This window comes from Carassius auratus, chromosome 45, assembly GCF_003368295.1.
Source record: "Carassius auratus strain Wakin chromosome 45, ASM336829v1, whole genome shotgun sequence".
In the NCBI taxonomy this organism is placed as follows: Eukaryota; Metazoa; Chordata; class Actinopteri; order Cypriniformes; family Cyprinidae; genus Carassius; species Carassius auratus.
Window position 1 is genome coordinate 7,551,906 of NC_039287.1, and position 60,948 is coordinate 7,612,853.

At 36.8% G+C, this 60,948-nt stretch overlaps 3 protein-coding genes across 7 annotated transcripts; 2 read left to right on the forward strand and 1 right to left on the reverse strand.

Moving 5' to 3' along the window:
- Positions 1-2,712: 2,712 nt before the first annotated feature.
- LOC113062686 (armadillo repeat-containing protein 2-like) lies at positions 2,713-17,616 on the forward strand. Its single transcript, XM_026232666.1, is given in 18 exon segments — positions 2,713-2,828; positions 2,831-2,918; positions 3,311-3,383; positions 3,465-3,639; positions 4,506-4,688; positions 6,653-6,757; positions 8,561-8,707; positions 8,801-8,934; positions 8,936-9,055; positions 10,258-10,403; positions 11,206-11,305; positions 13,907-14,162; positions 15,608-15,730; positions 15,800-15,871; positions 15,874-15,906; positions 15,960-16,077; positions 16,174-16,313; positions 16,822-17,616. Coding segments are annotated over 18 exon segments (2,145 nt in total). The 5' UTR covers positions 2,713-2,764; the 3' UTR covers positions 16,890-17,616.
- Positions 17,617-18,185: 569 nt separating this feature from the next.
- On the reverse strand, positions 18,186-56,212 carry LOC113063094 (sestrin-1-like). Of its 3 annotated transcripts, none has more exons than XM_026233262.1 (11): positions 56,108-56,212; positions 55,328-55,645; positions 22,643-22,708; positions 22,258-22,458; positions 21,993-22,175; positions 20,978-21,208; positions 20,649-20,796; positions 20,457-20,566; positions 20,175-20,365; positions 19,842-19,986; positions 18,186-19,748 (listed from the first exon to the last, which is right to left on the reverse strand). In XM_026233262.1, exons 2-11 carry the CDS (start codon positions 55,601-55,603, stop codon positions 19,662-19,664), a joined length of 1,638 nt encoding a protein of 545 aa, XP_026089047.1. In that variant the 5' UTR covers positions 55,604-55,645; positions 56,108-56,212; the 3' UTR covers positions 18,186-19,661. The 3 variants fall into 3 exon arrangements, with proteins under 3 accessions (XP_026089047.1, XP_026089046.1, XP_026089048.1); XM_026233261.1 differs by having other exon boundaries at positions 20,457-20,569; positions 56,108-56,211; XM_026233263.1 differs by lacking the exons at positions 55,328-55,645; positions 56,108-56,212 and adding an exon at positions 23,539-23,787 and having other exon boundaries at positions 20,457-20,569.
- A 552-nt stretch (positions 56,213-56,764) lies between these two features.
- LOC113063096 (centrosomal protein cep57l1-like) lies at positions 56,765-60,376 on the forward strand. Of its 3 annotated transcripts, none has more exons than XM_026233266.1 (11): positions 56,765-56,970; positions 57,501-57,681; positions 57,771-57,944; positions 58,050-58,174; positions 58,283-58,399; positions 58,488-58,565; positions 58,715-58,804; positions 58,940-59,011; positions 59,109-59,338; positions 59,416-59,560; positions 59,683-60,376. In XM_026233266.1, the coding sequence occupies exons 1-11, from the start codon at positions 56,950-56,952 to the stop codon at positions 59,920-59,922; spliced, it is 1,473 nt and encodes a 490-aa protein (XP_026089051.1). In that variant the 5' UTR covers positions 56,765-56,949; the 3' UTR covers positions 59,923-60,376. The 3 variants fall into 3 exon arrangements, with proteins under 3 accessions (XP_026089051.1, XP_026089049.1, XP_026089050.1); XM_026233264.1 differs by having other exon boundaries at positions 56,770-56,970; positions 57,768-57,944; XM_026233265.1 differs by having other exon boundaries at positions 56,776-56,970; positions 57,768-57,944; positions 58,053-58,174.
- Positions 60,377-60,948: the final 572 nt, after the last annotated feature.

A 60,948-nucleotide genomic window follows, 5' to 3' on the forward strand; every position in this document is an offset into this window, starting at 1 on the left:
AAATATATGCCTAATTTAAAATAGCCAGAAAATCCAGAGCATGCTTGGATTGGATGAAATGCTCAGATTGACAGCCATGGCGTTTACCATTTGCCATAAATAGAAGCCCAAAAATGGATACTCAGCGTTTATCCACCAGAAACGTGTTACTTATTCTTTACATAAAAAACATTGGGTGGACCAGGCATCAATCTGAGTGGGCCAGTTCCACCCATGTGCTTATGTAGCCTCACCACTGCTTTGCATTGTGTCCTGCACAATAGTAGCTGAATTCAAACAAGGTAGAACAAGTGATTGAGTAGGTGCTGGGAAGAGACAATGACAGCAGTGTTTTCTGGGATTAGGTTACTTTCCCCACTGAGGCAATCTGAACAATCCCCAGCTTGATCAGTGACATTTCCAGCCATATTTTTTCCTCTCTCCTGCTTTCATGAATCAACCGCAGATAAATATGCAAAGCGGCATGTGAACTACAAAAGCCAGAAAGGATTCAAAGTGGAGGACCACGATAACCAAATTAAAGTCGGCATTATGGTAATTGTCTTGGGGTGGGGATATGTTTTAAAAACATAAATTTTACAAAAGTAATGATGTGCACACACAACAATCAAAACAAATATATATATATATATATATATATATATATATATATATATATATATATATATATATATATAATCATAAATATTAAAATAAAATATTTCATAATAAATAATAATATTTTTTGATTTCATGGTCACTTTAACCTCAATAAACATAGCCCATTTTCTGTTAATCCTTGGGTTAAGACGCACTGCTTAACCTCCTTGTCATATACTGCCTTTTCCTTCACCAGGTGAGGGAACGAATGCGTGTCCAAAGACTGCCCATAAAGAAGTAGTTGTCAAGGAGACAGCAGCCAGAAAATGATTGTCCTTGCAAAGCAAACCAATTTACCTCAGTGACGTAACAGAAGAGCAACCACCGTCAGTGATGTAGAATGTGCGTATGTGTCAAGGTTCACAAGATAATTACATTTACACTGTCCATGCAGCCCTCTAAATACAGATTTGTGCATCTCATGTAAACATTATCTAAAATCTGACAAGCTGAGAAATGCAGTATGCATGACATATTGTTATTAAGATTGCCATCCTTGGTACCACTCTCCCCTAGTGACAATGAAAGAGGGCAACCACATTCATGCAGCTATTGGCCAATGAGCACTCTCGTACTAACTCCTTATTGGCTAGCTCTTCAAATCATACTACACCAATGAGACTTCTTGTATCCATGAGAATGAAGCTTGTAGAGCTATTTAAATCTAACCCCTGAGCCAAAAGATTGCTCATATGTGCATTATACTTTATGAGGAACAAAGAAACAGTAGATTTCAATTTGTACATACTACATATAGTGCTGGACAACTCATATCAATCTTACTTGTGAAGTATTTTTGACTGCTTTTCATTAAAATAATTGCCTATTATTGGCAACTATTATTGGCATTACTATTATCAACAACTCAGTTAAGATCTTTGACGTCACACATTAATTAATTTAGCCAACGACTGTACAGTAAAACATCGTGGACAGATTTAAATGAGAACACGAGCTTTTTTGGGAAATTAAAAGAGACAAAATATACGTGTCAGTTACAGAAGACAATCACTTTTTATCTGATACTTGCCAAATGTGTCCCCTATTAAAGTTACCTACCTCACGAAATTTGAGTTAACATGCTGTTCTTATTTGAAGAACGCCACAAATTTGAAGCTTTAAATTCCTGTTTTATTTTTCTGGGTGGGTAAGTATCAGCTCACCTGTCATCTGTGCGTGATTACGTTTCGCCTCAGGCGTCTCTGTGGGCTTTGAATTTTAGGATTTATTTCACTGAACACCATGCAAATACTATGAGTTTTGGGGAGAAATATAAAATAATGCTTCATTTACTTTCAGACTAAATAAAAATTAGTATGTTTTCTTTATCAAATAGGTCAAACAACAAAACCCTCCGTGTGTCACATGACCACGCGCGTGGCCGACCGTGATTGATTGACACTGGAGTGCGTGCCTCTCTGTCTGCTGTCACACGCTCGTCTTTCTGGATTAAAGATGATCTCTTTAAAATAGTGAAATAGGCTGCAGGCAACACTTGATACTAATAGTGTCGTGGTTTATTATTGTTTTTGTCGGTTAACGTTACGTTACCTGAATATAAAATCGCAGATCGAGTTGTCATTTTAATTTTTTTTCTTCAAATTTTTAGTTTCTTTTTTACTTTATATGCTTTAAATGTGTCGTTTTGCTAACGTTACACCAGAGCTACTGTAGCAGCGTTGTGCGTTTCCACGGTAACGGTGTGTGGACGCGCACGCTCATCTCTCTCGTTTCCTAAAAGCAATCGTTGTTACCTAAAACAATTCAGTGGAACTTAATAGTTGGCTAAGGATGCTTTCGGGAAACGCACCCCTGAATGATATGAAATTGGTTGTGTGTGGGGTACATTTAAAAAATAATCAGATATGAAATACGGAAAAACAAGTCTTTCAGGACACCAAACCACTTGGTGTAAAATATAGACTGGATTAATAAAGACGAGAATGTCAGAAAAAATAAAAAAATAAAAAGTCTTCTACAGATTTCCAAGTTTTTTTTTTTTCTAAAGATACATTTTTCTTTTCCTTTAACAATAGTTATGCTTCTTTATCTACCCTTTTTGTTCTTAGGATAATGGACAAAGTCTCAGGCCCTTGATACTGGTACGCATCCCTATGGATCAAGAATGTCTTTTATGGAGCTTCATGGCAAAATGAAAGTGTCGAGTGCTGAAATAGTGTCAGAAGCTCGTCTTCTCTCAGAATTCTAGCCACAAAGAGGCCTTTCACACCTCAGGAGAAGCATCGGCAGCTCTCTGGAGAATCATCTTCTGCATTCAGGTAAAACAACACTGGAGATGACATATTTATGTATTTATCCCTTTTGAATGTATTTTAAAACTTCTTACAATATTTAGAATGGATTTTGGTTATAGAGTGCAAAAGGCCCTGTCCATTGGTTATTGAAGTATTTTCCCCATTTATTTAATTTTTTTAAGTTTTCATTTAAGAATTATTAGCCATATGCCACTCATAGATTAAAAACCTTGTGGTAGGCTGTCTTTAATGTTTTAAATTATTGTAAAAAAATCAGTTCCCCATGGAGAAAATGAATTAAATGTTTACTTCCAGAACCAGACTGGCACTCTTTAAAGTACTTGAATTGTAACATTATGTTTATTCATATAAAACTAGTATGCTGTTTAATTTGCCTTCACAAATTCCTTTTCTAGTCTACATGCCCAACATTTTGAAGCTCCTGACTACAGGCCAGGCTCTGGAACTCGTCTCAGCCCACTGGAACATGTAAGAAGCCTTTCAAAACTTTATGAATGACTATTGAAATGAAATCAGGAAACAGTTATTCAAGAGTTCTCTCAATCCTAGAAACCCAGCCTGTCTGTGTCCCTGGATGAGGATGGCGGTGTTGAGGATGCAACTCTGCCTAAACCCCCAGATGAACGAGGAGGGAATAAAAGGATAGGATCAGGAGGTTCAAGAGCCAGACTTCTTAGAGCAGCATCCCCAAACAGACTACCACCCATGACACCAAACTCAAAGAGTAAGAAAATAAATAATGTTATCAATCTGTTTGTTTTATATTTCCACTCTTTTCAATGAATATTTCCCCACCAAATAAATCAATCAATCAATAACAAGTTGTCAAATGGTCACTTTACTTTATCTTTCAAATCAAAGTGCAATGCAGTAATAGTGCATACCGTTTTCCAGCAAGATTGATAAGCCTCTCCATTGTTTCCTGTGTCAGTGCCTTTGAAGAGACAGTCAGCTAACAGATGAAGTATTTCACACTGAATAAAAAAAAAAAATCTATATAAATCTGTATGCCCTGAGTTTGTTTGTATTGAGAAAACAAACTGTATGTTTGTTTGCTAGATTGAATTTGATTTATTTTTTTTACTTTAGTAATAAAACCATTTAAAAAGTTAAATGACCCTGAAGGACAATGTTAACTGTAAAAGGTTGATATGAGTGTAACTTTTCTGGCTGAGCTTCTGATTATTCAAATTTCAAACAAATTAGCTATATTTAAATATATACTTTAGTTTGGGGTAAGTAAGTTGTTCCCTTTTTTTAAGAAACGCATAAAATTGTACCAGAAAAGACACTTTTAAGTATTTAAAACAAATATTTTTCTTTTGAACTTTAGATTCATTAAAGAATACTGAAAAATGTACAATGGTTTTCACAAAAATGTGAAATATTAAGCAGCACAACTCTCTTCAACATTGATAATATTTAGAAATGTTACTTGAGCAACATTTCAGCATATTATTATTTCACAATATTACTGTTTTTACTGTATTTTTGATTAAATAAATGCATCCTTGATGAGCATAAGAAATATATCTCAAAAACAAAACAATATGTTGATTATATCTATGTTTTTTGTTTTTGATTGTTTAGCTAAGCTGTGGATCGGAGCAGACCAACCAGGTGACACAGAAAAGCTGCGCTGTGCTGATGTTGTGGAGATAGTAACAAAATCATCCTCCGAAACAGACCTGCACATACTTATCCAAGACAGGTTTTTTTTTTTTTTTTTTGAGAACAAACATCTCTTTTGCTGTCTTCTATGGGCACTTGAATGTTTATTGTTCTTTTAATGTACTTGTACATCTGTAATTTTATTGAACACACGTTTAGAGGATTGAAACCTCTGTAGATGGGTAGCTTTGAATCGGCATGTTTATGACAGGGACTCACATCAGGCGTTTGTCCCTTTGAGTTTCCTAACAAAAACCTCTACTGTCAATGCACCACCAAACTCCCTCAGTAAATTGATTTATGCTCTGTGCCTAAGAACAGCAATAAAACATTGTATGTGTTGTCAACTCTCAGGACACCCGTTAATTGTGAACCATTCTGAGGATCAGTAGATCCCAGTGGTATTAATCCCGTTCTCTTTTCTCTTCTATTTCATGAAATGCACCAGGATTGTGTAAACCATCCGTCAGATCACATTAAAAGATTTGTTTATTAAAATCCAAGTGCTCTCATTAGTACATTGCCCAGAATGCCCACTTACAGTATGAAAATCACTATGTTACATTATGAAAATCATTTCCAATTTGGATGCATTTACGGACAGTCTGGACATTAATATAAAGTTAAAGTCAGGCAGCAAGCCCTCTCTCTCTGTTCTGTATCCTTGTTGTAGTTGCTAATGGAGCGATATTAGATTATTCAGGCCGTTTGTGACTGGCTGGTTCACTGGTGTGTTGACCACCAGTACAGTCTCATTTGAGATTCACGCGATGAGATCACGTCTGGGCCAAGGCATCCCATCAACAATGAGGCATTATCGAGACAGTACAAAGCCCAAATATGATCAACGCCACAAATATGCTCAGCCGTACCATAATTTCTTCAAAATACTTATGTGACATATGAAAACTGATGCATTGTGCTGTACTGTAAAAATTGAGAAGCAGTACAAAATTTGAGACATGCTATGTCAGTTTAATCTGCTGTTAGTGATAGCACAGACTAAAACCATGTAAACGGATATCTTGATATCTGAGATAAAATACACCATGACAGTGCATGACTAGATCTGAGACAAGCACGTGAACCTGTGGTTTCCTGTCTGTTGTAGTATCCCTCACATGCACGCACATTTTAATGAACATTTACACAAGCACATTTTGAAAGTTATCCATTTTTCACCAGTGACTGATTTTGAAATCATTGACCGATAAAGAAAAAGATATAATGAAAATAATTAGCCAAATGAAATGCTACATCAGAATATCACAACAGTGACCTCTTGTGTCTGCCAGGAAAACAGAAGAACTATATGCCATTTATAAATAAACAGATAATGTTTTATATTTCTTTTGAACTTGTATTTATGTTGATAGCATTTTCTATCTGCAGACTTTGTAAAAAATGTCCAGGTTAAATATTAATGTTTTAAAACACCATTTAGGTTTTTGGAATTCATCTAACCACTGTTGCAGTTCATTTATGCCATCTTATTTGTGTTTGTGAGTAACAGAAATCCGTTAACTGATGTATCCAGTGAAAAAGGATCAAAATCAGGTAAATTGCTATATTTAGGATGTATACAGTATATCTGCATTACAGTATATCATATTTGAAACCGCTAACCGACAGTCAAACACATTATAAACAAAGCAACAATCTTGCAAATCTTGCTCCAGACACATTCTTGCTAGTAGCCACAAATATCTGATTAGATTGGGAACCTAAACCATTTTTGCTGCAGCAGTTTCTCAAGATTCTTTGTCCAGATGCCAGTTGATAGCCGTTTGATCTGTTGTTTTCGCAACCCACTGCTTCCTGCAGCTCGTCCACAATGCAAATGCTCAGAGAGGCATTTGAACAGAACAGACTCTTAATGAAGAGGCGTGTGGGTGTAAAGCTCTGACCTTTTCATGCTATGCTGAACATCCTGTATTACATTCATATGCTTTAAGTACTGCTAGGGTGAAATTTCTGAATTTCCCTAAGGAGATCAATCAAGTACATCTGTATGTCTGTTTATATATTTGTCTGTCTGACACCCACTCCATCTCATTCTGCTGTAGTCAAACTTGGGCATGGTGACACAGGAGATGACATCATGGATAAATCTGTGTTCTGGAACACTAAAGTCTTTCCTGTCCTTCAAGAATTTGAGTCTTTTGCACAAGGTGATGATAAAATTACTCTTATGAATGATCAGTAATGATCTGATGACCTTAAAGATGACCATTAAAGGATAACAATGTGTTTTGCTGGACATCACTTGATCAACAATATGTTGGTCAATTCAAAATTCACATAATTAAGAAAGAATGATTTTGCTTTTTGATTTAACCCTAATGCTGTGTTTAGGTTAATAAATCATTCATTATCTTTTGGGAATACCGTAAGGACAATTTTCAGCATAACCCTTTATGAAAAACAATACATTACTTCTCTGTGGGCTAAGATTTTCTGCAGCACACTCTTACCAGTTGTCTTTATTATTTAAGCAATATTAAAGATTAAAGAAAAGTTAATGAAAACAGTAGTTCCAAAATTATATATAGGCCTATATATTTTTTAATGCAAACATACCAGTAGTTAATCCCCCCCCCCCCCAAAGTATGAAAGTTTTAATTTCCATTCATCCTGTTACAGTTTTTTAATAGTCGAAAACATTTTATTTGAGTGGTTTCTAGAAAGATAGCCCCAGTGTGGGGTTATTGGATTGTGCTTATGCAAGTTCATACTAAAGAGCTGCACTTGAATGTGCCCCATAGTGAAATCTAAACTGCAGCGAGAAAGAAAAACACAATACCTGAATGCAAAGGAATAAAAACAAAACTTGTGTTAAGCTTGGCATGGTATAGAGCTTTTAAAGTCAAAGCACATGGGGGGGGGGGGGGCATGGAATGCTAATGACAGTAAATGTTTAAGCACTTTCTATAGGAATTCATTTAAAAGAATGAATATCAAAATATTTATTGTGCCAAGAGACTCAGGGGTTCATTCATAAAATACCATTCATATTCTCTATAGCAGCATCACAGGGTGCCATTAAGGAAAATGCCAACCATCTTGGAAACAGATTTGAGAATCAAAAATAGCTTTGAAAAATGCAGCCTGTGACTTATCCCCTAAAGGCAAGTTTGATCGAGCAACAATTTGCCAGTGCACACAATAGTTAAAAGCATGTATAGATGGATAATTATTTTGCAAGCAACAGCTAGTTTAACATGCAAAAATGAAAAAAATAAAGAGATTATTTATCAATTTTAAGTGAGCCCAGGGGATTTTGGAGATATTGATACTCTATTGAAGTCTAATCTAACTTAAAACTCAGTGAAATATGATGTTGTTGTGCTCAGAGCCAGTACATGTGGAACAACAGTAAAGAGCTATTATATATGCACTAATGATGCATACCATACAGGGGGGGAATTTGCCTTGGAGGTCCGTGTTAACTCTGTCAGTGGGTGTTGACATGTGGGCCAAATGTCAGTGAAATGTCAGTAAGCCTACTCTGTGTACACATCAGATCAGCTGAATGAAAGAGGCTGTGTACTCCACAGACTGCTCTTCTTTCACTGTCCTTCACAGGGACAGTTGAAGGATGACAATGCTGCAAATAATACTGTGTGAAAAATTCGGTTTGAAATCCGACCTTGACAATGTGTTATTTTGTGCACTGGAAGATACAGTATACTGATCGGGTTTTGTCTTTTTCAAAAAACGATCCTTGCACTGTATGTGATGCCGTGTCAGGTGAGATAGTGGGAGAGCTGACATTCTTAGATCACTCTTCAGGCTTATAGATGTGGGATCGGACCGACTAAACCTAACATTAGCCAAACTTATTCTGGCAGTGAGTATATCGACACACACACACACACAGAACTGTATGTCTTTAAGCTTGAATTACGTAAAAAATCTGAGCATGATCTTCATGGTCAGGTTCAAATTACATTTTAACATAACATTTTAAACAGAGAAGTGTGGAGAAATGCCTTATTGCTTTTGTCTATATTACAAGCTCAGTCTGAGTGGAAACAACTTGCTGAACATCTGCAAACTTGTCTTCAAAATCAGCCGGAAAGCTACTAACAACACCCTGTTCCTAAACGGCTGCATCCTTGGTTAGACCCGATTGTTACATAACTTACCCAGTCTTTGTAAACTCAATCAGTCATTATCTCTAACATCAGCCCATTGTTTGTGCACACACACAGACTCCCTACTATCTCTGCTCCATTGTGAGGATGTGTGGAGTAAAGGTGAAGCTGTGCTGTACTGTGTCGGCTCACTGAAGCTCGTCTCAGGGAACACTGCCCTCTCCAGACTGCTGCTGTCTAAAGGCTTTATCAGGCGTACTGCTGCAGCTGTCAAAAAGACTGATGCATGGTCCATCTACTTCAGCAAATGTAACTTCTTACAAGTCAGAGGAAGAAGGTCAGCAAATCATCGCAGGACACATACTGGTACAGGTGGGTGATCCTTGATGGCTGCTCAGATTAAGCAGGATTCAAAGAATGCTTTATTGTCAGCTCTAATCCTGTTTTCAGAATGACAATCATGATCGCGAACACACATATACCTACAATAGATAGATTTGTCTGTTTTAAAGGGATGGTTACATATGGGTACATATGTTACCTGTTTGCTCTAGAACACAAAACAATATATTTTGAAGAGCGATTTTGGTTGCCATTGACATCCATTGTATGGATCAAGAAACATTTTTCACAATATCTTATTTTATATTCCACAGATGAAAGAAAATCATACAGATGAATTAAAGAAATAAAGATGAATAAATAGTGACAGAATGTTCACTTTTGGTTGAACCGACAAGACTTGAGGATGTATTATCACCTTTATTCTTTGTTGTCTCAAAACAAAAGATCCCATCATGCATATCTGCAGTCACCGAGGTTGTGTGCTCCCGCTATGTGCTGGAGTAGTGCTTTGTGCAGTACATACACCGCCATAGATAAAAATAAATAAATAAACGTTGTAAATCTGTATCTTGAAGACTTGAAGAATTAAGCATGCTTGAACCCCACATGGATGTTTCTCAGGACTCTTCTCTGGGAGCGAAATGCGACAAAATATGAGCGCTTTATAATGGTGGGGTTGCATGGGGTCGAATAAAAGGGCAGATTTTAATGGGCTTTTCCTCTGCTTTTGTTTTTGTCTGGGAGGATGCCCTTTTTCCACTTCTCCATGTCCATATTTTGCATCATACTCCTCCAGCACAAAGTATGTCTCACAGGAATGATTTAACTCTGCCCAAACAAACTTCCTGAACTCAGCACGCATGGTTTGATGTTCAGTGCTAACTGCTTTGCCACTCATTAGTCTGTTGGCAGACGGATATTAGGATTTCTATGAAAGTACGGCACGATGAGCCAAGCAGCTCTGGAAAGCTCCCTCCATGTATCCTAATCAGTGTCTCTTGCTCTTGATGGAGAGATTTATGAGGCCACTTTAAAGACCTTATGTTATTTCTTCTTGATTATAAGTGCTTCCTCTTATTTCATTAAACAGTAGTACACACACATGCACACCTGCTTCACAGTCCCTCATTCACACTCAATCGCCAAACATACAGAGTCATACTTTTCTTTTGTGTGTGTGTATGTTTTTTCCTCAAACACACAGCTGCTCACAGTCTTGTCTTGTCTAGGTCACAGCAGCTTTGAGAAATATAGCTGACCAGTCTGAGTCTCTGCCTTCTTTCCTGTCCAACAAGGCATTCTATACTCTTTGCTTGATTCTGGAGAACCACCGCAGTGACACTGACATATGCATTAATGTGCCCAGAACATTCAGGCGAGTCTGTCTTTCAGTTGTCATTGTGATGTGTGTGTGCATTCAAATGAAGTGTTTAGAACAATTTTTTTTTTTTTTTTTTACCCAATAAAATATTGTAGAGAGTGACAACTAGAACAGTATATATTGATTCTAAAAATGCCCACAGTTATAAGATTTATAACTGTTATAAGTATTAATTTACTGTACAGCATTTTTACAGGTCTAGAAATCACACTTCGATAAGAGAACCTCATATACATTTTTGTCTGTGGAAGATCAAATAATAATTTTTTCCCCAATGTTTTCCTTATGGGTGATAAATGAGTTTTTGATCAAATAGAATAATAAATAAATGTAAGATAAATAATAATTTTTAAATTCCACAATACAATTTTTTAATGGCTTTACTTTTGTTTCATTAAAACATTTCATTTATAAAATATCATACATAAATATCATATAGAAGTATTTCATCATTTATAAATAAAACACTATCTGTATGCCTCATATCTTAATGTACAGATCAAAACAGCATTTGAATTCAAATAAAAACATAGCTGTTTTAATGTTTTCTTTTATTTCAAATGATTTGAAGTAATTTTGAGTTTGTTTTTGCCCTTTTCTGAGGCCCTGTAATGGGCCCCCTGAATGAGGACCACTGGTTAAAAGTTTTATAATGCATGCTTTAAAATGCATTTTAAATATCCACCAGCTGAGGTAAGTTCTAATTTTAGTTTGAGCAATTGAGCTTTTTGATTAGTGTTGATAAAGTTGTGCCATGTGTATGAATATGCTTGTACTGTATGTGTTCGGTCTCCAGCAAGCTGTCCACCTACACTGAATGCTGTCATGCACTAGCTGAGACGCCAAGCTGCTGCAGCCTATTTTTGGACCTGCTAGGCAAATACAGCAGGAAACAGGTGAATTTGGCCCAAGTATATGTACAATGTCCACACACACTCAGACATACAGTGAAACAAACACACACATATAAGCATATAAGCTGCATGTTCCACTTTCTGCTTTCAAGTGGAACTTGAGCAATGGTCTATGAAGGTGTGTGTGTTTTTCTTTTCGTTTTATTTTAGTACAGACAGTTCATGTTCTTCTCTCTCTTTCCTTCTGGCACTAAGTGTAATGAGATCATGTGGTCCCAATCTCATCAAGAATAAACACGGTCCATACTGAGTACTAGGTGTCATAAGCACACTCCCCCACACCCTGTGCCTCACATAGGGACATACTGTCCTCGAGACTACTGCCAGAAGCCTCTCTCTGCACGCCGCTTTTCAATGCATTCTAAATGAAAACAAAGAAGTTGTTGAAAAATCTGTTTAAACTGTCTGACAAAACAAAGTTAACAAAAGGCAGCTAGAAAAGGCAGCTGTTTAGTGGACCATCAAATCGCTAAACAACAGGCCTGTCAATTTTTTAATTTTTAAAAATGTAATCCTAATTGATCTCCTAATTTTTTAGTTAGCATATTACATTTCTTTAGTAAATAATAAGTCTGTGTGTAATTATTCATATTTGTTTGATTGCAATGTAAATGTTTGCAACTTAAAAAACAACAATCTATTACACATTTCTCAAACAAGAAATACAATATGATTTCTCAATAATGAAAATCTTCTCCACATTTATTTGTACATATTTTAGATATGTATGCCCCTGATCTGCAGTCCCAGTGTTTGCATTAATGTTGAAATACATTAATGCAAATAAATAAATGCAATGCACAGACTGAAGTAGTTTAAGTCTTTGGTTCTTTTAATTGTAATGATGTGGCTCACATTTGACAAAAACCCACCAATTCTCAATCTCAACAAATTAGAATATGATGACATGCCAATCAGCTAATCAACTCAAAACACCTGCAAAGGTTTCCTGAGCCTTCAAAATGATCTCTGACAATCATTGACACCCTTCACAAGGAGTTTAAATCACAAAAATGCTTTGCCAATAAGCTGGCTGTTTACAGAGTGCTGTATCCAACCATGTTAACAGAAAGTTGATTGGTACGAAAAACTGTGGAAGAAAAACATGCACAACCAACCGAGAGAACCGCAGCCTTATGTGGATTGTCAAGCAAAATCGAGAATCAAAGTCAAAAGAATCAAAGAATCAAAATCAAAGAATTTGAATGAACTTCACAAGGAATGGACTGAGGCTGGGGTCAAGGCATCAAGAGCCACCACACACAGAAGTGTCAAGGAATTTGGCTACAGTTGTCATATTCCTCTTGTTAAGCCACTCCTGTGCCACAGACAATGTCAGAGGCATCTTACCTGGGCTAAGTAGAAGAAGAACTGGACTGTTGCCCAGTGGTCCAAAGTCCTCTTTTCAGATGAGAGCAAGTTTTGTATTTCATTTGGAAACCAAGGTCCTATAGTTTGGAGGAAGGGTGGAGAAGCTCATAGCCCAAGTTGCTTGAAGTCCAGTGTTAGGTTTCCACAGTCGATGATGATTTGGGGTGCAAAGTCATCTGCCGGTGTTGGTCCATTGTGTTTTTTCAGTCACTGCACCCATTTACCAAGTAATTTTGTAGCACTTCATGCCTCCTTCTGCTGACCATCTTTTTAAAGATGCTGATTTCAGTTTCCAACAGGATTTGGCACCTGTCCACCCTGCCAAAAGCATCAAAAGTTGGTTAAATGAGCATGGTTTTGGTGTGCTTGACTGACCAGCAAACTCACCAGACCTGAACCCCAGAGAGAATCTACGGGGTATTGTTAAGAGGAAAATGAGAAACAAGAGACCAAACAATGCAGATGAGCTAAAGGCCACTGTGAAAGAAACCTGGGCTTCTGTACCACCTCAGCAGTGCCACAAACTGATCACCTCCATGCCACGCTGAACTGAGGCAGCAATTAAATCAAAAGGAGCCCCTACCAAGTATTGAGTACATGTACAATAATATACTTTCCAGAAGGCCAACAATTTACTGAATGTTTTTTTTAATTTATTTATTGGTTTTAATGAAGTATTCTAATTTGTTGAGATAGTGAATTGGTAGGTTTTTGTTAAATGTGAGCCACAATCATCTAAATTAAAAGTACCAAAGACTTAAACCACTTCAATCTGTGTGCAATGAATTTATTTAATACGTAAGTTTCACAATTTGAGTTGAATTACTGAAATAAATGAACTTTTCCTAGACATTCTAATTTACTGAGAAGCACCTGTATATAAATCTAAAATATCATTTATGTAATATAAGTATAGAATACTTGTAGTATATATAGTACACATATAAAAATATATGTATAATACATTTCAAGTTCTGATATTCCACCATGCAATGAATCCAAATGACTGATTAGTAGCAGATAGACATAGTACGTTATGTGTCTTAAAGAGTTATGTCATTATTTATGTATCAATGCCAAATATGTCAAATTAGATAAATGCATTAATATACATATTAAATGTAATTAGTTGCATGTGTTGTCACCTTAACTTAAACCTGTTAAACATAAACCTACTATACACACTTATCCTCTGTCTTTTCTTATGTGCAGGATCTGGTAGTGCGTCTCCTCTTCACACTTGGAAATCTGACAGCCAAGAGCACTGAGAGACTCATAGAGAGACTCTATAAAGAGGAAGGTGGGATAGATGTCCTCTTGGATCTTTTCCAGGTCTACCAGGAAACACCATCGCCTCCTGAGAGAGAGGACGTCCTGGTCAAACTGATCAGACTGCTGGCCAACCTAGCCATCCATCCCACCGTGGGCACGGCCCTAGCTGCCAACACGCTGCTACTGGAAGTGCTGGGTACAAAGCATAACCATGAAATATACACACATTCCTCTAAGTGGTTAATTAGTTTATAGTTCATTCAACAAAAATTCCATGTTTACAGAAAACCCACTGGCAATGTACTTTACAAATACTCATGCATTTCAATGTGGTTGTCACTCTCAAAGCATTGTGTACGTGACCAATGCCTGGCAAAAGAGATGTGACTTTAAACACACAGCAACACAGATGTGTCAGGCTAAGTTTACTTCCTTGAACTTGAATGAATGTGCAAAGTTGGTGCAATCACATGCTGCTCTCTCCACGTCGATTACTGGCACAGGCCCTCAAGTTACTGCATCCTCTCCAATGACGAGAACAGCCAGATTGCAAACTTCATGTTTTTATTATGCTTAGCTCTATTTTTGTGCAGCCTGGGGTTTTCAGAGATGTTGCACAGTGGTTTGATGGTGATGGATGGAAGCTCGGTTTTGGTTCTGCATGCAAACGTTTCAGAAGCAGGCATGTTAGGGTGAAGAGGTGGTTATGCATTTCCTTTTTGAAATAGAGAAAGAGATTTGTGTCCTGTGGAAATATGTCAGTTTTAGAAAGTGAGAAATGATATTAAAACTAACTGCTAGATTCCTGCAGTTAGAAATGACAGTTAGAGGATGCTGTTGTTTTTGTGTGTTGAGATGTGGACAGTTAGAGAGGAAATGGGTGGGAGATTTATTGTTTCTCGCTTATCTACCTTATGTCTGGTACATTAGAATGACATCCTGTTATGATGAAAATATAAATCGAGAAGGAAAAAGAAACTGAGAAATCAAGGGTAACAATGACAGAGCATTTGCCACAACAAAAGGTGTTTCGAAATGAACACCCGCTTTGCAGTGTGACGCACAAACACTGACAGAGCAAACCGCACTTTGAACGGGAAATACAGGATCTTACTACAGTCACACGCACTGGCAGATTCTGACTACCTCAATTTCGGATTTATCGTTAAGTACTCACACCGAAATTCACACGAATGGTTTTGAAACTTCTCAAAGAGGAAGTGACACCTGATCAGCGATCTGATCTTCTGTACCAAGAAGCTGGGTAGATTGCTTACACATTGTAGTCCGTTGCTGATTCCAAATTACATGACAGAATTTGTAGTTTGTAACGTAATTCATACATTACACATTTTAGTACTCATTTATCATGTTAATTTAAATAGGATATTCTTCGATATTTAGACATATTTGTTTACCTGCATATCATTTAACCACTAACCAATGTAAGAGAACTGTGAACGCTTTTAATAGAGTCACTTTAAGTGAGTGCTAGATGATGGCAAATGTGGTCTAAATTAAAAATCAAGGAAATAAACATGCGTTATATCAATAAACATAACGGATTACACACATTTATAATGCATCCCTATTCTGTATGTTTTCTCTAAGTTTTCAGTGTCTTCTGCCCTTCTCTCTCAGAGTGCAGGTGTGTACAGGAAAGTGAAGAATTAGTGGTTAATGCTGTGGCCACAATCAACAACCTGTCTTTCTACCAAGGCATGAGCTCAGTGGTCCGTGCCCAGCACACACACATCTCACGGTGTAAAACGTGTGTGTGAACGCAGCCTGTATGTTGCATCTAAAGTATGTTGCTGTATGTTGCATCTTTAGGGCTACTAAAGCTCTTGCTGAGCTCCAGTATGGATGCTGTTTTGGAGGCCACACGTGTGTTTGGAAATCTGTCGCAGATGTGAGGCACTTCATCATGCAGCAAAAAGGTGTGAGACACTCTCTCTTTAATTTTTCGTTGTGTTGGTCTTTTGTGTCTCAGTGGAGCAGTATGTGGTAACCCTCCTGGATGTGTATTTCTATGCATGTGGAGTTCTCATCAACCTATCTGCAGATCCAGACATCAGGGCCATGCTGAGGGCTGAGGGAATTGTTCAGAAGTAACTTGCCTCCCTCTTCAGTATGCTTTCATCTTTTGACAAGACTGTATGTATAATGTATATGTGCTATGCCTTCTCTCTATCTCCATATTGCAGGCTTCTTGACTGTCTGCGTGACTTGGGGCCTCAGGACTGGCGTCTGGCTGCTGTGGTGTGTCAGACTCTGTGGAACTGCTCTTTAGATGGAGAGCTGCAACACGCTGGAGAGCTGTTGGAGATCTTGTGGCTCTACACAGGTACACATAAACACACAAGATACAGCACTGGCAGTTTAATATGCTAATTTGGTACAATTAATAAAAAAATAAAATAAAAGTGATAACAGTTATTGCTTGCAACAGTCAAAGATGATCAAATATTCAAATAAATTTTATTTATTACAATGCATATTATAATACTATTTTTTATTTTAATATTAAATAAAAAATAATACATATCTAATAAATAAATATATATATATTAAAACATTAATAATGTAATTATATATATATATATATATATATATATATATATATATATATATATATATATATATATATATATATATATATGACAATGTAAAACAATATATTAAACAAATTGTATAAATAATATTAATCAAACAATAGTCAGTTTTCAGTTATTTTGGTATGTGCACATATGACAATACATAAAAAAGTTTATTTGAATGATTAATTATTTTAAAGATTAATTTTTAATTTTGTATGAACTTAATGTAGACATGTTGTCTTGCGTTTTGGACAGACAGAGGAGCTTTGCAGTGGCCTTCTGATGATGGTGTATGTATTGGCATGTACTTAATGTACATCTAAAAGCTGAGGAATGAGCCAGTGTGTATATTACACTTTAATACAATATCTCTTTTAATGTTGTGAACGTACATGTTGTGAATGCTAATAGGGAATTTGTCAATTATGACCAACACATTTGTTTTATATATATATATATAAAAAAGTTCAAATATTTATTACACAACCTTATGCTGCTGTATTTAGCTTAAACAGGAGAAAGCATGTGTCAAACACGTAAATCGAGTCTTATGTTCATGAACACCACACTAATGTACATGCAAAAATCACTCATGAGCATCTCTGTGATGTCAAAGACTTTATTAAACAGACACTTCCAGAAAAGTCTGTAAGGAAGACAGAATAGAAACATTGTCATACAATCACATCAAACTGATATAATATGGCACTGGCTTCCCTCCTCTTAACAGGTTAAGACTTCACAGCTACAGTCTATACACATAACTATAAAGTTTACACAGCTGCCCTAGAGTTGACCTACATACATGCTTAAATACCAATGACCGAAATTAGATTTGTGTAAAATGTATTTAATCACTATTAACTGAGATGAAGTGAAGTGACATTCAGCCAAGTATGGTGACCCATACTCAGAATTTGTGCTCTGCATTTAACCCATCCGAAATGCACACACACAGAGCAGTGAACACACACACACACACTGTGAGCACACACCCGGAGCAGTGGGCAGCCATTTATGCTGCGGCGCCCGGGGAGCAGTTGGGGGTTCGATGCCTTGCTTTTTCAGAAAAGAAGAAGATACTTTGTTATTAAGAGGGGAACCCAACTTCTCACATTATTCTTTTAAAATGAGCAACAACTAGCCTATGGTGATTTCCATTTAATGTCCATTTACAGGCACTAAATGACCACCAGCCTCATAACCACAAACAAACAGGGAAATTACAAACAACAAAAGGGTATATTTCCTTATTTATGCAAACAGGATTGTTCCCAGGTTAACAATGTTACTTGCTTTAATCCTCGCTGTGAGAGGACAAATTGCAGCGTTCAACATCGTGTTGAAATCATTAGTGCTTTTCTATGGGCCTGTAGTGTCTGTGCTGCTATATTGCTTTGCTACAAGGGTCTTTACTGTTGGTTGGATGTTCATGGACATAAAAACATTGATTATGCGACCTAAAAGCATGTAAATAAAAAACCTTCGATTCTTGTGATATGATCTTTTTTTTGTTGTTGCAATTAATAATCAATAACAATAATTGTTTGGTGTAATGCATCATCATCTGTGACTTTTCAGTGAAGAAAAAGACTTCAGATTAAATTACAAATGATACAACCAGTGAAATGCCATGTTTTATTTTTATTTTTTACAAATCATTTCTTATAAAATTGTCAGTAACTGACATCAGTCTCTCAAGTCTGACTTAAAACTCCTCCAAATGAAAAAGTACCATCCCTCTAGTCCTGCCATCATCAGAATGCAGTACTTAACTGGTTTAGTAAACAAAAGACAGCAGAGAATCCACCCCGCTTGAAAAGAAAACACACACACACACACTCAAAACAAAATTTGCTTAGTTACACTGGTTAAAGTTCTGATAATAAGAACAAGCATGGTTTAACCCCACAACCGTGCAGTCGTGCGGGTCACTTGCTCTGTACAGATAGTAGCGCACAACAGGCGGCCACGTAAGACAAAGTTCTGCTCACCAGACAGCACTTAGATATTTAAGGATACATAACAGGAGGTATTTAGTTTAATAAACTCCAAGATAGAAACAAGGAGTTAAGATGACCATGCATTAAAAGGAAGACAGATAAGGCGGATGGATCAGAGCAACAGGAAACTCTTCACTTTAAAAGTTGCCAACACAAATAAAATAAAAAGATAGAAAACGGACATGGAGACAAAATGGCTACATAACAGCTGAAGCTTAACATTTTTCAAAAAAAGTGCTTTGATATTTTTAATGCATGAACCTCCCAAAATAGCCTATGTTTGGATCCCCCCCCCCCCCCGACTCCCATAGCATTCACACATTGGAAATGTCTTAATGAGACAAAGTGGTGTCTTACAGTAAACTCTAACAAGGGCTCAGACAGCTATTACTTTTGAATTGCAATCGCACACTAAAACAATCGTTCCTGGATTAGCTTATATAAATGGGTGATGGTTTGGGTCTTGAGGCCTCTCAATTGAGAAAAGCAGCATGAACAGACGGCACATCAGCATCTGTTGCCAGTGCTGCGCATGACTAGGCACGCGTTTATGCAAAAACAGTAATGCTTCTATCTCTAGCCACTGCTGAAATAAAAAACCCTATATAAAATGATAAAACACTAGTAGATAGGCTTGTCAGTGCAGTCTTTCTGCACTGGTGCTGGAGTTGCTATTTGTGTTTTGGTTTTTAATCTCATCTCACATAAAGAAGATATGATTATATGGCATCTTATCGCAGATGCATTTGAAATACTAAAAGGAAGTCTGGCCTCCAGAAGCTCGCAGTCTCAGCTTGTCCTCTTACACACTAGAGGGATTGTTCTCAGAGCCCCCCTAGTGGCCAGTGTTGGCACTGCAGGCTGAGCAGTCACACAAGTGATTCAACAAGTAGGTTCAGTTGATAGTTGTTGTTTTTTTCCTTCTTTTAGCAAAACAACCCTTTTCATCGTCCTCCACACCCACTCGTTGTTGTTCTTCCTCAGTTTTGTTTTTTTTCTTTTCTTTTTTTTTGTAATTTTTACATTGATTGAAGTGTCCAACGTCAACAACAGTAAAAAACTTAAAATAAAAAGGTAGACAAGAACAGCACTTCATGTCATGTAGCGGGTGATAGCTCTCAGAGCGTAGAGCAGTTCTGCCTGCATGCGCGCTTCCATAAGAAGCAAATTAACGTGGACCTAAAAGACAAAAGAAAAGAATCGTTATTAACTCAAACATCTTCACAAATAATCTGTGCCTGTTCATTTTTGTGTTTCTGAAGTGCTTCTAACCTTCTCAGAGTGCTGGAACTGCCTCCAGAAGCTGTCATACATTCTCTTGGTGATCTTCTCTGGAGTGCGCACCATAGTTTTGATGTAGACTTTAAAACTGCGGTCTAACAGTTGATTAATTTCTCCATAATCATAATCATCATACCTGCCATGTAACAGACAGAGAAAGAAAGATACCTAAGCAATATGAAAATTTAAAAATAAAAATGTAAATGTGTGTATATATATATATATGTGTGTGTGTGTGTGTGTAGAATGACAAACAATAAACTCATTTTTACAGCTCAACCAAATATATTTATTTGTGAAACGGAGAACAGCGGACAGACTTACCTAATCCCAAACATGCAGTGGATGTAGTTCCAGATGGCTCTACGAAGCATGGAAGTGTCCACACCCTCGTGTGTCGCCATTGTGTTGTACGTGAGATTGTATGCGATCTGGAACTTTTCATCTAGAAGCTGTCCAAAATCTGGATACAGCCGATTCACCAGGGAAAAGCCATGATCTTCCCAACTATAGTCCTGCCGAGGCGGAGAACATCACAATTCTGTTATTCTAATCCTCCATTTCTTTTGACTGGCAACAAGCAAGACAATGTGACTTTCTTCTCACCAGCACTCTGAGAGTGGGCACATGTTCTCCTCTCCTGGAGAAGTCTTTGTAGTCATAACTAGGATCTTCAAAATGTCGTGAAACATCTTTGGATGTAACACACTCCTCATCTTCTGTTGACCAAACATGTTGCTTTAATACAAGTCATCCTGGCGTTGTAGTATGAAAGAAAACATTTAAAATCCCACTTACCAGAGGTGACTACCAGCATGCTTTCTGTTTTTTCCCTCTCAAAACGAGTGGCCATTTCCTCCTGACTGGCTTCCTCTTCGTCATGACATTCCTGGAGCTGCTTCATCTTCTCCATCAGCACTTCAACCTCACCAGTGAACTCAGACACCTAAACACACGCAACCAGGAATCTAGGTCATCACACAGTTTATGTGCACTGCATGGTTAGGAATTTGAACCTCACACTCCATGCATTCCACAGACCACTTTCAGGACCACTGGATGGGAGACTAGCAAATATGAGAAAGTCTTGCAATCGTTTTCTTTGCATATATTTCCCTTGGTCTCACCTGCTGGTTCCCAAACATTTCCTCCAGGGCACTGTTGCCATTGGCAATGTCACAAATGCAGTAACCGCTGAGCGAGGGCGGCCTGAGCGTATGTCCTCCATCTGTGTGGATGTCAGGGTTGATGCCACAACCAAACGTAAAGGAGGCCAGAGAGTGATAGAGCGTGAGTAGCACCACGACATGGATCAGCTCGGCCAGGGACCAGCTGTGCTCCTCTGCCTTCAGTAGCCGCTGTAAGAAAAAAATTAATAAATATGTGTCCACGACAAAGAAAGGGAAAAATAATTCTTAGAAATGTACTCTTGGTATTCATTGTTGGTTTCAAGTGGTTTTGAAAAAGTGAAAAAGAAAAGTTTCAGTTTAATGACTCATGGCATAACCATCAAGTAAAATGTAATAGCATATATATGTATATATTTTATTCACTGTTTTAAACTTTAAAATTAAAATGTTTAAGGCAAGGAGTTTTCTTTACAAATATTAGGAGTTATTATTTCATTTTTTTTCAAAGCATTTTTTCTTCTTGTAAGGAATAAAATATTCCACCAAACTATTAAATACAGCTTTCTTTTACGATTACAATATTAGGATCATTTTTTTACCAGACGTTTTTTATATTAGGCACTCCAAAAAATATCCAAATATATATTTAAATTAAATTAAGATGCTTTTCATTTATAGAATTTAATTAAAATGCTTTTAATAAATAACATACATTTAATTAAGATATTAACATTCTCATCATAGAATAGGATTACTGAAATCACTGCATGTACTTTTGAATAAATTAACAGATTTGTCACACAGACACAAACAAACACAAAACGGCACAATGTAATTGGCACAAATTATTATAACTCCATTACAGCTAATAAACTTCATATCTCCTGAAACCAGACTAACCTTACACTTCATAGTTGCCTCTAAAAGCATTCTAAAACTTTGTTGTGCTCGTTACAGTTGCGTAACAGCTGTAGGCGAGTGTCCATGTGTGACTGTGAGGTTGAAGTCATACCTCAATATGTTCTTTGGTGAGCATCCAGGGGCGATGGGCCAGGATCTTATTGAGCTCTCCAAGAGCCTGCAGCTTCTGTGGGGCTTCTTCCAGACCTTTCAACCACTTGGGATCACCTCTGACCTGCAGAAAGTCATTCACGTGCAGGTTGACCAGATACGTGCACTGGTGCCTAGCGGCAGCCTGTTGACCACAGAGACACCTTCAGAAGAATCTATCATTGTGATTTTTGAGTTGCATACAAAAATACAGCCTGCAGCCTCACCATTATGCCTATGTAATGTCTGCAGTGCGGAGACAATGGACCGTCCACCTGAAGCAGGTAATGCAGTGTCTTAAGAAAGCTCTCCAAATACTCAGGATGGAACCCCATCACCAAGGAGATGTTGTCAAGGCGACCGAGCACTGCGAAGGCATCCTCAAAAATCGACTGTATTCTTTCATTCAATTTACTGACTTGAAGTATCTAAGACAACGGGGGAATAAAGATGAGGTGAACCTGGGGAACTCAGTACTGGGAAAATATCTTCACTAGACTGGGATGATAAACATTGTTAATGCCAAAAAAGGGAGTGCAATTTGTTGATTATAATGGTTGGAGTGAGATTCAAGCCAACTTTAAATCCAGCAGGGTTGATGTTAACACTAACCTCTTTCTCTGGTATGAATCTACTTGGTCCATTTCCCATCGGTCTGGGGATTTGCACTCCAGCGTCCTAAAAAGATCAAAACCAATAGCATGATTTCCTGATCCACAAGTCAAAACCTGAGAGAAGCACTTGGCACGAAACTACTATTATTATATTGAAGAAATCCTGGCATGAGAGAACTCATAAAAACAAAAAACAACAGCCAATCTCAGCCCAAATATTAATGGCTGGTACCAGAATTTTCTCTGGCATTGGCCAGAAAAGATATTCTTTATAATACATGACATAATACGTAATACAGTCAGATCTGTAAGTAAATGCACCATTCATTCAGATCCTGAACATCATTAATCTGCTTATTGATACAATAGAATCTGTCAAAGGCACAAAGGGAATGATTCAAAACAACCTAGGTTCCATATGAACAAAAAGGCCAGTTAGCAATATACCAGTGACATAATAATGCCAAAATAGCTGACTCAGACAGGAATTCGCAAGCTATGGTGTAGAACTACATTTAATACTAAATGCTATTAAACTCGACAACGCGAGCCTTGCAGAAACATACATCAGTTCCACACGATGGCTATCTTGGATATTAGTGCTTTGCTTGAATAAAAAACAACATTTAGACAATGTGACACTGACTTTAATACGGTCAGCCATTGATAAAAGACGAATTTCTATCGATCCGATGACAGAAGACCGAAAAACAAGCCAGCTGCGTTCATGATGCAAGTACAAAGACCAGGCTGCACTGCAGCAAACGGACTAAATAAACGGACATTATTTTAAACCCACGGCAAAGAAAAAAAAAGAAGACTAACGAAACGGGTTAGTTAAAAATAAATCTGTCATTAATTAAACTTGATGTCAAGCTCTAATTTGTTTCTTACCTTTTTACTTAGCCGCTCGCATTGTGTGCAAATTTTAAACAAGTCTGTCATGGTGAGAGAGGAGTTTTCCATAGTTTCATTAGATGTTGATGCGTGCCTCATGTTGCGCTTTTCTGCTTCTATATAAAAAATTAGAGCGACTATCTTGTGTTTGTTTTAGTTCCCGTTGTTCCTTGAGGCATTTTGTTAGGCTACCGGTTCCTGTCTTCTGACGCTCCAGAGCAGAATACCCACTCTCTCCTAGATCTCTTTTGGTAAAAACAAGCTATAAATATGATTGACGCGCCCAGTAGCCATTCGCGTTACAAAAACAACCTATGTTGTCCAATCAACGCTAAGGGGGCGGGGTTAAAAGACACTTGCGCCAACGGGCGACTTAAAACGGTCGTTTATGCAAAAATTACAATTCTGTCATCATTTATTCACACTCACGTCGTTGCAAACACAATGACTTTCTTTAGTTAAAAAGGACATGTTATAAAGAGCATATCATTTATTAGAATGAAAGATGTATTTAAAGCGAAAAGTAAGTCTCACATTCTGGCTAACTTTTCTTTTGTGTTTCACATTAGAGAGTCATACAGGTTTGAAACAAGATGAATGAAAGTAAAAGACACAATTTCATTTTTTTATGGGGTGACCTAAACATTGAACACTTCCTATTTGTTAATATATTTGGATTTATTTAACTGATTTATATGGAAATTGTCTAAGAATTGTTGAGTTGTTTCTATCTCAGTGCACTTTCAATGGGGAGCTTTTCTTTGGTTTCAGGTATATGAATGGAAATTTTCTAATGTTGATTAATACTTAACAGACATTTTACTTGGCCTTCCAATAAACCTATTTACATAATCATGATTTGTCAATTCTATGACACGGTTACCTCCTGGCAGTCCCGGCTGCCTGGTGAAAGGGACAGATTTAAGTAGCCCAAGCAAGTGGGAGGGGATGTTTTTCCTTGAGCAAAGTGAACTGCAGTAAACAAGCCCCGCGACATGAATGAGGAAGAAAGCATGGACTACAGTGAAAAACAAGACAAGATCAATTCCCGCTGACAGCTTAATATGCCCCACAGGGGACAAGTCAAGGCACCTAATAGATCAAATAACCGTTTTGGCTCACATATTGGTTGTTTTCAAGAAAAAAGAAAAAAAGCCTTGGTTTTCAATTTGTCAAGATGATGTAATGCAATGCACTTTAGAATTTTGTTTATACAGTTGAGCTTTAATCTTTACAACATACTGAATGATTCACAACTAAAGCATAATGCATAAAACACAATGTATTATTTTTCCCTCTGTATGATGAAATGCACTATTGTAGAATATATTGTGGAGTAATAAAGCCCAACAAACATTAATTTAAGTCCTGTGCATGAGCAGAAGGCTGTCAAAGCGTTTGGATTTGGCATCGCTCACGAGATGAAGAGTAGCTATTCAGCATGTTCATTGTGTCTGAAGGGACCAACCTAGATCGGGGGGGCTGAGGGGGTGTAAACAGTCCAGAGCAGGAGTCAGCACTCTCTCTGGTGATAGGGGGGTGGTTAACCAGGCCTACTGAGCCCTATGGCTCAGCAAACCTACAGAAGAGAATGGTCAGCGTTTGCCTTGCGGTCATCTCCCCCAAGGCACTCTTTCCTCTCTTTATTAAAGAGCCATAACTATTATCTTAGAACAAACTTCAGGCTTTACTGTACCCACACCGTATCATAACACTGGGTTCAGCTGCTCAGTTGGTTATATCTATGGAAAAAAAATACAAAAAGTGGAATGACTCCAGTCACATACGAAAACAAACCTAAAACGCAACTAATGATGAAAGTTTACAAAACGCTAAACATAAATCTTGGTTTTGGAGTCATTTTAAGTAATTTTTCCATTGTATTGATGAATTCATTTAAGCACAGCACAAGAGAAACATGTCCGGACATATGCATCTGATATACTTATGAGTCACAAATTCTAAATTTTTTTAGTTATTTTTTTTTTATAACAGTAAAACATGTTAAACATGGAAATTATCATTCGATAGCTGGAAGCCTATTTTATGTCTGCATTTTCTTCACTTTTATAGATTATTTTACTAAAACTTATTCTTCATTAAACAGAACTTTGATTCACCAGCTGTGGAGATCTCTTTAGGCTTTTCTCAAGTGTGAGAAGTCATGTGTTTAAGTGTTTAAGTCATGTTCATTTAGGACTATGTAATATATTATGTGAATATTAGATTAAAAAGCTGATTTCCTTGAGCTGCGAGAAAAACAGCCACCATCTGCCAATAACTCTGGCTCTGGTTGTGAATTTCTGCCTGTGAAAATTTTTTATTTATACGTGAACACTTTCTGAGTAACAGGATGTGTCTGTAGAAGTGACTCTCTGTGTGAATGTGTCTCTGTGCTGTTGTTTTTCTTGTGCTGAACGAGCAGCCACGCTTAAACCACAAGCCTTCGGATGTTCAACAAGTGGCAGAAAAGTTGCCTGACACAGCCCTTGTCTAAACCAGTTCCATCCTGACCTATCAGAGACCGGGGGAAGAAAGAGCGAAAAAAAAAAACACAAAAGACATAAGCCTAGCAACAAGAGTCAGCCAATCAGAGAGCAGAACAACAGTTTCAGGGTCCAATCTGTTTTTTTTCACCCTCACTCCCCCACCATAGTGCCTCTAAAAGAAAAAAAAGTAGACTAACTTTGAAATGAACTTGTTTCAATGTCTGTTCAATGACTAGGAGTGATATGTTTTTATGGCCGAATATATCTGCTGCTCTGTATGCATAAAAAAAGTGTTGCAAGCTGACTAAAGTCTTTGCAGCCTTGAACTTTGGACTATATGGTGTGACAGTAACCACAATGTAAAAAATTATAATAAAAAGAAGGCCTTCAGTATCTCATAATCCACATTTATTGTTTCTGCATTTGTCTGATTCATTCTGATACTGATTGAAGTCTTATTCTGTCTGTGTTAAACAAAGATCTTTTTAAAATCAATATTGCAACAGGAAAGAAGAACAGGCAAATAAACAATAATTCTGCAGCAGGGGTCATTCTTTCACTCAGTTCCCCCAGTGACTAACTTTGCATATTAGTCATTATCACCTCTTATTGATTGTGCTAAAGGTGTAATGATTGTATTTTCATGATAGATGCATGCACAAATTAAGCAGTCGGGACCATTGTTCCATAGATCAATGCAAGTAAGTATACTATGTGTGACCTGCAAGAACTGCAAAAAGAGAGATCTACATGTTTATGAAAAAAATGTCTTTAGGAATAAAATTAAACTTTGTTGTTAACTAGACTAAAATAGCATGGGCTCACTAGATCAGTTATTTGCACACAGGGTCCAAAATATACAATAGTGAGTGAATAAAATGATTAATATATATAATAATGTCTAACTGTTTATGATAATGTTTTATATATATTTATTATTTATATATAACTAGTTTTAATAAATAGTTATATATACTGTGAGTGAATGTTTGTGTGCATATATATATATATATATATATATATATATATATATATATATATATATATATATATATATATATATATATATATATATATATATATATGATTATTAAACTGTTGTTTTACTTATTAGTACAAATGGTGCAGGTTACTGTGTCAACATCAAAAACATCATAAACAAGCTGTCTGTCAGACTGTAAAAAAGCACCTGTCATAAAAACATAAAAAAAGACACATCATGTTCATAATATATTTGCTTTGGTTAATGAAAGAATATTCCACATTATTTTCCACTGACGTAAAGGTCTTTAGAAGATGAAGACCAGAAGTTTTATTAAGGCATTGATTTGAATTACTTGCATTGGTTAAATCAACAAGTGCCAAACTCTCATTTTTATAGTTGACTTAATATATTGCAGCTCCTTGTAAAGTTATTAAAAACCAGCAAGTAGTGCCACTTTATTTACTTAATTTTGAACCTTTTTTTATATATCTTCTGAGCAAGTGTCTTTGTCTAACTGAGGCCAATTAACTTTAATTACAATGAGAGATCAATGACTGTAGACCAGGGGCTTTAAACTCAGTTCCTGGAGGGCCACAGCCCTGCAGAGTTTAGATCCAACCCTAATTAAACACACCCGATTCAGCTAATCATGTCCTTCAGGCTTATTGGAAAACTAGATGGTTTGTGTGTCGGAGCAGGGTTGGAACTAAACTTTGCAGGACTGCGGTCTTCCAGGAACTGAGTTTGACACCCCTGCTGTAGACTGTGCTCAGGCATTAAACATACTGTATAACCATTCAACATTACTTTCCTCCATTATCTGATTCACCTTTCCTCTCGCTCTTTCATCCTTATATCCTTTGTCACTGGGTCATTTGTCCCACTCAACTTCTCATGTTCCTCTCTCAGTCTAGTACTTGGATTCAGCTTGGGAATTCTGAGAACCGGGCTGATTGGAGCAGCTCAGTCTTCCTGAAAGAGGCGCGGTCTGCTAGGAACACAGATACAAATGCACACACACACACACACATACACATCCAACAGTCAGAGGAAATGGCACTCCCAAAGCACAAACTACACAGCATATTAGCATGTGTATACATTCACTCAGGACTCAACAACAAGGACTTTTTCTACTGCCCAACAGTTCCGATTTTTACTTTGATTTTTTACTATAAACATGCACACCCACCCACCATGTCACGACAACAGCAACTTTTAAGGGTGGTGTATGCACAGGACATGCACCTGCATTCCTGTGCTATTTTCTACAGTTGTCTATGTTTGAAATCAATCAGATGGATATCTTTGGCCATTATATTGTGCCTCTCAGCTGAGAAATGTTTCTTGAGCACCAAATCGGCATATTATCTTTCTAAAGGATTATATGACAGTGAAGACTGTAATGGTGTCTGAAAATTCAGATTTGCAAACACAAGAATAAATTATGTTTTAAAATATATTAACAAACTGTAATTGAATGTATATTTCACAATATTACGTTTTTTTAATACTATAATAATACTAATACACCTAAAAAGTGGCCCCAAAAAGTGTCTGGAGTCACATTTAAAAAATTTTTATCTGCAAACAAATGAAACAAGTATTTTTCTCAGACCCAACTTTACTTTCTGGAATACATTTTAAGTGGATGTATAAAGTAAGTTCACCCCAGGTTCACACAGGTGTTTTTGCTGAGTAATCACACACTTTGGAATGTCTTTAAAACAATGATATTCAGATGTTTTAAAGTCTTGCTGAACTGTCCAAATAGGAATTTAACGATTAAAAATCAATTCAAATATGTGACAATTCAAATCGGTTGAGCTGGAGTAGGAGTTTATATGAATGTATCTCTTGAGGGGAACTGACTACCTTCAGAAAAGTTAACGTGGTATTTTCGTTTCACCTTCCACTGAACAAGCATATTAAAGGACACCTATTATGCAAAATCCACTTTTACAAGGTGTTTGGACAGGAATTTGTGTTGGAATTGTGTACACAGCCATCTTAGAATGATAAAATGAGCTTAATATTTTTTTCTTCTGCTGTCCGGATTCATACACGTACGGCTAGATACCGGTCCTTTCACTCTCGCTCATGTTGCTTCTCCTCTCTGTTTATTGCCATACACAAAGCAGATAAGTCTAAGCTCTGCCCCATTCTGGAGTCGGGCGGGAAGTTGCAGCTCATTTTGATGTAAGGGAACACACCCCTGAATCAGCACTTTTTAGACCCACCCAAAAAATTATACTTTTCAACACGTTATAATAAACGATCTGTACAGTAAGGTATTTTGAGCTGAAACTTCACAGGCACTTTCAGAAAAGCCATAAGATTTATATTACATCTTGTAAAAAGGGCATAATAGGTGACCTTTAAAGCAGTGTTCATAAGGGCTGGCAGTGTTGTGCCTGAACACGTTCATTGAACGATAGTTCATGAACTCGTTCATATTTTGGGCGAACGTGAACTGAACATGCTGTATTAATGCCTGATGAACGTTACTGTGAACTCGTTCATTCTGGTGTCTGTGAACGGCACGCTCTCACAGGTTAACTTCGTTCAATAGGGTGCCAGATTTCTATAGAGCCTTCCAGGCGAAAACCCGGCTAAAACACACCGTAAACGGGTCTTAATATGTAGCGGAAAAAACACCCAATCTGGCAAACACCAGCCACCAGTGTCACACCGCCGTGCGCCGCATGCGTGACGCGTCATCAAAATAAAAAAATAAAAAAAGCATGCAGGCGACAGCAGCATGTAGCAAGAAGGTGTATCATCATTTAAAATAATTTTATGATGTTTATGACAAGGTCGGTGAGAATGGGAGACAAAGCATTAAAGCAACAATGGGGAAATGCTGTCCACTCAATGCTAATGTAAACCCTGGTTGGATAAGGATTCAAAATTGGATATGAAGATGAAATCTGACGCATAGCTTCATTTGTTAAAACTGATAAAATAATTGCTGACTGTGATTCTATATGGGCTGTGGCAATAATTTTGAAAAAGAATAGCTTGCAGCAACATATTGAAAAAAAGAACTAAGAACTAGTTCATTTTTGGAACTTAGTGAACTTAGTTCAAAATTTTGTAGTTTGAACTATGAACTGAACTAGTTCATTTTAAAATTTGTGTATTGAACTTTGAACTAGTTCATGTAGAAAGTGAACTTTCCCAACACTGAGGGCTGGCTGTTTTGTTTACAGTGGTAACCCAGGAAACACTGTATCATTGCTGTTCATAATCACCACCTACTGTCAGAGAGAGAACCTCGCGTCTCATTCACCTCGTCTGTTGTTTCATTAAGATATGTTTTATGTGGCATAGTTTCACAAAACTAAACTCAGACCATTCTGTTTTTGCTTCAAATTTCGAAATTATACAGTCTAATTTAGATTACAATCTACTCATGCTGCATCTTTGTTTGGATCATGATTAAATCCAGTGGTCGCCTCTGACAAAGCCTTAGTTTGTTCATATTAAGAGATTTCTCTTCTTTGTGTAACTTACTTGTTTGATTTGGGGTTTGTTCTAAAATTTCAATTTAGTTTTGTTTTATTTCAATTTCACAAAGAAACGTGCAGCAATAGCCTAATAAAACATCACCTATTCATTTACTGTATAATGTCTTCAATCTCATTTAGTAAAAAAAGAAAAAAAGAAATATTGAAAAAATGTAATTGTGGAATCAAAATCGTGAATCGAATCGAATTGTGAGGTGGGTGAATCATTACAACCCTACTGTCCAAATATTTTTTAGGGCCTATGTAGTTAGACTTACAGAATTATCTCTCTTTCCCTCTATTCTATCTATTTCTCGTTCTCCCTCTCTTGTTATATAGCTTGTTTTGCATGTGAGGAAGCCAAAGTTCCCGTGGATGTTATGTGAATGGGGAGTGTTCACAGCTGTTAAAATACAGAATGGTATAGTGCGCGCTCACACACACACACACACACACACACACACAATCCAATACGTATATTTCTAACATAGTGTAAATAAAGGCAAGTACCTCTCCTTCAGCACCAAACTGAAAAACACAAAATGAATGCCTGTTCCTTATCATCTGATGTGAAACATAAGCAGACTTTTCTTTATAACAGGGGCGATCAATACATATGGTTAAGTGGTCTTGACTGATAAAGAGATGTGCTTTACTGAAAGTTACCCTGCATGAGCCCTTGACTGAACTGTAATGTAATTATGATGCTTTATTAAAATAGGTCCACTAAATAGCAAGTCATTAGCGTCCCTTGGACATGCTTGATTATGTCTAGCAGTTGTGCAAAAGGCTAAACTAAAAAAAACACTTCCTCAATTAGACCAGAGAACACTGTTACTCAAAATAAAAATAAATATAGCAGTCTTTTTATCGCCCTTTGTTTTATCCACAGTTCACAGCTGTGGAGAGGTAGCATGATGATCTTTTGAATACCTGCCTGTTATGTCAACCTATGACGTCTTTCATAACCAGTCTTGGAACAAAACAATAATGGCGTCAGCATACTTAGTGTCAATTCAGAACTCCAAACATGTTGTATTCACATTGGTCAATACACTGAGGGCAGGGAAGTAGATATGGGAATGATAGGATAAACTGGTGACATACACTATAAATATCAATTCATGTGCTCTTATATGAATTTAATTAATTAAATATTAATACTTTCAATAAACAGCCTGACCTTCTATTATACAAGAACATTACCTGTATATACAGTGGACATTGAAATTAGAGAACAATTAATAAATAGCCTTTGAATGGCCATTTAATAACGTCAATGTTCTTAGCTTCAATGAACTGCTGATTGGGAGAACTGCATGTTGCTGAAGGAGGTTCTGATAAACCCTGCCATGCTATAGCTGTATAAAAAGAGGCCCAACTCCTGCTGCACAAAACATCCCCCAAACCATGACACTTCCTTCTCCACCTTTCAGTGACTTCTTGGCTTCAATCTTAATTCAGTTTGATGCCAAACAAAATGTTTCCCTTTAGTCCCAAATTGATTCAACTTGCTCTCATCACTGCATTGGTCACAGGGACTTCTACACGACATGCTCCTCAGCAAAGGTGAGTCAAGCCTTTTTATTCTTTCTTCTTATGAGAGGCTTGGTCACTGCAGAGTGCACTTCTAGTTCAACTTCTCTTAAACATGCCAAGACAGATCCTTACCCTGTTCCACACTGAACTGGTGAGCAATTCTAGCTTCAGTGTTAAACCGATTGTCAGGGTTCTTCTCTGACAGTCATGTCTGTCTTGCTACTGTTCAGTAATCTATATTTAGTCCTGTTTCCTGAAATCTCCCTGGTTGCTGAGTAATTAGTGTCATTCAAGAAATCACAGATTTGGAATGACAAACTTCTCTTGCAGTTGGTGCAAAGGGTCATCCCTTTGTCCTTCCTTTGGACAACCTTCTGTCGCAGGATTTCGTGGCCTGCCATCTTGCAATGCTGCCAGTTAAATGATGTTTGTTATAGAATTAAGGAAGTTAGCAGCAGGCGCCAGATAAACACCAATAAAATGAATGTATCTGAAAGTATTCTCTAATTTTGATCAGAGTTCTTTTTCAAATATATCATTTCAGTTTTTTTATACTGTGCTTCAGAATACAATTAATTTCTGAAATATGCTTTAAAAAACTGCCCTTCTATTCTCCTGTTATAGGATAACTTCAAATATGACTAAGCAAAGACCTTGAAATTTAGGAAATTGCAGGTTGTTCTCTAATTTGGATCTCCACTGAAACATTGTGTAAATAAGCTTCATTTTCTTTTATTCCATTCGATACAGAAAAGTATCAATAACACTTGTAAAATGGTTACTTTTATTAATAACAATCATTAAAACTATTTCTTCAAATGATCATCTTCTGTGTTCCACATAGCGTAAGTCATACAGGTTTGCAATGACAAGAGGGTGAATAAAATGATGAGAGATTTTTATTTTGGGGTAAATCATCCGTTTAAGTAATGGTCCATGTAATTGGTTCCAAATAAGTAAGGTTCCATTTCAGTTAGCATGCTGCCTCAGAATAGAAGGCAGCTGCTCATGTATGTTGGTTTTGGAACAGTGCCCTTTGATTTAGACTGATATAGATCTGAAATTCTTAAGAATTGATTGCTTGCAATGGTGAAGAGGAAATGCATTATCAGCCCAAAAATATTGCAGCATCATAAGCTTCTATTTAAAGCTGCCGTGAACTAATTTCACTCTTGTAGTGTACTCTTTCTTCATCAATATCATATGAGGCCTGAGCCAAACAAAACCACCTAGACCTGGGCCTCAGGCCATGCCACAGTTAGTATGAAACCACTTAATATTTTATTGTTTATGAACGGCCAGCGAGAGTGTATACTTCTTGATTTCTCCTCCACAGCTGTTGAAATTTTCATCCTTGAAAAAAGGAAATCATTTATAAGCACTAAAAACCTCTGCACATGGCCCTTTATCTCTCTCTTAAGAAGTAACTGGGATCTGTTTAATGCACTCAGGTGGAAAGCTTTTCTGAACACAAATAAACACCATCTCTCTCTCTCTTTCTTACAAGATTAAGTATATCATGTCATGATTTTAGTGCAAATGACACAGAGTCGGAGATCTTCAGGACACAGTGCAGTCTGAGCACATTTCCATTGTGCACGTGCATAAACAGTCATACTAGCCAGAAGTTATAAGTCAGTGACTAAAATATATCAACATGTCAGGGTAAGCAGGTTCACAGTCTTTGATAATTATTTGTGCTTTTTTGAATGATCCTATTTGTTCTATAAGTTCTAGAGACCTGTGCAACATTGTTTGCTGAGCAGTTAATTCATTATGGACCCATGCAAAACATCTTCAATAAAATTGCTAGATAGATAGGACTACTTTATGCCCAGATACACTCACATATTCTACAGTAAATGCTTTTGAAACCACTTCTTCTCTTTTTAAATACAGCAAAATCACGGTTGTTCCACGGCTATTAGCTTGCAAAAGAGAGAAGGAGGTAAGGAAATTTGTTATTTATGAAAACAAAATGAGGAAGTGTGCCAAAAATTCCCCCTAAACACCCACACCACCCCCTCCCGACTCATTCTTTCTTATCCTTCCATACAAGAGATGGAGAAACTGGTTCTGCAGACTAGCAGATCGCTGACTGAATAACATGTTACAAAACTGAGACAAACAGAGAACGAGGAAAGCAGATGATTAATCATTGACAGACTCATAAACTGAACAACACGCCAGGAAATAACTATAAATTATAAAAATGAAGTGTAACTGCATTGAATCAGTTACAGTTTCAGTTACGGTTACGGTACAGTTACGGTATTTTGGTCATACTAAACAGGAACTATGGGATAGACATGAGCCAATAACTCTGAATGCCAGAGAAGTGTTAAACTTGGTTCTGGAAATGATTTTGCAATGAATATAATGAGAACAAATAATGTCCAGCTCCCCTTCATGAATACACTGGCTTCATACACATGGCCGTCTGTTAGGGAGCCATATGGTCAGCAGCAGGAAAGACTAGACTTGTCAAGCAACGGCCAAATTAAACTATGTAAACACAGCACCTCTACAGAATTTAGAATCTGTGAGGAAGCAAATCAAACTGTAATAACCTGCCATGGAAGAAAACAAGTAGCAGCAGTGGAAAATGCACATTCACACTAGCCTGGCTCATGAATATAGTGTAAAAAAACAAAGATGAAAATCGTAAAATTATTATAGACGCGTCAATCGTCTGGGTTGACTGAAAAATAAAAACTTTTGTATGTATATCAACATATATACATGTATATATATATATATATATATATATATATATATATATATATATACAGTATACACACACACACACACACAATTATTCATAATTACCAACTGGTAACCTTCATATCTCTCTTTTGAAACCAACACGGAAGTGACTTAAACTGCAATCAATCAACTGCCTGCTAGAGACCGGCTCCAAAAGGGAGTCAGTCCCATGTTAATATACCCAAATATACATCAGAAAAAATATGTTTATAACCCAGCAGTTAAAAAAAGTGGTTTCGGTGTATATAGCAAATTTTGGCCATCATGAAACAGTGAGGGGGGTGAATTTATGACTCATTCGTTTTAATTATATAAGGCCATAAAGTTCTGCATAATTAAGGGCGTGGCCACTAGAGTGACAGGTAGATTGACGCTGCTGTCACCACCATTGAGCTACATGGGCACGGTTTCAGCAACCAGTTCTGAAAACAACAGATAAGATGTGCAGATAAAGGCAAGAAAACAAGCAAGTCAATAAATATGCCCATCACGAAGAGCTGTGTTTGGATTTTCAAATCTTTTGTTATCGTCTCAAATTTCTCCTCCATAGCTTGAGGAACAGAAATAATAGCATGACACATTCTTTGCTCTATTCATGGCTTTTGTGTCGAGCTCAATCAACCAGACTGTCCACAGTCCCGTATGTCTAGAGGGAGACACAACTGTCCTATGGAATTCTCAGAGGAAATACTTGGACAATGCAAACCCCTCTTTACAAGGACCACAACCTCTCTGCACAATAAGCAATGATCGCGGTCAACTAACAAACACACACACACACACACAAGCGAATTTTATGATCCACTACCATAATGCTTCAAGCAAGTGCAGCTATCCATTCCAAGAACAACTATGACAGCAAACTTCTGTGACTACATGACTAGCCCAGCAAGTAAACTCACAGAGAGGCTCATAGGTACTTTAAATTAAAGCCAAACTTCTAAATCAAGCATTCTGACCAAAAACATACAGCAGCAATTCCAGTCAGAGGAAGAAAACTTAAAAAAAAGAAAACTAGGTGAAAAGTCATCTAAAAAGAAAGACAGAAGAAAGTTTGGGAAGGAAAGTGGGGAAAGAGAAAACATATCTTTATTTTAAGGGGAGGCTCAATGTATTTTTGCCACTTTCGTTTACTCATCTATTAATTTTCACCTTCCTCTTCTCACCCTTTCACCCTGACACTATAGAGGTTCTGCAAACATGAGATGTGTTTGCTCCAGTTTACTTTTTGTAATATCTTGTTGTCATGTTTTGTCAATGGGATAATAGTTGAAATGTGACATGCAGAAGGCGTTAGTCAGTCATAGTATTCTTCAGTCACCCTGTGCTGTTTAATTCTAGGTCAAAGAAATAAGCATGTGTTTTTTGTAATGTTAACATGTTATCTTGATGCCAACAGAATAAACAGTGATGTACTGTACACATATGGCATAAAAATAGATATTGTTTTCGTGGCCAAATATATATTTCATTGCATGCTAAAAAGATGTTGTAAACAGAACAGCTAAAGGAAATATTAGTTTTAAAATAAAAATATATTTATTTTGAACCAAATGACAAAGTATATTAAAGATGCACTTCAAACTAAAGGAAATTAATTTCTAGTCATAAAATACAATAATACAGTCTCAACATTTCTCGGAAATATTATTTATTTAGACTGAAAATGTATTTTGATACAAATGATAAACTATTTATATGTCATACATGAATTCTAAAACATATTTTGCCAAAAAATATTTAGTTGCATATTTCTAAATATAGACATGGTCAAACACCACACACTGCAATTTACTTTTTATGGGGTCACTGAACTTCTCTACAGTATTTTTTTTGTGTGTGTGTGTGCATGTATGCGCATGTGTTTACATACAGTAGCGCCTACTGTGTTGGGTTGAGATGTGACCTTGCAGACAACAAACACTGATCGCATTACCATTAGATAAACGGTGTGGATGTCAGCACACACCCATCAATTCTGATCCTTTTCTGACATTCCATCATGGACATTCATTCATAGTTCATCAGATGACAGATGACCTTTCAAAACAAATTCAGGAAAGTCACTGGATTTTCATTAACATAATGCAATTACCTGTTGTTTTAAGAGGCAAAACAAGGATGGGCGTAATTGATCTAAATCCTGCTTCTCTCTCTCTTTTTCACTGCCATTCTTTCAGAGTTCTTTTTAAACTGTGCTACGAAGAGAGTTGTGAAAGCCGATCAAATCCAGTGGGGCGATTAAAGAGTGTAACTGGTATTCTGAAGTGCCTACTCAGGGCTCAAAAACAGGGATGGTCTGATGGCCTATTGTTGCATCATATAGTTTTATACAAATTTAAACATTTGGTTTTATGTGATCTTCTGAACATAGAACATGAACAAGTGTGTTGCAAAATTTGCCCCAAAGGTAACCTTATGTAAATGAAAAATGCAAGAATGATTTACAAGGAAAAAGAGCATATGTAGGTGTGGGCAGTAAACTCAAAATATAATTTCCCAAAAAACTGATTTTAATCAGCAATGACTGTTAGAATTGCAAGGAAATATATAAATAAATGGGTTTGTTTTAAAATTGATGATAAAATAATTATAAAATTACATCAAATTTAATAATCTAAATATTTTTTTGTTCTTTGGCCTCTGAAAACATAGGCAAGTCAAGTACATAAGAGAACTACTGGCCCATAAAAAAATCTTATTGTTGAGCCCTGCTCCCTTTCATGACCCCCCTTCTCTGTCTCCATGTTTATTTCTCTATGATCCTCTTTTTGTTCGACTGTCTCCCTGATGTCCCATCTTCCTGCCTTGTAGTCTCTCTCAGTGGGCCTGTGTTGTGCTTGATATATGATGGCCAGCAGCAGATGCATGAAGGCCCAATTATCTATAAGTAAATACAACATTACTACAGAGACCAAGAGAAAGAGAGAGAGAGAAAAACACAAATCCTGGTTCAAATCCCGGACGAGCCCCCAGTTTCATGTTATGCCCCGTTTAGGGTAAAGACTAATGACTAATATATATATATATATGTGTTATATATATATATATGTTAATAATTTAAAGTAAATGTTAAAGATGTATTTAAGACCCTTTTAAAAATGTATTAAAAAAAACATAAACACACATTTTTCTTTGCATTTGTGTTGTTTTAATAAATTTGCATATATAAATGAAATGTATGGGTACTTTAAATTGCAACAATATTTCTGTTGTAACTGCATTTTTTAAAACAAAAAAAATTGCTCCAAAGTATTTTAATATTTAACAATATTTAACTGCCTAACGTTACAGGAATACAGGCAAGGGAGAGAAAAATAATGGCAGAGGTGCACGTCAACAAAAACCCTGATCTTGTAAATCGACTGTAAACGACACATCTGCTACAGTCTTACTTTTTCTCACAAACATGTGCTCGAACCTCCAACAGATGAGGTCTGGCCTGAGTCCATGAGAGTGAGGTCAAGTGACATCATCGCCTGCTGACTACACTCTCTAGCTTCTCATCTGACCTTCTCATTTCACGCAATGCAAGATCAGATTTGTCATTTCCAAAAAAACAAAAACAATAATTGACACATGGTCAATAATGGACTTAAAAAAAGAGAGGAGGAGAAGGAAGGAAGAAAGTCAATGAGAGGAGAGAAGAGGAGAGGAGGGCTTGCTGTCTCACAGCAGGAAGTCCGGAGACAAACACCAGCTGCCATGATGACATCACTGCGGTAGTGACAGAGCTGTAGGGTTCTGGAGGGCCACTGGAGTGGAACATAGAATGCCCTGTTCCCTTCTCACTCTATTTTCCACTAACAAAGCACACAAAGTAATCCATCTTCTATTCCCATGGTAGAGAAAGCATAATGCACTCATATCCAAGATGAGACAATCTCACTGGTAACAGCACCTTCACAAAAATGTGATAAATGTTTTGGTGGTTTATGCGAGGGAATGTTCCACAAATGGGGTTAAAAAGTTGGTAGAAGATGTGCAAGCCATGACTGTCTTTGATTTATCTACACTGGATGTGTTTTTAATGCCTTTGGTTTGAATTGTGCATATCACTTACATCAGCGAGGGTCAGATTACGGTCTTTAAAATTTAATTTAAACCATATATCTTTGAAGTGGTTTACTTGGTATCGTGACCCTGTCAGTAATAAAATAATCGGTTTAATCTGTGGCTTTTATGTTTTGAATAAAAAATGCAACATGAGACAAAAATCCAAAATTCAAAAATCCTATTCAGACAAAAATCCTGTTCAGTTCAGTTAATTTCATTTATTATAACAATAATGCAATTAATTTCTGTATACATTAAAGAGACCAAAAGAAATTAGAATAGCTACTATAGCATTTAGAGGTTTGGGGTCTGTAAGATTTTTATTTTTTGCAAGAAATTAATTATTTAATTCAGCAAAGGCACATTATATCGGTCAAAAGTATCAGTAAAGACGTTTATAATTTTACAATGTTACAAAATATTATTTAAAAAAATGCTGTTATTTTGAACTTTCTATTCATCAAAGAATCTTGAAAAAATTTATTATGGTTGTCACAAACATTAAGCAGCACAATTACTGCTAAACATTGATGTTAATGAGAAATATTTCTTGCACACCAAATCAGCATATTAGAAGGACAAAAAAAATATATATATTTTAGATTTTCAAAATGAAAGATAATTCTGTATGATATATCTTAAAAAGGTCCCCACAAAGGACAAGGGTTTAGAAAAAAAACAGTTATAAAAACCACGGTCAAAATGTACTGGTATTACGATTCTTGAGGGAAATTTGATACCCATTTCACAGGAACACATAGACATACACACACTTATTCAGCTCTCTCTCTCTCTCTCTCATATATATATATATATATATATATATATATATATATATATATATATATATATATATATATATATATATATATATATATATATATATATATATATATATATATATATGATTTTATATATTTTAACAATAGCCCTAAAATATTTTTTCCTTTTTAAGAATTAAAAAAAATGGCCCACTGTGAGGACATGGCCCCATATTCGTGAGGACCTGTTTTCTCAGTATCATGCTGACACTGAGTTATAAAAACTGATCTCTACCTAACTGACAGTGGCGTGTTCCTGCCGGCGATTCTCTAAACACAAAAGCCCTTTGTGTGTGACACTGAGGTAAATGCTGAAGGAATCCTTTTGGCAAGACTAGATAAAACATCAAGCAATGCAGGAACAGCCGAACACTCACAGATGTGCAGATGTTCTTGCTTCAGCTGAAGCATCAGATTTTCTTTGGGAGATTCTCAAATCAGACAAAATAAATCTATCAATCAACATGGGCTCCAATAAGAAACAAAGTTATTTTTTAAGTGCCACAGGGTAAATGTGTTTTATTTATTTTAACATTTGACATTTCAGTCATACTGTCATGTGTTTATGTCTCATCTTTTCTTGACTTAATCAGCATTTTAATACATCTTGTAGATGTCCAGGGAACTAAGGTTCACTTAAATCAGGAACTAAATGTCTTTTCCAACTTAAGAACTATATATATACAGTCACAGAGAATGTTTTACTACACAGAATCTGAGCCAACATCACTGACCATAATTATGTCAGCATCATGTGGTTCTTAAGTGTTTGGGCTCCTACTCAGTGCTTCCCATAAATGTTGTCATATGTCTTGCACAAATCCAATCTGTTTTTTTTTTTTTTCATAAGTATCATGGAATTATAGGATGTGTTGAATTTTACCTTTAGGTTCTTTCCTTCTTTCTAATCATACAGGTTAGATAAAAATAAGAATATGCAATATAGCACATAAATTTAGCAAAATGTTCTTTTTTATAGTTACTTTTCTATTTAGCTGACTAATGAGCTTATGGATGCTGAATGGTTATTGAAGTAAATGATTGTTATATGGCACTCTTTACAAGTTTTCCACAGTTTGTAACACTGAATGAGTGATTACATGCGACATCACAGCAATTTATACTGTATGCTATCTTTTGATATATTATATATTTTTTATGTCTATTTATTTTTATTTCGTAGTATAGTAGTAAAGATGAAATGCAATTTAATATTTTTGGTGACCGTTTTAGGTGCACACTGGAGCCCTGATTAGGTTGTACAAACTTGTTAACTGGGCACTTCAGAAATAAAAGGTATTTTTTCTCATAAATACTCATCAACCTGCAGCAAAACAACCACCACTTGCAAACTACAGGATGCAGAATGTCACACTTTGATGTCAGAGCACAAAAAATAACACACACCGGAAAACACAATATTATAAGGGCAAAAGTGAGGGTCAGGTGTTGCCACCTGGACGTTGAGCACAATGACGAAAAGTGAATCAGCAAAGTGTCATAACTCAGACACCTAGGAAGACGTCAATTGCTTTCACACTGTGGCTCACACAAATACAAACCATAAACAACAATAGTACTGAATAGTTCATGATATCCTTGACTGACCATGGCTCCTAAAGCAGAAAATCAAAGACTAACGTAGGATTTAAAGCTTTTGTTTCATAAAGAGCTGTGATGCAACAAATGGCGTGAGAATGTATGTGTATGTGTGTGTGTGTGTCGGGGAACAGAAAGCTCTGATGTTTACAGGGCACAGGGTATGGGATGATCTCTTCCCTTTATCCTGCCAGACCTCTCACAGACTCACTCTTTCCCTCACATGCAGACACATTCGCACACAGCTACCTCAGCATTTGTGTGTTTTGACAGGAAAGACCAGAGCCAGCTTCCCTCAGTAACAATGATCCCTCTGTCACTGCCTATCTGTATACACTAGCCGGGTTTCCATCCAAAGTTGAGAATTTAACTTATGCGCAAAAAAATCGTCACTTCCTGATAAACTGGCACTATACATCGATAACAATAGAAGGAAAAGCTACTGAATATAATAATTTTTCTATATAATAACTTCAGAATGAGCAGACGAAACACAATGAATGCGGTTATTGCTTTCTGAGGTGGATGGTGCTGTTTGGGAACACAGTCGTTTAACAGTTCTGGGAGGCAATTATACAGAAATACTTTGATGACAGACTTTGCTCGGGCATTTCCGAAAAACATTTCAGATGCTGTGGAACAAGATCGGTCCACTGGTTAGTCACAATTAACTGTCCCAGTGCGAAGTCACACTACTTTTTGATGCGCTTGGAGGAATTTATTCGCAAAATGAATTTCCATCTCCCATTATTCACATGAACCTCACACGTCAAAAACCATCTCAAGCTAGCGTAAATGTGTTTTTTTTCGAAATCAAAGCATTTTTATTCGAAATTCAGCATTTCCATCACTTAATACTGATGCAATATTTCAAAAGACACATAAAAGCATATACAAGTATATATAAAGAATTTTGCCTGTCTAAGATCTTTATTTATTTTTGTCTTCTGTAAAAGGTCAAGGTAAAATTAAGATCCATTTTTAATAATATGAGGTTAAATGTTGAATTTACATCATATTAAGTCACAAAACCTAAATGAGTCATTTTTGACCATCTGTGTACATCATGAAGAACAGATAACATATATGAAAAATGTCAAAAGTTTGACTTGTGAAATATGAAACAAGATAACTTTTGTTATCATACTGTGAAAAAAAAAATCTTACTCTGTCTTGTGCTTTACATTCAATGCTCTGTGTCAATTTATGTGCCACAGGGATGATATCAGTTATGATGATGTTAGGCCTCAGATAGTTTAACTGCATGACACGTGTGGTGTGGTAAGTGATATATGTAAGGCAGTGTTATATTCTAGGCATACTACCTTTAACACTGTGAGAAAATTGTGTATGTGTGTTTTAATATATATATATATGTGTGTGTGTGTGAATATATCAAAGTGCAGGGGTATTTCCCCCAAGGTAAAGACAACATCTGATTCGCAGCATGACATCCTGTGAGAGCCATCACATTTTTCTGCACTTCTTGTTCAGGGTCACGCACTTCTAACTTGTTTCTTCAGGACGCAGTTATATTAAGCCCTCTGATGGTTAACATCACTCATCTCTGCCCTAAAACTAAACTAGACACCCACAGTGACATGATATTTGCTAGATATCTGACATATGCTGAGCCCTAAAAGAAACTCAAATAAGTATGTGAATAAATTTCATTTGTTCTAAGGATGGAAAAACACGCATCAAACCATCCCAGGATGTTCAAAACGCATTAAACCATCCCAGAACCAACTGAAAAAAAAAAAACCGAACAGCTTGTTCATGAACCATGCATCTTAAAACAAAAAGAACAAACGATCCAGACACCACTAACACTCTCAGACACTTAAATATACAAACTTCCTGTTTTATAAAAAAGAAACAGAACATGCTGTTCTGAACCCCTCAACCACAGCACCTCTTCTACACCAGCGGAGCAAAACCTACACACATACCACCTATTGTTTTTCTTTTTTGAAAGAAATTAATATTCAGCAAGGATCAATTCAATTGATCAAAAGTTACAGTTAAAACATTCATAGTTAAAAAAAAGATTTTTATTTCAAATAAATTATTTTCTTTTTTTTTATTCATCAAAGAATCCTGAAAAATCTCACTTTCCACCAAAATAATAAACAGGTATGTTTTCAGCATCGATAAGAACAAGAAATGATTCTGGAGAAGCAAATAAGCACATGAGCATGATTTCGGAATGAAAAACTTACATTTTAAAATATGTAACAATGTATATGCAATTGTAATATTTCACAATATTACTTTTAAGTCTTTTTGATCAAATAAATGCAGCCTTGGGGAGCATAAATTATATTATAAACAAGAAACAGATCTTACCGAACCCCAAACTTTAAATGGTAGTGCATTTTCGATGTCACTGCTAAAAATAGATTTAAAAAAAAACAACTGTGATCCAAACACGTCTAAACATGTCTACTTACAGGTAGGCCTAAAAAAACAGTACCAAGCTGAGTTTAAGGGGGGAAGGGGAAGTGAGCGCTCACACAAACATTCACATATCAACGCACACAGAAGCTTGCATTCAGCTGTGAGGCTCAGGGCCTTTAAGACCTAATGAGATCTAATCACAGTCTTTGCCGTTTCTCAAAACAGTATTCCTTCACTTCTCTCTCTCTCTCTCTTGTGTTGCTCAACTTGAGCTGTTTGTCTCCACAGCTAATTAACAGATTGACTATGAGAATGAGCACTGAGTCGCTACACACACACATGTGAATTGTGGGCTGAGGGGATTCAGAGAGATGGCACGCATAGAACACATACTTACACGAGAAGGGGAACGTGAGGAAGTTTGTGCAGGTCAACAGTTTAATTTCTGCAAACGTTAGAAGCTGAGTTTGAATGTATGTCAAGTTCCCAAAACATCTTTTATGTGCAGAACATTACATTTACATAGATCATTGTGTACTTGTAAATCTTTGTTTAAGTTTGTGACTTTGTCTGCCCTTTAGTTACCCTTTTAAAAGCTGGATGGTGGGGCTGTTGTGTTGCAACAGGATTCAAGCTCGCACACACTTCCACTACCTCATTCACAATGTGAGTCCCCTCTGCCTGTTCTCTCTATTGTGTCACACAACACACGCAGACCACCTCCCTTCAGCTCATAAGCTCCCTTAGCTTTTTCCTGCGATGGTTCTACTCACTGCTGTGTGTGTGCACTTGGATGGGTTAAATGCAGAGCACAAATTCCCTGTGGGACACCATACTTGACCACATGTCACATCACTAAACAAGCCAAGGTAGGGGTAGATCGGGGGAGAAAGTGCCACTGATTAAATTCATAACTCATGGGTAACTAGCACCTGTCCATTACCCTGTTCTGATAACTGCTACTACTTGCCTTACACATCAGGGAATGTACAAATGTACAATATTGCAACAAGTTATTATTGTTGTTACTCTTTTAATGCATTGCAAGGGGCCGTTCAAACAGAATGCAATATTACATTACACTGTGCTGCTTGTCCATGTGTGTTTTTTTTTTTAAGTTAACATGTTATACAGACACATTAGGCTGTAGCACTTACATGCCGCTTCCTATGAAAAGTTCCGTGCACGACACAACATTCTATAAACATGTGATGCTCAAGTCACATATCTATATCTTTCCAGATGTTTCTTTTCATTCCATGAGATCCTCATTGTTTTTGTGCCAAATATATGCTGCTTTTGTTGTAAAACAAACATTCAATACAGTAATATTTAAATTAGCTTTTTGTTAGCAGCTTGTGATGTAGCTAACAACATTTCAACTGCAGTTTAACTGCTTTTAATTATGTGTAACTTGGGCAGTTTCAAAGCAGCTTCCCAAACACTGCTAGCTGCTAAATGTCTGCAGTGAGATGTGTGCTGACAGGTGGCAGGTGAATCTAGACCATCATATTGCATGTCTAGCAGCTGACCACACAAAGAAAAACAAACAGTACAAAATGTGCTCTCACAAGCCACAGACTAACTCAGCTTTAAATGTGTAAAATATGTTCCTCTTTTGGGTTTTCCTACCGTTATTTGCCTATTTAACTGTATTTAGCTATGTCATATAGTTTGTTGTGTACAGACTGGCTTCTTTATTTGTTCCTATTAGCATATAATGACCAAGATTAGGCCTATCGGTTAGATAACAGCAATTCCAAACACATTGTGATAAATGGGGCATATCAGCTCCAGCCTTCTGTTTGGTTCAACTACTCTGCAAACATTCTGATACAGTATGATACTCCATAGTCTGGATGGACTGTTTAAATATACCTTCTTACAGCAAAATTGAACAAACGTATAGCTATGCATGATAAATTGGTATCATATTAGTCAATATTACAGCTCATTTTCTCTATATTTATCAATGTCTAATGCTAACTTAATCTTAAAGTGTCCCTATTATGGCATTCTGAATAGGCCTATTGCCTTTCATGCAGTGTGTAATGTAGCTGTCTGTAAATGTAAATGGTCTGCAAAGTTGTAAAGCCGAAAGTGCATATAATATAACTAAGTTAGTATATTATTACCATTTTGAAAACAATAGCGAATTAAATATGATAATGTGTGAAATGTTGAAGGTGTCTAAATAAATGTTATCTTGGTTGTATTTGTCTTAAAACACTATTTCCTTGTTTGTCACGTTTAGTAGTCAAATAAAGCAGCACTGCAAAGTACAACAGACCTGTTTCTCATTTGCACTGAGCTAGAAAACACTGTCACAAAGAGGGTCATACAGAGTACAAGGCATATGCCTCACAACAACAGCAACAGATCAAGCCTTCAAAAACAACTCCATTTCCAACACAAGACATGCACACTGTTACAGATACCTACAAGTATGCTTGTCTTGATTCTTTCACATTGAAGGATCACATGCCTTCCATTGCAGATCGTATCCTGTTGTTAATGCATGAAAATCTACACTTTTTTTTACAGTCAACATCTCTGTTTACTAGAGTAGTCAATTGGCTTCATTAAATTGAATGAATTAGCTAATCTAGTTAGGTTGATTGACGTCCAACGAGATGAAAAACAAGCGTGATACTAAAATAGATCTTTACTTTTACCAAGAAGTCTGACTCCCTGATGATGAAATACCTAAATAAAAAGTAGATGTACCGAAGGCCTGTTGTGGTTTTTAAGTGCTTAAAAACACTTTTTTTTTTTGGCAGATGGGAGCTACTTGGAATATGATTCCAGGAATGCCTAAATATGAGCAATTAAGGGAGTAGCTAGGGTGCAGGAGAATCAGTGGTTTAATGTGGGTCAACTCTTTTCGTCTCCCAGGCATCACTGCAAACAAACAGTTCTCCGCTTTCCTAGAAATCTCTGGGACACATCCAACCATATGGTCCCCACGCCCTTGTAAAAAGCCCCCTTTCAGACTTCAACATGCTTCTGTCTCACTCTCTTTTTTCAGCTAGCAATGTTCTATTTTACACAGGACACAAACAAATTCTAGGATTTTGGAGGTGTGTATCCTCTCAGCCAATCACGGTGTGCTCATGCCGTGCATCTCAGCCAATGACAGTGCAGCCAGGGGGTGGGGCCAGCATCTATGAGCTAGTTGTTTATCACTGTACCCCTTCTCGTTCTTTAATCATCTCCCTCTCTCTCTATCATTCTCCCCCTCTCCCCCTTTATTGATTTATTATACTAACGAAGCAGAGGTCAGAATCTGGCATAAGTAGACTCCCATATTGGAAGGTATTCAGAACCCCACCGCCCACACTTACACATACTGATGCCAGTTATTAAGTAAGCTGGTCAGAGGCTGGGGCTGGCCCATAACTCCAACTGAAAGCACTATCTGTACTGAACAGAAGCAATAACACCTGGCCATTAGCTCTACTGATGGAGTTAAAACACACATACACACTTAGTGTTAATTCAATCCAGCAATAAAGTCAGCCGGTCATTATCACAAAATAAACCCAGAAAGGACGACCGATCGTCCTTGATACAGAGAACATGTGAAGTGATATGAGAGACACTGAATTGGCACAGCTATGTAAGAGATTGGTTGCCAGGGACAGATTTACAGTTTAGCAGTCATTATATAACTATATTTGACCAGAGAATGCTGAAAAAATGTAAACTGTATTTTTTTTAATTATATCTATTATGTATATTATAACATTGCTAACCAAAGACTGCATTTATCAAAATCACAGTAAATATAGTAATACTGTTAAATATAACAAAAAATAACTGTTTTCTGTTTAGTAAATCTTTACTGTCATTTTTGATCAATTTAATGCATCCTTACTGAATAAGAAGGTAAATTTATTTTTACAAAAGAAGAAGAAGAAGAAATCTTACTGACTGTTTTGAACAGTAGTTTTTGGTTTGAGAGCAATCACCAGAAATCAGACAGTAAAAATCAACAAAAGCTGGCTTTGACTGTGGGACTAACCATGAGACATTTTTAAATAGTTAATCATGCAACAAATTAAACTGAAACAAACTCATAGGCTATTTGTAGATCAAATATTTTTTTCAAATATAGTGGGAAAATAATTAGTTTTTAGTTTTACAGTAGTTTTGACATGCCACAATTGAATATGTCACAAAGCTTGTGTATCTGGTGTAAGGTCATTCTAGGCTTCAAGATCATTCTAGTTCAAGCCCTAAAACAAGAACATTATAATGTGTGCATCTAAAACTGTCCGACACACATGATCCAATGAGTTCACATAAGGTTATATAGTAATATGAAGTCTACAATCATCAGAACAGTTTTGGCCATATATCAAATGGCAACATACTCAACTAGGACTATTGCATAACACAGTCCATAGCTGACAAATTCGTCATTCAAGCCACTGGCTAACACATTTTGCTCCTAGCAGGCTCTTGCCTTCACAGTGATTTATATGGAGAGCAAGTTAAAGTGTCTTCTCAAATAAATGGATTTTTTTTTCCTATTTGATATAAAAATAGCATTGCAATCTTTTAGCAACAGCTGCTAACTTGCTAAAACAATCCATGTAAGGTCCATTGTGTGGCCATGGGTTTGATATTTACTGTTAATCAAAAAATGAATGACACATGAATATCTTAAAGGAAAAGCCAGTTGATATGTACCTCTCCCATCTCAGTGTGTGCACTCAATCACTGTAGTGTGCGGCGCCACTATGCTAGCATTTAGCTTAGCACCATTCATTCCTTAGGATCATAACATGGATGAATTTAGAAGCTACCAAACACTTCCATGTTTTCCCTATTTAAAGAGGGTTACATGAGTAATTACACAAGTAAGTATGGTGACATAAAATAAACAGTGGCGATTTCCTGATCGGATAAAAATAATGACTATAATGTAGTTCGGAAGAGCATTTCACAGCAGTTCTTTGGCTTCTAAATTCATCCCTGTTTGGATCCCAAGGAATGAATGGTGCTAAACTAAATGCCAGCATAGTGGCGTCATGCAACAGCGTTTTTTGAGTGCACGCACTGAGTGGGGGAGGTACGTATCAACTCGTCTAAGTTGATGAAGGAACATAGTGGAATATGGAAAAACGGTGGAGTTTTCCTTTAATACCAGTAGACAGCTGACCACACTGCACACGTCCAGACAGAGAGGATGGCAGCAGGTGACACTGCTGTGGAAATCTCAACTAAAAATACAAGCATATCTATACATACTAATAATAATGTTATGACTGGTGACTTCGATGGGGGTTTGTCTGCCTGAAAAACACACAATAATACACACATACACACACACACACACAAACCAGACTACCGTACATGTGAGAGCCAAATATTGCACGATTGTTTTATTATACACTTCCCTAAATGTGTTATTGAATGACTCAGCACCAGCTCTGGCACACGTTGCTGGTTAGCGGTGGCTCACTGATTCACACAGGTCCTAAGAGCCAATCGCTTGGTAGAGCAATCAAGCCATACCTCGCCAAGATCGACACTCAAAATGCCATATCAGTGTCATATCATTTTTTTTTAAGCTTGAACTGGTGCAGGCCTGTCAGTTGTTTAGCTCTGCGGTTCAAGAAGGTTGATGTGAAGATAAGAAAATACAGATGAGAGCGTGAGACTTTGATTACACTGATTAGCTTGGAAAAAGCTCTGTGTTCATCTACAACCAAACACTGGTCAAAACAAAACATGAACATACAATAAATAAATTTAATTAAATCACTGTATATACCATGAGTGTCAAAATGTATCTTATTAAATTAATATAATAACAAATAATAAATAATTATATTAATTATTGCTAATTAAATGTGCTACTTATACCATTTAGTTATAAAAGGCAAAAAAAAAAAAAAAAAAAAAAATATATATATATATATATATATATATATATATATATATATATATATATATATATATATATATATATATATATATATATATAATTTTTTTTTAAATGAATAATTATTCATATTTACTTATCTTATTAATATTAAAAAAGTTAAACAAAAATATTAAAAAAATAATTTGAATTTTTTATTAAACTATAATGTACCACCCTCACTTATAAAAAACATGAATTCAATATGTATATTAATAAATTCATATCTATTTATTTTATTAAATTAATTATATTATAAAGTCAAATCTATACATTATTAATAAAACTCTAAATTAAATGTCATTAAAATAAATTACATTTAAGACGTTTAAATTGGTTCCAACACATACAACAGATAGCTTTGTCCCAAAGTACCATCATTCTGATATACCTAGTATACACTTGAAAGAAGTGTGTGTGTGTGTGTGTGTGTGTGTGTGTGTGTGAGATCAGAGAGGTTAAAAATGCCAATGGTCTAAAGGGAGACATAAACATGCCTAACATTCAGGTTACGAAATTGATAGCCCTATTTTCTTTTCTTCCTTTCACTCCTCACTATCTCTCACTATCTCTGTAGATGTGACTCATCTCTCACTCCTTTATTCAACTTCTAAACATTACACCTCACAAAGTTTACTTGTGAATGAGTTTGTCCTTTCATCATAGTTGTCTTCATTTTTCTCATTTTTCTACTTCTCCTCAGACATCACAGTGGTCTGTTGCTTCCACATATGCCAAGCTGTTTGGGTTCCAATTTATGTACATTTTGTACCCACAAAAGGCTAAATGTGACATAACCATCAAAGAAAGCTTTCCAAGCTGTCCACAGCTTCCATCAGAAGACCTGCTGAGATGCTTAAACAGTGACACCTACATCAAATCACAACAAAAAAGAAGCAATGTATAAAGCTCAACTTCTAGGATCAAAGCAGATGTTCCTTTAGAATAATAAAAAAAATGATGCTATGGAGAGAATGCTATTATGAAGGTTAATGGTCAATTTTAATATTTTTAGGTTTTGAGACACAGTATCTCACACAGTCACCAGACCATCCAATCTCCAAACAGATTTCTTCTTCTACTTTACCTGACAACTCAGTCTATTTCTGTTCTCTATTTCACATCCATCTGATTTCCGTTTTTTATTTTTTTACCTATGACATTCTTATCCTCTGTAACAACACAAGACACAAACTAATGCCACTTCCTCTTTGGGTCTGGTTACACGTGGGTTCTGTGGCACGTGTGGCCATGGCTCACATTGCATCTTGCACATTGCATTTTATTTGCAGAAATACAGCATATAAAATCTACGTAACCCCCCCCCCCCCACCACCACTTCTGGTAACCTGGATGTTGATGATGATGCATCGAATGTCATTCTCTGACTTCAAGGTTACATCAAAACAGGTTTATGTCTGAAGGATGAAAGCAGGTGTTTATTTGATCAAACTGAATCAAGAACTCTCAAAGAAACACAAAGAACACTTTAAATGTGAACGATTCATTGAGAAGCACTGTGATGTCAGAGGTGCTTGCATCTATAAAAACTCAATTACAACTGTCTGGGTTTAACATGCACTTCACAGAACATAGGAATTGCTTCATTTGTGGTTTTATGGATGGATAGATTTTATCATGATGAAGTACTTCTCACAACAATAAAAGTGTCCAGAACCTGTCGATGATGTGCTTGATGAAAAAGTTAAACATTATTTTTCCTTTTTAAACACATGAACAGTTGTGAAAGCTCTCATTTAGCTCTTTATAGAGTTTAAACACACACACACACACACACACACACACACACATAAAAATCTAAACTCTTCGATTTTAATACTTTTAACATACTCACATACATGTATGCTTGTTTAGTCCAAGAGGTTAAAGTTTGGCTGGACAGCATGGACCCTACTGACAGATGCTGTAACTACATCATTCAGCAATTCAAAATTAGCTGTGTATTCAGACTAAATAACATCTGCAAGCATAATATAAAAATTATAATACAGTAGATGTTTTTACCAATTGCCAGGTTTTGTTTGGAGGTCTCTTAAAAGCATTTAATTGATGCATATTTTATAGTCGCCTTTGACATCACAGTTCAGGATGGTTGTTTGTGAAGGCCATGCCGATCAATGTTGTCATGATGTAAATTTCCTGCATGTAACGGGTCTGCCAGATGAACAACTGCTATTTAGATAAATGTAAATGCTAATGATATTATAGACATGCATTAGTGATCTAATCCTGATTTTTTTTCTTGACACCATTTATCATTTAGGTCAACTGGTAGAAATTTCCACTGTCTCAAGGTTAAGGCAGTCAAATTATTAATTGGTTTAATTATGAGGTAATGGCACCCTCTGCTGTTCATAATTTTACACCATGGGAAAAACTTGGTTTTGTGGTAACTCACCAAATCACCACATTATTGTCAATGTTCAACTGCCAAACACAGCGTTTACATAACATTCATGATGTGATTTCAATGCAACTTTGAGTAAAAGTCAACACATCTTTTGACGTAATCTAAAAAAAATGAGGTCTCCTCCCTGACCAAGGGGACTTGACCTGCTATGTCGATTCCAAAGCTAACTATAATATGTAAAAGCTTGAAATCTTTCCCAAAACAAATCCTGCATGGATCCATGTGCACAGCTTTACATGGATTCATTCATATTGATCAACAACAGATGGGCTGTAATCTGATCCTTGTACACAGCATAACAATCCAACACTCTCACAATGCTTGCTTTGTCCTCATCTTTCTGCAAGTATGTCTCAAACTAACACAAGTGTAGCTCGGTCATCAGTGGATTCTTCATTTCATCTACACCTGTGTACACCACTTTCCTCATCTTTCTTATTTCATGAGGTGTTTTTGCAGATCAACAGAAGTGGCATTAACAGCACTCACTTAAACCATTTACGGCACTCATACCAGACTGAACCAGCATCGGAGAGAAAATATCATATACGCACACCATATTAGAAGCCAAAGTGTTAACTGTGTTATGTCAGGTGTTTAGGGGAGTGTGTGTCTTTCATTCCCTTTTCCATCCAAATAAGACTTGTTATTTGTTTTTTTTAACCAGGTCATTTTTCACATCCAAAAAGGTGTCATTCCTCTAGGGCAGTACCATTCCTCAATTCCTAGAGTTGTGAGAGGTTTCTAAGGATTTCCTCCTCCCATCAGCGCAGTTACCACAAACAGGTCCCCCTCCCCAATCGTAGGGTTGTTGTGCTACAGAGCTCCATGCGGTCATGTTAACCCCCTTCCTTAAACAGAGAGAAAACACAGTCTGCAGGGTTTTTTTTCATTCATTTTCTTTTTCTTTCTTTAGGGCGAAGAATATTATTAAGAAGCACAACTGTTTTCATCACTGAGAGAAATGTTTCTTATGCACCAAATCGGCATATTCAAATGATTTGTGAAGGATTATGAGACACTGAAGACTGAAGTAATGGCTCCTGGAAATTTAGCTTATCCATCACAGGAAAAATTAGATGTAAAAGTAGAAAATAGTTATTTTAAATTGTAATAATATTTACCTTATTACTGTTTTTTTGATCAAATAAGATGACGAGACGTCTTTCAAACATTTTACTGACCCAAAACTTGAAGTGTAGTGTACCCTGCTAAAATTATTTTAGTAATGAGGCATGTGCATGAAAACTGAATGAAACATTTTAAACACAGTTTTAATGCACGCAGTATATAGGATTAAATAACTTTGCATTAGAAAATCACTACAAAGACCACGGACCCAGCTCACTAAACCGGTGCCAAGTGCCATGATGACACTCAGCTTCCATACACATACCAAGCAAAAAAAAAAAAAAACACACACACATCCAATCCACATGACCCTCACAAGGCCCACAGCTAATTTAAGACATGAGGGAATAAGGAATAATTTTCAAAGCCTGGGTGGGCCTCAAACAGTCTCCTCTACAGCTTTCTGTAACATGTCTTACTGTCCCAATAAAGAAACTTCCTACAGGTTCGTATCTATTGGGGTAAAACCCCTTTGTTCGGAAAATGCCCTTATAATAAGCAAAATAAGAAATATGTAAACATGAATATCAATTTTATTCTTCAAATCATCTTTGTGTACATCATTTGAAAAGTGCTTCTAGATTTTCATTCACAGACAGCTAGCACCACATCCAAATCAGAAATATGACACTATGAGCCATAAGGAACAAAACACAGGCCTTAGGAAATATGGGCATCTTACATAATTTCTAAAACTCCTTTCAGACCAGTGAACTGACGCTGACCTAAATCTGTCTCTCTATCCATAGCTTCTCAGGGCTTATCACTGCAGAAACATGCATTAGTGCACACACACATAAACACACACAAACACCCTCACAACAAACTATGCCCATTCAGATGCAAGTCATTCAGGTGCGATGCACAACCAGAGGACGCATCCTGTTAGTGTGGTATCAAGCAAGTGGGCTGCATCAACCACAATGCTGTATTATATCAGTCATCAATTTTTTTTCTTGAATTACTGCTTTCTGAGGTCACATCCTGAGTCTGTCTATATTAGTATCTGTGTGGTGCTCGCTGGATCAAAGGTCAAAATAACTTTTTTTCTCTACTGCTGTGTCCTCATTTGTCATGGCCCCTTGAATCCCATAATTCCAGATATCAGAGCAGACGGCTTACCGCTGATACAGTAAGCAGAAAAGGTTAAAAGGTCAACACAAAACAAGAGAGGAACATCCTGTCATCTAATAAACCACAACACAAAATATGCACCTAAAAGAGAGGGCTGACTAATATTCATATTCAAAATGAATAAGTCAAAATATCCTCGATATAAAACTGTGTTAATGTGTCTTGAGTCTGTTCGTATTTTTAGTAATGGACATAGTGGGTTGACATTTTGAGTTAATTAATGACACATCTGTTTTAATTACCAAAGCTGCTGATCCAAAAAATAACACTAACAAAGCAATCTGCAACAAGTTAATGTTAATATTCTGACACTAAAGATGAAACCTTTGGGAAAACAGTATTCTCAACACGTTACAGGATTACTGGAAAATATAGTGATAGCCAATGGCCAGTCACATTCAATGTACAGACATGAGCCAAATGGATTTACATGTTCTGGTAAACCTTTGAGCGGTATCTGTGGCTAAGGAGAGCCCCTGATCCTCTCTGACTCCTCCAGTGAATTCTGTGACACAAAAAGTCTCAAATACTGTAAGAAATGACCCAGTCCCCTAGCGTCTTAAACCCAGGCAGAACTATTTTATAGGCTTATATAATGATAGTATGGTTTGAAATTGAATGAAAAACAACATGGAAACAAAGGGGAACATAACTAATGGTAGAGCCAAAACCCACTTCTTTATTACTTGCAAATTGCCTTTTAAGAATTAATGGTCCTTCAAAGGTTCCCACACTTTCTGGCCAATTTTAATGACTTTTCAATGATTTTCCAGTTGTATGTGATGAATGGATTAGGATTTGAAAAACAAAAAAGCATTTTATAGAAATCCCACTAAAAACTTTCAAGGCAAAAATATTTAGTGGTACACAATACACATAGTGGTACACCAACATGTTGTTTGCTTTCACAAAAGGCACATAGATCACATACAGTTATTGTTTAACATACAATCAATATCTTCAATATTAACTCAATAATTACTGTGTTACTTACCTGAACTTTCTGGAGCAAACATATGCATTTCTCCCGGACATCTTCATAAGGACAGTGTTTGGAGAGAATCAGGACATGCGCCAGCAGAGCGTTGAGATCACTGCACAGACTGTCATCCATGGCTGGGGGAGAGGAGGACTGCGGGTCTGGTATCGGCCCCATGGTCTCTATTCTCTTCATCACCTTCTGGTGAATGAGATCCATCGCTGCCTGTCTAGAGTTCGAGTCTCGACTGCCCAGAGCATCCCAACTTCCTGCAGCATCTCTCACATCCATCACTGTAACAGTCTACTATTCTTCAACTATACACCTGAATGACTGAGCCATGCACAAGACAAAAAAAGGTGTGCTAATTATTTATATAGCTGGAATAATCCTAAACCAATCTGTTCTGCTGGCAAAGGAATTCTGCAAATCTCTTCAAAAATGTTCCATTATCTGCTAGTATAAACAGACATTATACGAATTATATGCATTTATAATGTAGTGGTATTTTACCAAGCAAAATTTCACAATTTCAAATGTCTTGGGAATTTGTTTATTTTTTTTATTTTATATGTAAACTGATTATTTTACCAAAGAAACACTGGATATGATATCATACAGTAGACACATTGTTAAAAAAAAATCCTTGATTGAAGTTAAATCAAGTTCTGTTATAAGCTAATATAAGCTAATATTCCTCAGTTGTTACACAATTAATAAAGCCACAGTTATTGTCAGCAATTATTAAGCGCGTAGCTACTATTTTAAAAATAAATGTCAGATGAAAATACTTACTAAATTTACAATCTCTCTAATCATCCTCACTGCCGTAGAATGAGACCTTCCTGCGCTCCGACTCTTCAATCGATTTCAGTCCTTTGAACAGCGGCTTGAGTTAACAACTGATTGACAGCTAACACAGTCAAATAGTGTTATACAAAAACAAATTATAGGCGGAGGCATGCACTCAGCGCACCAATCAACGACAAGAAAGGCGTTCACGTCAAGCCACGCCTCCCAATACTAATAAAAACGGAATTGTAGTTCAGACGCTCGTTCATTTCAACGCTCTCTTGGTGGCGCAAATACATCGCAGAACTACAAATACCAACAGCCACAACAAATCCTTGGCAACTGCAGGGGCCCCGCCACCACTTGTTTATCTCAAAACCCTTTACCCTTATGATTAATGCAAAGCTTTCCACCAGATATTCATATATCTTATTCAATGAAAAATTGTGAGCTAATCTATGAAAACAGAGCAGGTGTGACTACACCACCTCTTACTTTTTTTACAAATATAATGTTCTAGTCTTTGTTAAAGTTCCTCTGTGTTATTATATGAAGGCATTCTTAATAAAAATAGAACTGGGAAACAAGTAGAGTACTTTGTTGTCAACATGACTAATCCAGATCCATCTAATTTACGTGTCTGTCTATCAGTATTTCTTTATATGATAGAAACTGTGGTCGTTGTGTGTACATCCGGAACCACTGAGAGCGGTAAAAGAAGAGGGAAATTTGAAACTGGGCGGAGCAGTCGGCTTTACCTGCTAACATGACCCTAACAGCTAATTCATCTGCATCTCGATGAATGCATCGTTTTTTGTAATTTGTAACAACGAGACTGATTCATAATGGATCACTTCAGAGATCAGGTATGCTAAATTGTTCAACTGCGGTTGTTATTATTTTTAGCGATGTTTACATTGATGTATCACAGTCCTTAGCCTTATTAGCGTAATCACGTTTTGTACTGAGCAGCCTAGAGCAGTAATTTTGGGTCCGTGAGGCGTTTATGTCCCTTAATAAGCAGCTCATTATGGTTTGACACACGGCCATTTAATAAACTAACAGTAAAGTGTATCTTGTTTGACTTTACGTGTTACAGTGTGGCTTGCTTTTCAGTGATTCAGTGACTGTAACGTTATTGTTTTCTTTAACAGTAATTTGATGACTCCTGTGTGTTTGTGTATATAAATGCGTGTGTGTGTGTGTGTGTGTGTGTGTGTGTGTGTGTGTATATATATATATATATATATATATATATATATATATATATATATATATATATATATATATATATAAGCTGTATTTTGATCGTTCACTCATTCAAAGTTTTGTTTTTGTTTTTTTGCCATAAAAGTTATAATCTGCACATTTTTTTTATTTTATTTCTTAATTACAGAGTCTAAATCTGGACTCTCCATCTAAACATAGTTATGTTGGCAGCTATTACAAGCCTCCAGAGAAGCTGTCAAGACCTCCGTATATGAGCGCAGACACACATCCACTGGAGGGAAAGAGCTCGGGTGTACAAGACATCAGCCCACAACTTTATCAGAGAGTACCTGATGCTGGAAGCAGAGGTGAATTGAGTTTAATAAACATCACCGAAGACCATATGTAACCAAATATATAAGACCAAATGTAAATGTTTCCTGTGTTTGTCCAGCAGTGATATCAGCCCTGAAAACACTCCAGGAGAAGATGCGACGCTTGGAGCTGGAGAGAGTTCAGGCAGAGAGGAACGTCCAGGATTTCTCTCAGACTATTCGACATCAGGCGGGTGCTTCTGCGCAGAGAGAACCGGATCACAGCACACATGAGAATCAGTCTGCACAGAGGAAAGGTAAAAGTGTTGCATGACTGGTTTTGATCTGTTGTCATTATAATTGCAAAGTCCAGTTCTGCACTAAATCAGCGTGTACTAAGTTGTCTTTGTTTCTCTTTTTAAAAGAGCTGGTTTCTAAGCTTCAGTCTGCAGAAACACGATACTCTCTGCTGGAAAAACAGATTGACTATATGAGGAAAATGGTGGAATCTGCAGCGAAAGAGAGAATCAATCACACAGACAAGCAGGTGAGCAGACCGACAAAGGCTAAAGAGCTTGTGCAGTATATTCCGATATATTTCTATACTGTGCACCATAGCTTTTTAAAGCCTCTCTTTATCTTTCCATTACTTCAGGACTCCGTGTGTAGGGAGAGCACACATACAGACCCACAAATGCAGGCACACCTCAACAAATTGGAAAGACTGGAAAAGGAGTATCTAAAACTCACCAGTACACAGTCTATTGCTGAGGTACAGACACATGATATGCACTCAAGTCAAAAATCCACATGGACAGTTATCTTTTTTTATAATCTGTTGTGGTATCTCTCATCTACAGAGGAAGATCGAGCTCTTAGAACAGAAACTTTTAGAGGAGCAACATGAACGCAAACTTGTGCAGGAGAAAGCAGAGGAGGTGAAACAAACAAACAGGCAAAATTGCAAACGCATTGTCAAATAATAGATTTATAAGTCATGTCAGCTTTCCCCTTACAAAAAGATCTTTTATTACAAAGCCATTTTTTAATATTCGTGCCTTAATATCATCTCTTTTCTGGGCATCAGTTGCAGCGAGAGCTTGAAAACAATCTCGTCTCCCTTTCTGCTGTTACTCAACCTAAAGGCAAGAAGAAGAAAGAAAAGGCGTCTTGCAAGGTAAAAATAAAATAAAAAATGCTCTGCAGTAATGTGACGTGAGCACAAGGTGGCAGTATATTTACAAAACAGAATACTACAGATTCTGTATTGAGGTCTGTTATTCAAGTTTTTTTTTCTCTTATATTATGTCAGAAGCCCTCCTCAGCGAAGTTAGAGGCGCCCCCCACTCCTAAGGCTAAACGCCTCCCATTTGTGGCTGGAACAGTCAGTATGACCTCGCCCTGACTCAACATCACTTGATTATTATTTACATTTGTTCATGGTTATTATTACACAAAAGTGACAGTTCTTTCTCTCTCAGTCGACCAGTCCCAGTCACTCTGTCAACGCTAATGTTCAGAGTGTGTTGCACCTGATGAAGCACAGAAACCCACGGCTGTGTGAGAGAGTCAGCGCTCTGCAGAAGTCGGGTTCTGAGAACCAGCGGGCCGAGCGCAGACCTCCGTCCTCCCCCAGCAGAGCAGCTTCAGCACTGGGCAGCCTCTCTGATGTTCTGCTCGCCCTTCAGGATGAACTGGGACAGATGAGCTTGTGAGTCACACCATCTTTTTGTAATGCATTGATTGGGGGAGTAGGATACAATATAAACGTGTGTGTGTGTGTGACAGTGAACATCAGGAGTTGGTCAAGCAGATAGACGAGACCTCTAAACGAGAGCTTCGTGATGATCTGGAGCAAGAGCTGGACTGTCTGGTCAAGAGAATGGAGGAGAAAGCAGCTCAAATCTCCAAACTGCGCAAACATCAGCAAACAGTACGTTTTTACTTAAAATTACAGCTTAAGTTACACATTACACTTTCTTTTTGTATTGTATTTAGATAAAACCATCCTATAGAAAACACTTATGCATATTTAAGTTGTTTTTGCTCCTGTAGGTTCAGAAACTCTCCCAACGATCTTGTAGCCCCAGGAAGAAGCCACATGGTGCTGCCAGTGTAGAGGGCAAAACCAGGGCACAGAGTGGGGTACAACCATTGCCACCGTCCCCTGTCAAAGCCTCAGCTAGCAAGGGACAGAAACAGAGCGGGAGCAGTCAAGAGACCCTGAGGCTCCTGAGAGAGACACAGAAACTGTGCTCTGGCCTCCGCAAACAGGACATTGCATGGGAGACATAGTTGGATTGTCCTGAAACGCATATCTGGGGCTTTGAGGAGTTGCAGCTCAAGAGGACAGTGGAATGACACCTGATCTTTGCCCTAAGAAATCAGAAAACACTGATTCACCTGCATCATAATTCAAATTTTACTCAAAACATCAATATACCTCTCAATGATTTTGAGATTTGTTTTATTGATTTTTATTTCTGTTAGTAATCATTTTTTTTTGAATAAGTTGTAAATAAAATATCTACATAATTTTAAGTACAGACCAACTTTTTATTTATGTGCGCACTAAACTTTGGTTTGATATGTTGATTCAATAGAAATAAGACATAAATATTTGAATGAACATTTTACAAAATCACCACAAATGGTTGTTGATGAGACTTTTTACTTCACCTACTCAAAGTGTGAGAAAAGAATACCAGGAAATGTAGTGATGGTGATTAAAGATGTGTGGGAAAAACAAGTATTGCTGCAGCATCAGCTTTTGTGTCCTTTCTTTCTTATGAGATTTATATAATCAGCTGACACAGTGTTTCCTCCACTGTTTCCACAACAAAATGATCCCATTCTTTGACATCTGATCTTGTTACAACCACAAACCAGAGTGATATTTTAAACCTCAAGAAACCACAAATAAATAAATCTAAATATTTATATTTATTTATATATATATATATATATATATATATATATATATATATATATATATATATATATATATATATATAATTTAAACGAGAGGTAAGTAGATGACAAAAATGAACAAAAGCATTCTAAATGTAACCAGGCAAAAAAGATGGACTCTTGTTTTGTTCAGATGGTCTTATTGGATTATGATCTGTGACAGTACAGATTAAATTAGTATTGCATTAACTCATTTGAATACAGGAAGCACTGGTAAACACATGCAATGTGATATAATTGATTCTTGGTGCTCAAAACCCTTGATTATGGCAAAATGACATAGGCATGTTAACCGGTTGTGACTGGTTGTTACAATCCATCATGCAACATGTCCTTGTAATACTGCATTTC

What these genes read in the sequence shown, in the direction of transcription:
- LOC113063094 (XM_026233261.1), bottom strand. Translation starts at nt 55,603, where the DNA reads ATGGATGTGAGAGATGCTGCAGGAAGTTGGGATGCTCTGGGCAGTCGA. An exon ending in CATGCTGGTAGTCACCTCTG is followed by an intron (nt 20,570 to 20,648) that starts GTAAGTGGGATT and finishes TTTGGTCAACAG; the next exon opens with AAGATGAGGAGTGTGTTACA. An exon ending in TGCCCACTCTCAGAGTGCTG is followed by an intron (nt 20,366 to 20,456) that starts GTGAGAAGAAAG and finishes CCGCCTCGGCAG; the next exon opens with GACTATAGTTGGGAAGATCA.
- LOC113063096 (XM_026233264.1), top strand. Translation starts at nt 56,950, where the DNA reads ATGGATCACTTCAGAGATCAG. An exon ending in GTACACAGTCTATTGCTGAG is followed by an intron (nt 58,400 to 58,487) that starts GTACAGACACAT and finishes TCTCATCTACAG; the next exon opens with AGGAAGATCGAGCTCTTAGA. An exon ending in AAGAAAAGGCGTCTTGCAAG is followed by an intron (nt 58,805 to 58,939) that starts GTAAAAATAAAA and finishes ATATTATGTCAG; the next exon opens with AAGCCCTCCTCAGCGAAGTT.